The 72,089-nt window shown below is 36.1% G+C and overlaps 2 protein-coding genes and 3 pseudogenes across 3 annotated transcripts; 1 reads left to right on the forward strand and 4 right to left on the reverse strand.

Annotated features, from left to right (window-relative positions):
- Positions 1 to 391: 391 nt before the first annotated feature.
- LOC120127558 lies at positions 392 to 2,967 on the forward strand (annotated as a pseudogene).
- Positions 2,968 to 26,009: 23,042 nt separating this feature from the next.
- Positions 26,010 to 28,719, reverse strand: LOC120127626 (SNF1-related protein kinase regulatory subunit gamma-1-like). The gene is made up of 6 exons (XM_039145484.1): positions 28,334 to 28,719; positions 27,786 to 27,958; positions 27,521 to 27,697; positions 27,140 to 27,415; positions 26,406 to 26,569; positions 26,010 to 26,317 (listed from the first exon to the last, which is right to left on the reverse strand). Exons 1-6 carry the CDS (start codon positions 28,443 to 28,445, stop codon positions 26,020 to 26,022), a joined length of 1,200 nt encoding a protein of 399 aa, XP_039001415.1. The 5' UTR covers positions 28,446 to 28,719; the 3' UTR covers positions 26,010 to 26,019.
- Positions 28,720 to 29,794: 1,075 nt separating this feature from the next.
- Positions 29,795 to 33,456, reverse strand: LOC120127625 (annotated as a pseudogene).
- A 3,345-nt stretch (positions 33,457 to 36,801) lies between these two features.
- LOC120127627 (elongation factor 1-delta-like) lies at positions 36,802 to 40,726 on the reverse strand. Of its 2 annotated transcripts, none has more exons than XM_039145486.1 (8): positions 40,722 to 40,726; positions 38,297 to 38,396; positions 38,084 to 38,200; positions 37,854 to 37,941; positions 37,631 to 37,754; positions 37,412 to 37,525; positions 37,134 to 37,295; positions 36,802 to 36,995 (listed from the first exon to the last, which is right to left on the reverse strand). In XM_039145486.1, coding segments are annotated over exons 2-8 (693 nt in total). In that variant the 5' UTR covers positions 38,383 to 38,396; positions 40,722 to 40,726; the 3' UTR covers positions 36,802 to 36,993. The 2 variants fall into 2 exon arrangements, with proteins under 2 accessions (XP_039001417.1, XP_039001416.1); XM_039145485.1 differs by lacking the exon at positions 40,722 to 40,726 and adding an exon at positions 38,525 to 38,585 and having other exon boundaries at positions 38,297 to 38,392.
- Positions 39,008 to 53,417, reverse strand: LOC120127559 (annotated as a pseudogene).
- Positions 53,418 to 72,089: the final 18,672 nt, after the last annotated feature.

Consider the following 72,089-nt stretch of genomic DNA (forward strand, 5'->3'; position numbering starts at 1 on the left):
ACCGACTCTTGTATTATAATCAATCTTGACAACCTTCCCAATCTCCTCTGCTTAAAGCCAAAACAACGACTTGGTATAATATATATATGATAATCCTGGCAATCTAATCCATACTATTACTTGGGATGGATGACTATCCTCCATGGCAAAATTGAAACTCCAAGGTTGAACTGTTACATAACTGCCAAATATCACCCAAGGCCCTTCAGTAAGCACCTTCATGTAGTCGTGATCGATCTCAAATCACACCAAAAAATAATCATTATCCAAGTCAATCAATTGAAATATACTCGCTGGTTCTCACAGGATATTGACCTTGTTTCAAAGCACCCGGTATCCTATTGACCTTCCCAAGAGCCGCACAATGACCGTTCGTCACATGTTATAATCAATGGAATCATGTACTCTATTGAAAAATTGGATAATGGGATAAGCGCCACTTCGATCCACCACCACGTATCCCTCTTGAATAGATACGTCCTCATCGAGCAACTCAAGAAACGGAAGCCAAGACGAGAGATCTCTTCCCATTAATGTTGCCCATATGACTTGCCAGAACTACTAGGTTTGAACGGGACAAGATTCAATTACTCCTTTGAGCCCGTTCCCCCCACAATATCGCTATCTCTGATAGTAACATCCTTCACTTTGCCAGAAACAAACTCTCTTAATGAAACCCTATAATAGAATTTGTTGTAGCATTCTTTCCATCCGGTTGTAGATCACTCCCCATCGGAGAGTCCGACCGTTCTAGCGACTATGTTACCACCACTTCCATCACCGCCTCAGGCGGTGGTTGCATATTGCCACTCATGCACAAAACCCTAGTCGATCCGATGTTAACCCTAATATATTCCTTAATTATAATATAATACTTATCTTTTCTTCTCTTCTCCAAATATCGGGCAAAGGAAGTTGGAAAGCGGTCGGCAAATCTCTCCCCCTTAGCCAAACAAATCTCTCGATATTGAGAGTCGTTAAAAACACAATTGTTTTTTTTAATTTCTTTTTCTCTTTCTTCGTAAGAACATGGAACTAATTCAACCAAACAAATCTCTCTCCCCTTTAGCCACAAGAAAGTTTCATCTCCAAAGTTTTAATATTTGTAAAAGGTATATCTTTTAATTAATCTTTAATTCTCAAGCATGGAGGTGTCACTTGTTCGTTACCAATCCATTTCATTAGATCAAATACAAAATAGTTGTCGCTTTCCTTCTTCAATCCACAAGGTTTTTCAGAACAAAGCCTTTGTTTTCCTGTCATTGTTCTCGATTCAATGTGAGAAAATGGAGCAGTCCATTTAATAGACTTAAGTGTTTCTCTCGACTGTCGATAACATCCTTCAATTGGTTGCCGATATGTCGATTCGGACCGATAACAAAATGATGGACCGGGTGGAGACGGCTATTCAGATGGCTATGTCGAGGCTGGAAGACGAGTTTGGGCTTAGTTTTTATTAGGAACACCGTGCCGCTAGATGTGGAAAGGCTTTATGGTTCGATCCGGAGAGTTTCTCTTTCATTCGCGGTAAATGAAGGGGAACTTGGTGAGGAATTCGAGAGTTTCGGAGAAGTTGATAGCGAAAGATGGTGCTTTCACGATCGAGGACTGAGTTTAGGTGATGATTTATGTGTGGATTTGATAAACACTGATGCTATTATTTAATTGAAAGAGATTGTTGAGCGGATGATTAATTCTGGGTATGAAAAAGAGCGTGTTCAAGCTTATAGTAATGTTAGGCATGATGCTTTGGTTGAGTGTTTAGTGATTGTTGGAGTTGAGAAGTTAAGTGTCGAGGAAGTTCAGAAAATTAAATGGAAAGCTTTGGACGAAAAGATGAAGAAATGGATTCAGGCGGTTAAGATTACTGTTAGGGTTCTTTTGAATGGGGAAAAGAGGCTTTGTGATCAAATTTTTAGTGGGTCGAATTTGATTAAAGAGATTTGTTTTAACGAGACCACCAAAGGGTGTATAATGCAGTTATTGAATTTTGGGGAAGCTGTGGCTATTGGGAAAAGATTATCTGAGAAGCTGTTTAGGATCCTAGATATTTATGATGCGTTAGTATATGCATTGCTCGAATTTGATGTGATGTTCACGGACAACTATATGTGCATTGAGGCGAATGGAGTGTTGGTTGGATTAGGGGATGTGGCGAAAGGGACATTTTTTGAGTTTGAGAGTGCTTTGAAGAATGAGGCTTCAAAGAAACCTATGCAGAACGGGGAGATTCATCCGCTTACTCATTATGTGATGAATTATGTGAAACTTCTTGTGGATTATAGTGAGACTTTGAATTCATTATTGGAGAGTGATGAGGATGAAGCAGAGGGATTGCAGAGTGAAGATGGTGAGCTAGAGACAGTGACTCCATTTGCCAAACGGTTGTTGTTGTTAATATCCTCTTTGGAATCCAATCTTGAGGAGAAATCAAAACTGTACGAGGATGGTGCACTACATTATATCTTTTTAATGAATAATAATATGTATATAGTGCAAAAGGTGAAGGATTCAGAGCTAAGAAAGCTTTTGGGAGACAATTGGGTTCGTAAGCGGTGTGGCTCGATTTGCCAGTATGCTACAAGTTATCTGAGGGCTTGTTGGACCAAAGCTTTGTATTGTTTGAAATATGAAGGAATTGGTGGTAGCTCGAAAAATGCCTCCAAGGTAGTAGCCTTGAAGGAAATATTTAAGAGCTTCAATGCATGTTTCGAAGACATATATAGGATACAGACAGGTTGGAAGGTCCCAGATCCTCAACTTCGTGAAGAGCTTCGAATTTCTATTTCAGAGAAAGTAATTCCAGCTTATCGCTCTTTCATGAGGAGGTTCGGAAGTCAGCTAGATAGCGGAAGGCATGCTGGAAAGTACATCAATTATAAACCTGATGACTTAGAAAACTATCTATTGGATTTGTTTGAAGGAACCCCTCTTGTTCTTCACCATATGAGAAGAAATAGTACATAGGATCCTGGACTATTGATACAGGTATATGCCCTATCCACTCTTCAAGAACTAATCGGAGCGAGAGTATTACCGATATACGTTTCTGATGATTTTTTTTTAAATATTTTAAACACATAAATTGTATCTTGTACATGTTTATAGTTTATAGTTTTTATGTGTGGATTTTCTGGTGGTTCGTATAGCTTTATTTCATGAAACACCATTAGCATTGTGGTAATATTGTTACCTCTCCATTTTGCCATGTCTTATAGGCCAATATCGTTCACAATTTTTCGTAAGTGTCTAAACTTCTTTGTCCGCTGGAACACAGTTCTTTTTGTGTAATATCAGTATATGGACTTATAACAATGCTTTGTGTTTAGGATTGAAACCTATAAACATATTTTGATTCCCAATTGTGCTATGTCATGTTACTAATACCTTCTTGTAAGATTTTACATGATACTTTTGTATAATATGATGAGTATCTAGTTATGTCATCTTATAGGAATGGCTACATCTCTTGCACTTTTATTTCTTTATTTTTTTCTGAAGTTTTTATTCGAAAATTGTATCTTCGGTGAAAAAAAGGGGGCATAATGAATAGAGGTAAGAGGTTTGGACAATGTCAGGTTGGTTATAACCCATGCAGTATAGATGATAATGTTCTTCTGCAAGAAACATTTGTCAAATGTGATTGAAGAAGCAATCAAGCAGAGAAATTTTGTTTACATACTTCTGCTGTTAATTTTATGTGTAGGATAATTAGGAGATTCATTGTTTAAAGCACGAATCCGGTGTACCGGGTGAACATGAGATTAACCCGATGTAACATCTTGCAAACCATCCACTATATGATATGATGAAGGAAACTTCAAGAACTGATACGTTCTAAAGTAAATTAATGTCTAATATGTTGATGATTTTTCTATAATATGTCTAATAGTTTTCGAGTTAGTATTTTAGATGTTATCCCTGTTATATGTCCAAGTGTTATGAGTATTGGTGGAAAAGTCAGCAAGGGAGGCCACCGAAAGTGACAAGGGAGCACCAATTCAAAAAGGATGGGCACCGAATTCAGTGCCCAATTTTTATTGAAAATTCAAATGGGAGAATTACATTTTAGTTCTTGTACACTTTAGGATATTTACAAAATTAGTCCTTAAGCTTTAACTATAAATACCCTAACTCATTTAGCTTCAAAATCATCCCAAATCATTTCTTTCTCCCAATACTAGAGAGTTTTCTTGTGAGTAGTGAGTGTTTTGTAAACACCTGTAAATTTTCTCTCTTTAGTAAAAGATCTGCAGCAGTCCGAAGACGTAGGCATAATTGGCTGAACTCCGTTATCAATTTCAGGTATTATTTTTCCTCTTTTATTTTGCATTCTCATTAATTTGGTTATAGGGAAATTACTCAGTTATTTCCCAACAACTGGCATCAGAGCTTTTGGTAGTGAATTTTGTTCTTTTTGCGAGGTTACTATTCATTACTATTAATGTAATTAGTAAAAATTTTGTCGGCGATACGAATTTATCGACGGAGGTGTTCTAATACATGGTGGTTCGCGAAAATTGTCAGAAACGATCCACAGAAGCCAGATTCGAGTGGGAGCGATGGCTGCAGATGAAGGAAATGTGAAAATTGAGAAGTTCGATGGTGCGGACTTTGACTTTTGGAAGATGCAGATTGAAGATTTTCTGTACCAGAAAAATTTATATCAACCTCTCTCAAGAAAGCAACCAGAGGGCATGAAGAATGAAGACTGGGTTCTTCTCGACAGACAAGCCCTCGGAGTTATCCGACTGACATTATCCCACAATGTTGCTTTCAACATAGCAAAGGAAAAGACCACGACGTGTCTTATGGCGGCTCTCTCCAGTATGTATGAGAAGTCATCAGCCTCAAACAAAGTTCACTTGATGAGGCGATTATTCAATTTGCGGATGGCGGAAGGGGCATCACTGGCTCAACACCTAAATGAACTCAACACAATCACAACCCAGTTGAGTTCCGTGGAAATTGAATTCGATGATGAAGTTTGAGCTTTAATTCTCTTATAATCTCTACCAGATAGTTGGAATGCTACTGTTACAACAGTCAACAGCTCGTCGGGAAACAACAAATTAAAATTCAACAATGTTCGGGATCTGATATTGAGTGAAGAAATTCAACGGAGAGAATCGGGTGAAGCATCAAGCTCCCCAGCCTTGCACACGGAGTCTAGAGGGAGAACTTCAAAAAGAAATTCAAATCGTGGCAGATTGAAATCCAGAACAGGAAAATCAAGAACGTGAAAGAAAGATTTTACCTGTTATAATTGTGGCAAGAAGAGTCACTTTAAAAGAGATTGTTGAGCATTGAAGAAAGATACCGGTGCATAGGAATCTGCCAACATGATAGAGGAGACAAGTGATGCCATGATTCTAAGCGTCAACAGTCCGATTGAATCATGAATCTTGGATTCAGGGGCATCTTTCCACTCTACCTCATGCCAATAAATCATGGAGAACTATGTCAGTGGTGATTTTTGGAAGGTTCATCTAACTGATGATGAAACCTTGAAGATCGTCAGAAAATGAGACATCCGATTAAAGTTGCCAAACCAGACCATGTGGAAGCTAAAAGAAGTGAGACATATTCCTGGCCTCAAAAGAAATTTGATTTCTGTAGGACAACTTGATGGAGAAGGATATAGTACAATCTTTTCAGGATGTGAATGGAAGATTACTAAAGAAGCACTCTTCATTGCTCGTGGTAAGAAGACTAGTACTCTCTATGTAACCTCAAATTTAGAGTATATCATTACAGTAGCATATACTGATGGAAAATCAAACCTATGGCACCAAAAGCTTGGCCATATGAGCGAGAAAGGGATGAATACACTTTTGTCAAAAGGGAAGCTGTCGGATCTAAAGAATGTAGATGTCGGACTATGTGAGGATTGCATCTTTGGAAAACAAAAGAAAGTCAACTTTGTAAAGATTGGCAAGATACCCAAGGCAGAAAAGTTAGAGTTGGATCATACTGATGTATGAGGACCATCTCCAGTTCCATCTCTTGCAGGCTCATTATATTATGTCACTTTCATCGATGACTCTATGAGGAAGGTGTGGGTTTATTTTCTGAAGAAGAAGTCAGAAGTCTTTGATACATTCAGAAAATTGAAGGCCATGGTGGAAAATGAGACTGGTTTAAAAGTCAAGCGGTTGAGGTTTGACAATGGAAGAGAGTACATAAACAGTAGATTTAGAGATTTCTGCGCAAACAATGGGATTAAGATGGAGACAACAGTTCCTATGACACCACAGCAGAATGGCGTAGCAGAGAACATGAACAGAACTCTGAATGAACGTGCCAGAAGCATGAGGATACATGTCGGATTGCCCAAATTGCTATAGGTTGAAGCTATCAACATTGCAGCTTACCTGATCAGTCATGGGCCCTCAGTTCCTTTGAATGGTGGAATACCAGAGGAAGTTTGGAGCAAGAAAGAAATAAACCTTTCACACTTAAGAGTGCTTGGTTGTATTTCTTATGTACACATAAATTCTGCTGAAAGAAGTAAACTTGATGCTAAGTCCAACAAATGCGTCTTTGTTGATTATGGTGATGATGAGTTCGGTTATCGATTTTGGGACTATGAAAATCGAAAGATCATCAGAAGCAGAGACGTCATTTTCAATGAGAATGTGATGTACAAAGACAGGTCAACCATATAATCAAGTAGCTCCAATACCGAAGCTGAAATAAAGGAATTTGCTGAGTTTGAGGAGATTTCTGGAAATGATGTTCAAATCAGTCCTGAAGCAGTTCAAGAAGAACTAGGCACACCAGAACTGAGACGCTCCTCCATAATTCCTAAACCAACCCAACATTATTCGCCTTCTTTGTACTACTAGTTGCTGACTGACAATGGTGAACCAGAGTGTTTTGATGAAGCAATGCAGGTGGAGGATTCAATCAAGTAGTCTTCCATGAAAGATGATATGAACTCGTTTATGTCAAATCAGACGTGGGAATTAGCTGAATTACCACCAGGCAAGAAAGCGCTCCATAACAAGTGGATTTACAGGATCAAAGAATAGCACGATGGAGCAAACGCTATAAAGCAATATTGGTTGTCAAAGGTTTTCAGCAAAAAGAAGGTATTGACTACAATGGAATTTTCTCTCCAATTGTGAAGCTGTCTACAATCAGACTGGTGTTGAAAATTGTAGCTACAGAGAATCTACATCTTGAGCAGTTAGATGTGAAGATAGTTTTCCTTCATGGTGATTTGGAGGAAAAAATCTATATGAGGCAGCCAGAAGGCTTCATAAAGGCAGACAAGAAAAACCTAGTATGCAGGTTGAAGAAGAGCTTGTATAGTTTAAAACAAGCTCCTAGACAGTGGTATAAGAAGTTCGATAGTTTCATGAGTAGCAATGGTTTTACCAGATGCCAAGCATATCATTGTTGCTACATCAAGAGGTTCAAAAATAGCTTCATTATTTCATTGTTGTACCTTGATTTTCCAACAAATTCACTAATTTGTTCTTTCTTTTGAGGACAAAGAGATAACCTTACAACTCTCTAGTTTTTCCGGGCTAAACTAGAACATTTCTCCTTTACAAAATGATAAGAAATGTAAACAAGAAAACCTCTCTAAGGTAGGTGTTTACAAGAATTAAGTTCACAATAACAAAATATTTACAAGAGAAAGAGGAAATAAGAATGAAAAACTCTTCTCTTATGTTTGATTGCTTGGATAGTTGTTCTCTTACTTCTTCAAGTGTCTTTATCTTGTATTTATAGTTTAGAATGTGTTTGATATCGTATATAACCGTTGGGGATGTTTTAGAGCCATTTGGGGATGATTTTCTACTAAAAAAGGCTGCCCATAACATGGTGCATCGGTGCACTATCAAGGTGCATCGATACCCCTTCATTAAATTCAAATAAACTAGTCGTTACTAGCCGTTGCAGCCTTGGTGCTTGGATACACAGCAGGGTGCATCGATGCACTAATTGCATTCGAAATGGAGTGCATGGATGTACTACATGGTGCATCGATGCACTAGTAGCAAGTGCATGGATGCACTACAGGGGTGCATGGATGCACTTTGACACCCTTTAGCATTTTTGCTCAAATCCGAATTTAATGGACTTTGAATTATTTTTGAAACCTTTTTAAAACTTTGAATAAATTCAATTCAAGTCCAAAAACATTTTTCCTTTAAATTTTTTATAGCAAAACATAATTAAACAATCTCCCCCTTTTTGATATAACAAAACATTTGAAAAATTGTTTTTGGCAAAACTCTCCCTTAATAAAATGTTTAATGAAAAAGATACCAATTGTTAATAAAATGATATCAATTGTTACCAATTGTTTGAAAATATATGAAAATGTTAAGCTCTCCTTTTTTTCATTAAGAAATTGAATTTTTCAAACCAAACTTCTCCCCTTTTTTGTTATATAAAAAATAATTCAATCTTTGAAGTTCAAAATAACTTTGGAGAGTAAGTAGCAAATTTGACATTTTAAAACTTATTTGAAAAATCAAAGTTCTCCCTCAATAAATGCATTCCAAAAAAAAATTAGGTTTAAGAACTTGACACTTAAATTGTAACATCCTCAATACCGGGTTAGTGATCAAATTGTAAAGTTTCAGAATTTGGTGACTAGAGTAGAACCATGGATTGGTTCAATGATTTATTTGGAAATAAATCATAAAAGTTGTTAGTAATTATAAGATGAATTAAAGGGAAAAATGGTCATTTGACAAGGAAGATTTTTATTTTCCTTATAAGATAAGGAAATCACGTGGGAAGAGAGAAAAGGTTATTCCTTCTTCATATGTGAAGGCTTGACTCAAAGGCGAGTTTCTTTATTTGTTGATTAATTATTTATTTTAAGATTGGGTTATGATCATTAGATGATAATTAAGCTTAAGGAAAACTTAATTTGTTCTAAAACAATAAGATGAAATATATAGAAGAGATTAAAGAAAATGAGTTTTTAGATGAATTTCTGGAAAAGAGTTAATAAGTAAAATTTGAGAAGGAATTTGACTTGTCATCACTAAGAATAAGAGATATATGAAGTTAGAAAGGATTAATAACAAAGTTGAAAGTTTAGAAAGATTCTTAAATTTTAAGAATCATGATAAGATATGGAAGATAAAGATGGTTTACATGGATATAAGTTGGTTTAAGTAATGGTAGTTGAATTTAATAACATAATAGGGGCTTAAAATAGAAGAATTGAATGAAGAATTGAATGAAGAATTGATGATTTTCGGGCTTAAAATGTAAATTCTGGGCAAGATGTATCGATGCACATTGAATGTTCATCGATGCACTCTTTAAGGAAGAAACATCGAATGCAATTGGTGCATCGATGCATAAGGAGTGCATCGATGCATCCCCTTAAAATCAAAACATCGAAGGTGATTTGTGTATCGATGCACATGTTAAAGAATACATCGATGCACTGTAGAATGCATCAATGTACTTCAAGGGGAAATAGAAATAAACCTTTCTTTTGGTCTAAGAAATGATAGTTTAGAGTATATTAATTGGATACTAATATGTATCAATGTATGATGATTATGTAGATATCGAACACGAACAAGTTCCGGTATGATCATCAAGTTAAGATTCGATCAAAAGAAAGGAAATAAAAAAGGGGACCGAAACTTAGTGATGCCATGGTGAGTGCATATTCGATAGTATATAATAGATGATGGAAATAAGACTTGCGACAAGTCTATTTCCTATAGTGTTGCGTATGAATTTATGAATAGTAACTTGTGTTTAATATGAGTGTGTGTATGCTTGTTTATATGAATTTATTTTGTTCTTGTATGTGCTATGTGAATATGAAAATGATCTATGTGCATATGTGATATATATGATATACAAGAACATATGTGAACAAGAGATGAAAATGATAAACATGTTATATGAACACAGGGGAAGTGTTATAAGATAAGTGACATATGATTATGAAATCATATGAACAGTGATATGTACATGTGAATATGTGGCATGATAGATTACTAATGCCCATGTTATGTGTAAAGAGAGCTAGAGGTATAGTTGGCATGCCAAGAGTCGAGGGTTCATAGGTTCTTCGAGACATACAGTGGTCATTCGGGACATTTCATAGTGGTCCTTTGGGACAAATTCATAGCCCCTAGTGGGACCCTATACGAGCTATGGTGACAATATAGTGTACAACCTCAATAAACTCACATATCTACAGTTCTCGCATGTATGCATGGGCTAAAATAAAAGATATAATATGAGAAAAATGTTATGTGATACTATATGTTTGTTTGGTAAAATGATATGTATGTATGTGAAAGTATGATAATAAGATGATAAAGTTATTAAGTGAGGGATGATATGTGAGCATATGGATAATTATTTTATAGATGAATATATGAAATGTGCATAGTAGGAATTAGTATATGTATATGTGGGTATGATGCTTGTATGTGATATGTTAGTAGAAATTGTTCAAGCATGATTACGAGTTAGAGTTTTATTATATGTTTTATGCCTCACTAAGTCAACGACTTAGCGTATGATTGTTTCACACGTAGGTATGAGAAACGAGAGGGGAATAGCGAGAAGCGAGACAAGTCAATATTTTCCTTACAATGATCAGATCAGAAACATATTGAACATATGTATTTTGTTTATAGAGTTAGTTGGCATGTAGTTATAAGATTTTAAATTGAATATGCTCTGATGGTTTTAAAGAAATAATTTGATTGTAATTATTAATGTAAAATACTCATTTTCTTAAAGGATGAAATTAAGATTTTAGTGGATTTTTAAAGAACAGAGTTTTGAAAAGTCAATGTGACACCTCGGACTCAGATACGGGTTGGGGGTGTTACATAAACAAAATTGAATTTCAACAAAAAATAACAAACATGTTAGTAGTACATGAAATTCAATATATCCAAGTCTAAAATACTTAATGCAATATTAATTATTGAAATTAAGTGCATATGCATAAAGTTTTCCAAAAATGTAATGCATTTGAAAATTTTGATATCAATTGTTAGAGAGATATCATTTTCATTTAAATCACATGCATAAACATTTAAATTTAGGTCAAAAATTTAAAATTTGTAAAATCAAAGTTTTTGAAAAATTGATATCAATTGTTAGAGAGATATCATTTGCATTAAAACCAATTTTGACCAAAATTTTATTATGATGAACTAAAAAAAATCATTAAAAATTTAAAATGTTCTTCATAACCATTTTTTTAACATACATGAGATTAAAAACAATGCATAATCATTTAAAATCAAAACTCATGCATGCATAAATGCTATGAGCAACCAAATAACTAAAATTAAAAACATTAAGCTTAGAGGTTACCCATCCTTTTCATGTGTGGCTAGAGCATCTTGAATATCATCATTTTCATCATCATTGCTCCCACACACCTACAAGAGACATTTAAATAGATTTTGGTATCCAATTGCTTTGGATCCTTGAACGTTAGTTTCAATGCCCCTTGTTCCTTTCGGAACCCATACTTGTCTAATTTTAAAATGTTTTCCTTTCTTCAAAGGACAAGTATGTTCCATATGACCATGATAATGTCAATGCGAGCATTTTGCCATATTTAAACATAATAGGTTGTTTTTAGAAATTAATTCTTTTTCTTTTATTAAGCTTTCAAGCTTAATTCCTAACTTAATTTTTTTTCTAAATCATTTATTTTGATTTTTGAAAGCTCTAAATTGTTTTTCAAAATTTCATTTTGATTTTCAAAATCAACTTTTGCTTTAAAAATCAAATTATCTTTAATTTTGAGTTTTGAAATTAATTTCGTATATTTGGAATTCATGGTCTCAAATCCCAAATACAACCTATTATAAGCATCTTGTAACTCATTAAAAGTAAATGAATTAAATTCATTTGAGTTAGAAGATACCTCAAATTCTTCTTGAGTGATAATGAGGCATAGGTTGACTATTTCATCTTCATCATTGGAATTATCTTCATTACTCCAAGATGCAACAAATGCCTTCTTCCCCTTTTTCTTTAGAAGAGGACATTCATACTTAACAGGCCCCTTTCTTTGACAATTGAAACATACCGGGGGAGTCTTCTTCTTGGTTGATTCATGTTTCACTTCCTTGGAAATCATGAATCTCTTGAGTTCCTTCAAGAGCTTGACCATCTCTTCTTCTTGTTATTCATCGTCTTCATCCACCTCATCACTTGAATCTTGATAGTTTTTATTGGTGGATTTGAAGGCAGTGCCTACCTCCTCCTCCTTCTTCTTCTTCTTGTTTTTCTTATCTTCCCTTTCTTCATCTTCATTCACCATCATCTCATGAGTGAGAATGGAACCAATTAGCTCGTCGAGAGTGAGAGACTTTAGATTTTTTGCTTCGATAATGGTCGTCTTCTTTGATTGTCACTCCTTTGGAAGAGAGTAGATCATCTTCCTCACATGCTTCACATTTGAGATTACTTCTTCATATCCCTTGAGACTGTTGACAATTACGGAAAATATATCTGTCATAGCTTTGATGTCTTCATCGGGTTTCATCTTGAAGTTCTCATAGCTATGGTTGAGAAGACTTTTCTTTGATTCCCTCACTTCGTCGGTTCCTTAATGAGTGACTTGAAGCTTATCCCAAATCTCTTTGGCACTGGAACAAGATGAGATTCTTCCATATTCATTTGGACCTAAAACATGTAATAGAATATGTATAGCCTTAGAATTAAGCTGAAAATTTTTCTGCTCTTCTTTACTCCAATCGTTGTACTTTCCGGGTGGAGAGGAGTAACCGTCCATGATTGAGTTCCAAGATCCTAGATTGTAGGATTGAATAAAGTACATCATCTTATTCTTCTAGTGTGCATAATTTGATCCATTGAAGAAGGGTGGCTTGTTGACCGGTTGTGAATCCATAATAGGATATTCTTCAAGATAATAAGCACCGATGGAAAAAGTCATTTCTTTGTCGGTTGCGTCAAAAATTGGTAGAGCTTCTTTGAGGATCATCTCAAGGTGGTTAAACCTTCTTAACGAGTTAAGCTCTGATGCCAATTTTTGGAATTTTTAGAAGCTCAAATCGACAACCGAAACGATTTGCAAAGAGGGGTCAGAACGGTTTTGTGTTTAGGAAGTAAGGAGATTGAAAGATAGAGAATTGTACAACGATTTATAGTGGTTTGAATTTCTCAACCAAAGTCTACGTTCACTACCTTAGCTCCTTACCAAGGATTTTCCAACAAATTCACTAATTTGTTCTTTCTTTTGAGGACAAAGATATAACCTTACAACTCCCTAGTTTTTCCGGGCTAAACTAGAATCTTTCCCCTTTACAAAAGGATAAGAAATGTAAACAAGAAAACCTCTCTAAGGTAAGTGTTTATAAGAATTAAGCTCACAAGAACAAAATATTTACAAGAGAAAGATGAAATAAGAATGAAAAACTCTTCTCTTGTGTTTGATTGCTTGGATAATTGTTCTCTTACTTCTTCAAGTGTCCTTAGCTTGTATTTATAGCTTGGAATGTGTTTGATTTCGTATATAACTGTTGGGGATGTTTTGGATCCGTTTGGGGATGATTTTTCTACTCAAAAAGGCTGCCCATAATATGGTGCATCAGTGCACTATCAAGGTGCATCGATACCCCTTCATTAAATTCAAATAAAATAGTCGTTACTAGCCGTTGCAGCATTGGTGCATGGAGGCACAACAAGGTGTATCGATGCACTAATTACATTCGAAATGGAGTACATGGATGCACTACATGGTACATCGATGCACTAGTGGCAAGTGCATGGATGTACTACAGGGGTACATGGATGCACTTTGACACCCTTTCGCATTTTTGCTCAAATCCGAATTTAATGGACTTTGAATTATTTTTGAAACCTTTCTAAAACTTTGAATAAATTCAATTCAAGTCCAAAAATATTTTTCCTTTAAATTTGTTATATCGAAACATAATTCAACACCATGGTTTGTACAAACCATATATTGCTCATGCAGTGGGAGCTGTTAGTAGGTACATGAATAATTCGGGCAAGGTACACTGGGAAGCAGTCAAATAGATCCTCAGATATCTGCGGGGTACCACAAACAAAGCACTTTGTTTCAAAGGTGGATATACGATACTGACAGGTTATGTAGATGCTGACTTAGCCGGAAATGTTGACATTAAAAGAAGCAATACAGGGTATGTCTATACTCTACGAGGTACTGCAGTGAGTTGGGTTTCTCAACTACAAAAGATAATTTCTCTCTCCACAACTGAAGCAGAATATGTTGCTGTTACAGAAGCCAGCAAGGAGATGGTTTGGCTCCAAATTTTCTTGGAAGAGTTAGGCAAGAAACAAGAAAACAATGTCTTATATTGCGATAGTCAAAGTGTTATCCATCTAGCGAAGAATCCGTCTTTTCATTCCATGATGAAACACATACAATTGAGATATCATTTTATCCGGTCTCTTCTGGAATATGGAATTTTGAAACTTGAAAAGATTAGTGGAGCTCAAAATCCGGCAGACATGTTAACAAAGACAGTGACTATGGACAAATTGAAGTTGTGTTCAGCTTCAGTTGGCATGCTAGAGTAACAAGACCAGAAATACTGCTGCATTTGATCAAGGTGTGAAGACATATTAAAATCAGTCTTCAAGTGGGAGATTGTTGGTGGAAAAGTCAGCAAGGGAGGCCACCGAAAGTGGCAAGGGAGCACCAATTCAAAAAGGGTGGGCACTGAATTCGGTACCTAATTTTTATTGAAAATTAAAATGGGGGAATTATATTTAGTCCATGCACACTTTAAGGTATTTACAAGATTAGTCCTTAAGCTTCAATTATAAATACCCTAACCCATTTAGCTTCAAAATCATCTCAAATCATTTCTTTCTCCCAATACTAGAGAGTTTTCTTGTGAGTAGTGAGTGTTTTGTAAACACCTGTAAATTTTCTCTCTTTAGTAAAAGATCTACAGCAGTCCGGAGACGTAGGCATAATTGGTTGAACTCCGTTATCAATTTCGGGGTATTATTTTTTCGTTTTTATTTCGTATTCTCACTAATCTAGTTATAGAGAAATTAGTTATTTCCCAACAATGAGAGTAGGACCAATACGTTGTATGTGGAATGTGAACTTTTTGGTCCCATCTTGCAGACGGTTTACCTGTTTTTTTTTCTTGACTGTGATAGAATAAGGTAAGACATGGCTGCTTAAGAGTCTCTTTCATGTTTTAATAGTGTTCCATCATAGAGTGAATACATCAATTGCAGGGCACTCAGAATCGGTATAGGAATGCAGAAACTTTCCTACATGTAGGGTGTATCATTGACGATCGCTTCTTTTCCTCATCCGAAATCTTTCACGTTTCAAGTAGACTTAGCAGTCCATGTATTTGAATCATATTCGTACTATTTGTGAGGAGAGAGATCTTTTTTAAGGTGTTTTTAATTCTATTCCTGTCGAATTATGTGTCGTTTTTAGTTAAAAGTTCGGAGGATTAGAATTGATTTTTTAGCGGATTTTCGAGTTCGGATTAGAGTTGATACATCTACGTGATTCAATTGTGCTAAGCTAATTGACGATTCTTATTTTATAACTCGGAGTTAACTTGAAATTTTTTCAAGTCAAGTCAAATTTTCGAGTTTATATTTAAAGTTAATTGTAAATATTTACAAGATTATGACATTATTTGATTATAAATTTAAATGGTATTTTATAATCATATATGATACATATATTTTTTTTCATATGTGATTTACATATATCATAGAAAGTCGAGGGACTCCACTTAAACTTTAACTCAAACTTGAAAATTAATCTACTAATTATTAAAAACTTCGAGTTATTCGAGTTTATAAAATTATGACTCGAAATCAATTAGAGTCGAGTTTTTTCAAATCGGATCTAGTCGAAAAATTTGATTTTTCGAATCAATCGAGTTTTGTTCACCCCTAATCCTTGAATCTTGAAATTCTTAAGAAAAATTTCAAGCACTAAATTTTTAACTATAAATTATTTAATATAATAAACACATTATATTGTTTCACATCTTATTATTGAGATCTGATTAAGATTATACTTAAATGTTTTTAGATATATTTAATATTTTAACTAACTACATGCTCTTATATGTAAAACTTAATTTGATATGCGATGTTCATCATTTGGCTCAACCCTCTTTCTCTTTAAATATATCATAGACACCTTTTTCGACATCTCCTTATCACCAAAAAACACCCCTTCTTGAGTTATAAGTTTCTTATATTCATCATTCATTATTAAACTCGAGATATTTTTTGGTGTTTCTTTTGATCATTTAAGTCGAAATTAGTTGAATTGAGCAATGATTCATCATTCTTATGTTCATCATCTAATGTCACATCACCTCTCTCTCTCTGTTCAATCTATTTAGCTCCATTTCTATTACATGCACATCACATTCTTCATCATATACATTGAAGTATTTTCTTGGAATAATAAGATGATCCAAAACCTTATTTTAGGCGCTTAACGCTGATTTGGCGCCACGTGGGGTAAGGCACGCCCCATGAGGCGCTCCTGATGCTGACATGGGATACACGTGTGTATAGCGCGGCCCCTGGGGCGCGCCTTATGCCACGTAGGGTATAGCGCAGGGCAGGGACCATGTCTTACCTTTAACACAAATATATTAGGCATGGACCAGGGCAGCGTCTTAGCTTTATCTGATATAATTATGTAAAGCGCAGTGCAGGTACTGCGTCTTGTAGCTTTTCCTGGCTATAAATACTCTTTACCCCGGTAACTCCTCACATCTCCTCTCGATTGTAAAAAAATTAATACAACAATTCGACAATCTTTTCATATTTGATTCAGAAGTTCGTGCGATTTTTCGTTATTAGGTAATTTTGTGATAATTTTTTTATTATACTTATTGTTTATTATGATTATTTGAAAAAATATTATACTAATTATTGTCAATTAATTTCTGTGTTTGTAAAATTAGAAAATGGGAGCATACGTCGAAATAGTTTTGCGGTACAGATAATAATATAAAATTATATTATTTAAATTATTTACGTTTATGTGTAAAAATTTTATTGTGTTATACTTTCGTTCATATATTATTTAATCAACTTTGTTTTTGTTGGTTTTTTTACATATATAATATTGTCGCACTTTTAAACTCAAAGAATGTCGCACTTTCAGCTATTGTTTATTATGATGGTGAAATTCGAGAAGATGAAACCGGCGTTGTTTTCGTATCAAATGAGCGTGTTAAAATATCATTGAAGAGAAACATAACTCTTGAGGAGCTGATAACGAAGATTTTGAGGAAAATTCATGTTGGAAGTAGTAGAAGAATGTCGTTGTTGCAGTACAGATTTCCAACATCATTGTTGCCATTAACTTATACAGCGTTCGAACTATCGAACAATGATGATGTTGAAATTATGGTTGATTCTCAAAGTAATTATTCAGATGGCGATATTGAGATGTATACAAAGTTTGTTCAAGTGTGTATTGTTCGGGGTCAATCATTAAGCTCCCACTATGGGCTAGCTGAACAAGTTGATCAAGTTGACATCCCGACGACAGTAATGTGTAATAATTTTAATGCCATAATGAGGAGACATTCATCCGCAACTCCTTACGATATGTATCGAGGTGGGTCGACGAATAATCCGTATGGCAACATCGCGTCCAGTTCAAGGGGAATACATTCATCTGCAAATCCCTTTGACCTTAATATGGAGATGCCATCGACGCAACAGTCTGTGCAGTTTCCATTTGACATGATGTCTTCAAGCTCTAGTGGGAGGCATTCGACTGCGAGCTTTTTCGATCTAAATGTCGATATGCCTTCCAGTTCAAGGGGAAGGCGTGCAAGTAGTAGGTTCTTCGACCTAAATATGGAGAGAATGGAGGAACCATCATCTCCACTAGAAGAACCGCTTTGTGAGCCTAGTGCGGATGGTGCTGAGACTGGACTATTCATTCACCCATAATCACCGCAATTCAACTTCGATTATGATGATGATGTGGATGAAGTTCCAGTAAATGTGGCACAATCTGACCCTCCAACACACATGTATGAAGCTGATTATGGTGTAATATATGCGCCAGAATTTACGGATATGCCTCATCTCGGTGACTATGGATATTACTCATCAATAAATAATGATGAGTTATATTTAGGCATGGAGTTTTCAAGCAAAGAATAAGCGATGATGGCTATAAAAAAAATACAATATCCGTAATTCTGTTAAATTGAGAGTCGACCACTCCAAGATAGAAAAATATTTATGCTACTGTGCCCGACGCGAAAACGGATGCAATTGGATGGTTCGCGTATCGAAGAGGAAGAGGAAAAACAACAGATGGGAACTAACAGTATACAACGATCCTCATACATATTGTGTTGGAGGGGTCAACCAAGATCATCCTAACTTGGACTCGGAAGTGATATGCCAAGCTATCATGCCCATGGTAAAAGCAAGCTCTCATATAGCTGTTGTTGTGTTGATTTCAGCTATACAATCGCAGTATGGGTACACTGTCTCCTATAAAAAATATTGGTTGGCAAAACAAAATGTCATTTTCAAACTTCATGGCGAATGCGATGCATCTTACAATGAACTTCCAGGCTGGTTTAGGTTGGTACGGAGGTTAAATCCTGGGATAATTGTGGACTTTGAAACCTCCTATGCATACCATAATGATCGAGTTCTCCGCGATCGATGCCAATTCTATCGAGTTTTTTGGATTTACCCACAATGCGTTAATGTTGTCAAATACTATAAACCTGTGGTCCAGATCGACGAGACTTTCTTGTATGGAAAATACAAGCAATTTTTATTATTGGCAGTTGTCCAAGATGGCAATCGCAATATTCTTCCAGTTGCTTTTGCTCTTGTCGAATGAGAAGATACAGATTCTTGGGCATTTTTCCTCCGAAATTTATGTGCACATGTTATCACGAGGGAAAAAATATGTGTCATTTCAGATCGCGGAGCTGGGATCAAAGCAGCAATGGAGTATTTGGGTCCAATGTGGCAACCACCCTTTGTCCAACATAAGTATTGTCTCCGACACATTGTGAACTACCATGGAAGATACAAGAAGAATGATGAGCGTCAATTACTTGTGCGCATGGGTAAGTGAAACTGATGTAGTTTGTTTTCTTTCGATCCTTTTGATCTGGTTAGTAAGTTATACATTTTTTGATCAGGTTACGAACTTATTCCTCGAACGTTTGAATCAATGCTTCAAGATTTGCGGGGGAAGAAAAAGGAAGGATACGATTATATCAGCCTCATCGATAAAGAATATGAACGAACGCATATGATGGTGGATATCGATATGGACACATGACGACCAACTTGGCAGAGGCAATCAATTCAACTTTAAAGGGTGCACGTCACTTACCTGTTGCGGCTTTGGTAAACACTACATATTTTTGTTTGGGGGCGCTTTTTGCGAAGCTCGGGGGACAAACTCAAACCTGGATGCAAGGCGGTCATGTCTATCACCCTAGATTAGTTGCAGATCTACAGAAAAAAATTGCTACATCAAATGGGATGTCTGTAACAAGCTTCTCTATAAGGCATGAAATGTTTTGTGTCACAGAGTTGCCGCGACCTCTTCAAGGGATTAAAGTTGTGTCGTAAAGAGTAAATCTAAGGGATAGTGCGATTGCGGGTTTTTTCAAGCTCTGAAATATCCATGCTCTCATGTGATAGCAGCTTGCTCGCATACATGTCAAGACTATAACCATTTTATGGATCACGTATACCTACTACCTGAAGTTTTTAAGGTATATGAATTTGAGTTCCCCCCATAGGTAATGACAAAGACCCTGATGGGGTTTAAGATTGGCTTCCGATTGTACCAAATCTGAGTTTATTGAGGGAGCGTGGTCGTCCAAAATCCAATCGAATTCATTGCGATATGGATATTCGAGAAAGATCTAGACAAGACAGAAGATGTGGGCATTGTAGAAACCCATGACACACTAGCAAAACATGTCCACTTTTGTTATCATCAAATAACAATTGATGAGGAAATGATGTAGTTGTTTATCAATTAACAATTATTGTACTTTAATTTGCATTTACTTCAAGTTAATGTTATTCGATAACCGCTGATGAAGATTAAGAAACGATACAATTATACGAGATTGGACGTTGGCGTTATATTAACGAATAACTGATATTAACGATACAATAAGTATTAAATGATAAATGATAACCAAATTACAATAACTAATATTTAATGGTAATAAACAAAATTAAGCAAAATAAATTAACAAAATGTCCAACAAATTTAACAAAATAAATTAAAATAAATCCAATCATATTAACGAATTAAAGTAAGTATTAAATGATAAATAAAAAAAATTACAATAAAAAAGTCCAATAAACAACTACAATAAAAAGTACTAAATACAAATATAAAAAAACAAAATCTATCGATGTCTGCGACGCGAATGTGTTCCGCAGGGCGGTGGCTGTCGGTCTCGAGGAGGATTTCTTCGTATCACTGGTTGTGACTCCTCGCTGTCATCACCATCATCATCGTCGTCGTCGTCCTGAGAAGCTAAATTTTGTTGATGAGGAACTGATGACGATGAAGCACCTCCATAGAATAAGGACCCTGGAGGTGTATGACTGACTATCCCACCGGCCTGCGAAAACTGGAAAAACTCATAAAACCCAGACATTGCTGAGTGTGAAAACTGTACAGGTGGTGTATGTGCTGCGGCCATGGGTAATGAGGCTAAACCCGCCAAATATCCAGTATATGAACCTCAAGTCGGATCTGCAAACATAGACTCGTAATAGCCTCCTTGAGGGGTCATAAAACACTGTGAAGGTAGCGGCGACGGGGTCATAAAACCAGGTGAAGGCGGCGGCGGCGGCATCTGGTAATGGAAAGGCGGTGACGACATCATATATGGCCGCGGTATGTAAGTCACTGCAGACAGTGGTTGCTGTGAAGGTCTTGCTGGTGCAGCTGAGGATGAATCGGAAGCACCTGCTCTCCGTCCACGAGTCGGGGGACGAGGGTATTGTTTCAGTGAACGTCTATGTCGACGTCGTGGAAAGGTCCGCCCTCGTGCATCCTCGGGAAGCAGAAACAGTTTCCCGTTTCTGTTGAACCACTCATAATAATCATCACCAACCGTCAAGTCATCAACATAAATAGGCTCTCTACGGGGAAGGCGCCGATGTCGATCCTCTCATAACACGACACACTCATGATGCCTCATCAGTCAATCTGTATCGATCTTGTTGCGTCTATCAGTGCTATGCAACTTGTCCATATCGCAAGGTGCTTCCGGAATTGGTTGAAAACAACCAAATTACCGGAGCACACGATCAATGGAGTGTCACTCGACAGTCGCATAACAGATCAAAGGGACCATCGCCATCCAAACATCTAATGGGCCCCTCAACTCAGGTGGGATCACCGTCCTCACATTATCATTAGAATATGGCACCCCATTCAAACTAAAACAAATATATATAATTTTTATCAAAATAATAATCTAATTATATAACAACAACAACAACAACAACAACAAAACCCAATTCCCATATGTATGGGGTAAGGGGGAGGTAGGGTAGTAGGCTGCCCCCAACGCCAGGTTGAGAATAGCTTCCGTGAAAGACCTCCGGCAGTCAGAAAATTAAAAATATAGATAAAATGCAATGCATGTATAAATAATTACATAAATACATAGCTCAACAGTATTCATATGCAGTCATTAATATCATATGTTGCTTCTGTAATGGGGAGTAATCCCTGCAAAATAATCCCTACGAAAGAGTCTCTGCATATAGACAGAAACCTAAGACCCGGCTAAAATTAACAGCAGAAACATGATGAGAATGATACACATGAGACAACGATAGCAAGCCCAGTTCTAATATTTCATAAATACCAATAACAGAAAAGTATAAAAAGTAAAAGTCAAGGAAATAACTACAAATGCATTTAAAAGAAGACAAAGATGATACACCCTATAGATGTGACCCACACTACTCGACTACCCTAGTCTTAAGCCTCCATAATTTCCTATCATAGGTCATGTCTTCGGTAAGGCCTAAATCCCTCAAATCAGATCTCAAGCAGTCATCCCACTTCCGCCTTGGTCGTCCTTTCCTTCTGGCACCGTCGACTGTAATCGACTCTACCCTCCTGACCGCATCCGACGGTAGTCGCCTAAGGACGTGTCCAAACCACCGTAGTCTTCCCTCCCTCATTTTTTCGGAAACAGACATCACCCTAAGGACATCCTAATAGCAGAGTTTGTCGTCATATCCCACAGAGTCCTACCACATGTCCATCGAAGCATTCTCATTTCTGCGGCCTCTATCCTCCTAACGTGATCCTTCTTGGGTGCCCAACATTCTGATCCATACAACAGCGCTGGTCTTATTGCCATTCTATAAAATTTTCCCTTAAGTTTTAGAGGCACCTTCTTGTCACACAAAACTCCAGTAGCAGCCCTCCACTTTAGCCATCCCGCCTTTATACGGTGTGTAACGTCATCATCTACACCCCCATCTTTATGTATCATAGACCCTAAGTACTTGAAACAATCCTTTGAGGGAAGAACGTGTCCTTCTATGCATACTTCTACATTTTCATCATTTTGGTTCCCACTGAAGTTTGAACATAAATACTCTGTCTTTTCAATATTGATCCTTAAACCTTTTCTTCCAAAGCAGTCTTCCAGGTAGCCAGTCTGCTATTCAACCCAGATTTGTTTCAGCCACTAAGACAATGTCGTCAGCGAAAAGCATACACCAAGGTACACCATCTGGTGTCGCACAATAGATGTCGTCCATAATCAAGGCGAAGATGTAAGGGCTAAGAGCCGACCCCTGGTGGAGTCCGATTTCCACCGGGAATGCCTCGGTGTCGCCAACTGTAGTCCTGACGTAAGTAGTAGATCTACAGTACATATCACGAATCGTCCGGATATAAGCATTGGTATCCGTCTCGTTTCCAAAGTCTTCCAGATCGTATCGCGAGGAACGCTATCATAAGCCTTCTCAAGGTCAATGAACGCCATGTGAAGATCTCTAGACTTTTCCCTATATTTCTCCATAAGCCGTCGAAGTAGATGAATCGCCTCCGTGGTAGACCTGTTTGGCATAAAGCCAAATTGGTTTTCCGAAACCCTAGTGACTTGTCTCAACCTAGCCTCTATCACCCTTTCCCATAGCTTCATGGTATGGCTGAGTAGTTTAATACCTCTGTAGTTACCACAACGTTGGGGATCTCCTTATTTTATAAATTGGTATCACCGTAGACTCTCTCCACTCCTCTGGCATCTTGGCAGTCTCTAAAATAATATTAAAGATATTGGTCAACCACTTAACTCCCTCATCTCCTAAGGCTAACCACACAGTGATAGGAATTTGATCAGGACCGACAGCTTTCTCCCTTCCCATCTTTCTAAGAGCCATTTTGACTTCCTCAAACCCAATCCTACTTGTAGGGCAGTCATTGGCCGTAGTATGATGGTCGGCTGACCCAACAACGATATTATCTCTACATGGAGAGGCACCGTCATTAAATAAGCCAAAGAAGTAACTACCCCAAACCTTCTTAATATCCTGTTCTTTCGTTAAAAGAACACCATTGTTGTCCTTAATTAACCTAATGTTACCTAGATCTTTTTTCCTAGTCTCCCTAGATTTTGCAAGTCTGAATATGCCATTTGTCCTTCCTTAGTGTCTAATCTCTTGTACATTTCCTCATATGCCTTATCCTTTGCTTTAGCTACCGTTTTCTTGGCTTCCCGCTTGCCTCCTGGTATCTTGTTTAGCTCCCGACCTTTCTTCGTCGTCATTGCATTGAAGAAACTCCTTGAAGCAAGTTTGTTTTGTCTTCACCTTAGTTTGGACTTCGTCGTTCCACCACCACGATTCTTTATGTACCTTGGCCTTCCCCGTCGACAACCCAAGGGTTTTTTTGCCCACCTCTCTGATGGAATTTGCCATATTTTTCCATAACATATCTAATTATATAACTATAATCTAAAATCGATTTTTAAACATTAAAATTCATACATGTTTGTCAACCTTCTGATCGATTAACACCCTAATTTTTTCTAAATCATTAGGTATCTCCTGATGATTTTTCCTGTCAGTAGACCACATATTCAAGGAAAAAAATTATTATACATTGTATAAAATGATTAATATACGAAATCAGTTTTATAATTACCTCAAGAGTAGCGGAAATACGAATGAATTCTTCACAACGGGACATAAAATGGGCAATCGATACCATGCCCAAGACTGCAGCAGCAGGAGACATCCGCCGATAGCATTACACCTGTAGTCAGTGGCTTGACGCATCTCTCTGTACAAGAAAGCCAAAACTGTTGAGTCCCAACTGAATGATCCGGCCACACGAAAGTCGACAAGATGTCGCAACCACATACAGTGAACTTGGTTGCGCGATTTGTCCGGCATCAACAACCCTCCTATCAGCTGCAGTATGCATGCACGTGCATATATTTTAACTTCATCATCTGACGCGTCCTCGCTCAACTCCCGAAAATTGGCATCTAACCAATTTAACAGTATCCGACCACCGTTAAAACTTTTCGGGACACGTCCTAGATTATCTCGACACAAAGCAGTACAAGAACCCTGCGCGATCCCCGATATCACATCTCCACCCACTGAAAGCCCCAGGTGCATAGAAACATCCTCAAGTGTAATCGTGCACTCTCCGCATGGAAGATGAAATGTGTAGGTCTCCGACCTCCACCGCTCTACTAAGACAGAAATAAGGTCTGGTTCTATCTTACAGTGGCCCTAATATCTACCTATGTAACCAAATCCAGCCTCTACTAAATACGAAAAGACACGACTAGGTATCACTAACTTAAGATTCCTAATAAAAGGATCTAATACACGGTCATTCTCCTAAAATTAAATAATTACAAAAATTAATTCTTAATCTAATAATCATGCATTAAATAAATCAATAAATTATTACTAATAATTTTAATTAAATTAAAACGTTAAAATGTTATCGTATCAGCAAAGTGTTGAAATATATGATTTCCATCCAAGCGAAATAGACCGTCTTCTATTTTATATCTGCAAAAAAATGAATTAAGTAAAATATTAAATAAATTAAATACTTAAATAAATTAAATACAAAATATTAAAAATATAATAAAATATATCTTAGACAAGGATTATAAGAGTATTTAACAGAAGTTGAGAGAATTTGAGAGAATTTGGTGTGATGAAAGTGATTGAAGATTGAGGTATTTATAGGGAAGGATTGGGGTGTAAAACGTCGGGATAGGTGGGTAATTATACCTAAGGCGCGCTGCAGGGGGCGCGCCTTACTGACGCGTGGCAAATTCTCAGGTAAGGCACGGCCCCTGACCCGCGCTATACCCTACGTGGCCTAAGGCGCGCCCCAGGGGCCGCGCTATACACACGTGTATCCCATGTCAGCATAAGGCGCGCCTCATGGGACTCACCTTACCCCAGATGACGCCAAATCAGCGTTAAATACACTGCAGGAGGTGCGCCTTTCTGCAAAGGGTGTTAGATCGAGAAATATAATATAAATGGTACATGACCGGGAAAAAAAACGGTAGACGGTGATATATCGAAAAAATCGCCCTTGATTTAACTGTTATTAATTATCTTTTTAGGAATAACAAGGGTCATTAAATAATATCTTGTCGCCTGTTTAGGATAAATTAACATTCTATCTTAAAAAATAATAATACTATGTGAAAACTGGAGTTTGAAATCTCAAACCCATGGCTACTTTGTATCAAATATATGTGTGTGTATGTATACTCATTCCAAGAAGATGGCTCCTCTTATTAGATTGCAACACAGCACATCCAAATCGAGTTCTTGAATACACCAAAAATTTACAGAACCTGGAAAAAAATTAACCACAAAGTCTCGCCTATGTTGCAAATCTGCATCTCCCAACACAGGCAAATGAAAAACCAGAAAATTCACAAATAATTTTGGATAAGAAAAAGCCTTAAACCTGTATCGATTACTCTTTTAGACCCTGCTGTTTTCAGGTAAAGGCAACACACCGTCGAAGAAATCACCAAAGTATCCAGGCGGTTCATGTACCAGCCTCGAAATGATGTCTCTCAGCGTGATTACTCCTTCCAAGTTCCCGTCATCGTCCACGACGTACACCCTATGGATCTTCTCCGAGTCGAGCTTCTGAATCAAGTCCTTCACTGTTTCATCTCTCTTGCAAGTTATCATACCACTCAACATCGGCGATCTCTTCTCGTGTTTCTCCAAGTAGTTCCGAACCACTATTAGGAAGTTCTTGGCCGTGATTGATCTATGCATCAAAAGGACTTTAACTCAGAACACTTTACAGGCATTCATATCTAATGCGATACACAAGTTTAGCATAATCCACTACGAACCTGTAATCACGGTAGATATCAGGTGCGGTTAAAAGGAACTGTACATCTCGAAGGCTTATGTTACCTATAGCCTTTCCCCCTCCGCGTTCAATGACCGGTATTCCTCCGATTCTCTTTTTCCTCATCAACTTAAAGGCTTGAAGCACTGGTTCATCTTCGTATACCTATAGTACAAATTGCGATTCGTTAACATCTTGATTGAATAGGTTTAGCTGAACATGCACTCATGTCGTGGCCAGCCATTACTTAACCCTCAATATTTGTAAAAATACAGATCCTTAGGTACTGAACCAATACTTGTGTTACAGTTAGAGACGATCAAAAGAAAAAAGAATGAGATTAGCAAATCTAAACGATAATCAAGTCAAGTCTGACCTAGTAAAATCGAACAGCTAAAGGATGAAATACCAAACTTTGTCCAAAGGATGCTGACACAGAAACAAAATTTTCAGTAGTTAAGTTGCACCATAGAGGGCCGCATCCATAGAGAGATTCACTAAAAGCTCGTATTTAGAGCTTCATACAACTTATATAAAGCTTTTAACTTGATGCTCTTAGGAGACGTGGGTTGTAGATGATAATTAGTAAATGTATAACGATGTATGACCGAGAGGGTACATTGGCTATCGGGACACTCGGGACTCATGCGTGCAATATTCATACAAGTAATAGTAATGGCCATGAAAAACCTCGAATTGTTAGAAATGAAAACCGGACGGATAACAGTCACTCACAGTGATAATTTCCTTGGTGGACATTGTGGGAAGACCGATCTCTGAAAGCTTCTTACATCCCCAGCTTTCGAACCAGTGAAGTCCAGTGCATTCCGCTAACATGTGAATGACGGCCGACTGTGTTATGATGTTATCTATCTTTCCATCCCCCAGATCAAGTACAGGGACACTCTTCATTTTGTACTTAGAAAGTAGTAACAACATGGTCAAAAAGGTGTTTGAATTCTGCAAAGCAAGGAATGGTGCCCAGCGGAACGACCCGGAGATATCACGAACCTGTATGCTCTCACAAGTTAACATACGATAAACAACTACCAAACTAAGAGAATTCGATATGACCGGATGTTTTTGTCTTCCCGATATAGAGATTAGAAGTACCACCTTGGTGTTTTTATAGAACTCGGATGACGTTAGAGCCTCGAAAAAGTCTCCAGAAGTAATTGAAGCACCATCAGGGCCTAAAGCCTCAAGTCCTGCAGCAGAGGCCATTCCGTTAGCAGCTAAAGCAGACTCAGCTCCACTCGGAGACGATGGACTTCTAGGCGAAGATGGTTCCGACTGTAAAAGGAAAAAACAAAACTGTTAGGTTCCCAAATGAAAGACTTATAGAGAAAAGAGTTCATCGTATGCGGTTCTGTTTCCTGACCTGTTGCAAAATCCATACAGCAATTCCTGCAAACTCTACGATGCCAATGTATCTGTCCATCCAGGTTGCATCTTCCGGAGCATCAACATCGACAACGGGGGCGCTGAGGATCTTGTTATGGGCCAGTATTTGAACAGCATCGGCCAGACTCGCATCCGATTTTATCTCAATCCCTGGAAACACAAACATTACAAAGATATGACCATCATATATGTATCACAGTCATAAAAGCTAGACCAACTTATTTAAATGGTTGGCACCCCAAGAAAGAACTAGACCAGACAATCCATGTAAAGCACGTCTTGTCTCATGTTTTTCCCCATGTCAACCGTGTAATATAAACACAACACAAATTATTTCAAGTGTAAAAAATCCTAAGCACGAATATACTATTCTCTCGATTGATGACCTCAAAACATATAGTTAATCAACCAAATTCTTCATCTTTATAGCTCAAATCCACCAGCCAGAAAAAAGAAGAAACCCCAAATTCTTGATCAATCAAAGCATAATCTAAAACAAAGAGTGAATGATCAAAGGATCCATACCTTGAGGAGCGATAGGGAAAGCAGAAACAGGGATGCTTTCAAAGCAAGCGTTGAGTTTGTCATTAGGACTAAGCTCAGGTTCCTGAACATCCCATAGATCCTCCACTTGCATCCCAAGCTTTGCTTAGGGACTCCTCGGACTATCTTGTATGCTACTTTGTCTCCCCCAGTTGCACACTCGCCATAGCCATTTCTTCAACAAAAGCTCGAAAACAAACTTCACTCACTCTAATTTTAAGCGATCCTTTCTATTTCTATATGTTCAGCAAAGCTGACAACTTACTCGGATCATTAACCAGTTTTTGACATTAAAAAACATGGGACAAAGAGGGTTGCTTTTCAACAACACTTCCAAAGGGTACAATCAACAAACATCGTCCAATCCTACGGTTAACTTTCTTCTCGTCTAAGACTGTTGGGACACGTGTACGGGTGGTGATGTGGGGATAACTCAATGATAAAAAAAGGTGGTTTAGTCAAAGCTTAAAGCTTTGTTTTTTATATGGAGGGGTACTGGTGGCTAATGCTTATCCTGGTTTGTCGAGTTTTATTTATTACAAGCTAAGAAGGAGTGTTCTTATCCTGTTTTTTTAATTTGGCAACCACTCTAATGTGCGCCATGCCCATGAGTGATTCACGCACCTGGTTTTGCTTTGCTTGTGAGTACTAACAAAAAGCCGCAGATTCATTCCTCCGAAGTCCGAACCGTGACGCTTTCTGGGATGGTGACTCCTTAGCCACCTTATCCCATCATTGCTTCCCACGTGTCTAATCCAACTCTGCAACTTGTATTTTCTTTTACTTTATTCATCTCCACCAAGGAATAAACGAAGATTTTAATGATCATTTTATAGATTATTTTAATCTAATTTAATCTAATTTTGTTTAAAAATAAAATTTGTTTTGATTAAATTTAGAGTTGGAGTTTTGATTCAAAATAAAAATTATTCACTCAATTTCGTTAAATTAAGCTTTGATTAAACTATTTGGTTTGCAATAATTTCTACAAAGCCAGTCAACAATGTAGTGGGGAATAAAATTATCAACTTTTATATTTAATATTATTGTTATCAATAATTCATTACTCTTAAAATATTTAAAGAAAATATATGCAAGTAGTCATTCAAATCAAACCCCATAAATTAATACATAAGTCATAGCCATCTCTTTACTCACTCTGTCAAGAATCCATCATCATTAATACATGTATCTTTAACCTCAAACACGTCCATGTCAGATATATATATATATATATATATATATATTCATATTTCTATGCTGCAGTAGAAAAGAACTGCCAAAAGAATTAGCAGCAAAGGGAAACCGAGAGGAAATGAATTAAATGCTCCCTTTTCCACAGATTAGCGAACTAAAAGGATACAATACTCGTTCTGTTCAAGCTACACCTTGAAGAAACAAATCAACTGACATTACGAGTGCTTCGTGCATGTCGTTCGATAAGATAATTGATCTCAAACACCTGGCGAATCAAACAGCATAGAAACCGATGTGGACATGATTGGCACAAATCAGAAATAATGAGGGCAGACTACCTAAGCACTTTGCATTTTAGCCAGTACAACAAAATAAGCAAATATTTTTGAAGATGGAAATGATATGCTCCACGGTGAATTCAGATGACTTGGGAGGAAAGTTTTGGTCCAAAATCCTCATGATAGTTTCTTTGTTCGTAGCATCTAATGTCCCCCGAATCAATTAGCAACACAATGCAGGCCAGAAGTTAGAACTTACAAGCCTTGAGATTCATGCGAACAATCAACAATTCAAAAGAACCCTGCTCAAGCGCTTCCTACAGAATCTCCTCCCATTGACTTGCGATTCAGGTAACGGATTACACCATCTTCAATCCTAGAAATTCCAGACATATTGAAAAAAAGACCGTCAGAAGATGCTTTTAATACAGAAGCTGTAAGATTTTAATTGAAGCTCCACAGGTAACTTTAACACCCCATGTGAACCAATCATTTTCAAATAAAACCAAATCGGCATCATTATGATGAATTAGGCTCTATGGGGGACATGGCTTTCACATATCAACCCGTATAAAATCATAGCTAGATAGATCATACTTTATTTAGAGAAGCCAAAAGATGTAGTTATTCATAGCATGAAATTAACACCAGACGTCAACATAGTAAATCATATAGCCTCGGATCGATCAATCCTAGGGGTCCTAAGAATTTCTTCTAAAGGATTATCGTTGCTGGTAAAATATACAGATCAGTTGATGAGAGTACTAATTCATCCAGTTTCTCATTCTTCTCTGTCAAACCATATAATCAAATAGGAAGATCAAGCTGGAATAAACAGGTTATTTTGACAGATTCCAATCATATACAGGCATTGAAGCAAACATAGAATGAGATTAAATAAGAGAGAAGCAAAGACGTGTAATTTTGACAGATGTATGCCAAACTAAGACATCAAAACAAACATAGAATGAAAATAAAATAACTGGAACAAGGTTTACCATGGTTGGTTATAGAATTCAGATCGCCGCTCCTCAGCATTATGGTTAGCTTCTCCAGCAAAAAGCTTCAAATCCTTGCCTTCGGAAGAAATTTAAGCATTAATAAACTCTGCAGGAGATTGGCTAAAACTGAGGAAGAAAGCTCGTCTCCGACAACGCTCATGTATTTTCTTTATGGCGGTACAAATCACTTCATCGCAAGCATCAATTTCTTTGTTCTTTTCCATGTCCGCCAAGAATGCAGGCTTTTCCATTTCTAACGGGAAAGGCACATCAACCTGGACATCGTAACAAGTTGATCCAATAGGACAGTTCCCTGGAAGCTATGTTTCACTGATACAGGGACGGAAAACGATAATTTCTAAAATTACAGGGGTACGAGAACGGCAAGAGTACGACGTATAAAAAAATTAAAATTATAAATAAAAGTAAAAAGTCATAAATAAAGTCAATATTTTATAAAAAAAAATAAAAAATAAAATTGATAAGTAAATCATAATAATAAAGTATCAAGACTCAAATCACAATATTAACTCTAAAACGATAAAATCCATAACCAAATCATAATATCAAGTCTTGGTACCACCTTGAGATGTCATATTTAAATTAAATTGTTCTGTGTACATTAAAAAAAACAAATCAATTGAGTTCGATTATCGTGCATCAATTGAATGTAAAGCCTAGCTCTTAAACCAATGAACGAAGAGATCAAATAAACATAGTGTAACATGTTAAATAAACTGACTTCAAGACTAAAGATAGTACAACATGTGAAACAAACCGAGAACCGATGTTAATGAAAAAATTATTAAAATATATAAATAATAACAGAAAACTCAACTGGGATATTAAAGAACAAATTATTTGATGGCAAGCCCAGTAAAATCAATGTAGATCCTTCATCTATTGAAGTGCTTAAATGTTTAAATTGCAAAGGATATTCGGTAATGAAAATAAATTAAAAAGGGTAGATAAAAGAAATTGAAAAACGTAGAGAAATAGAAAACTTACATAGCCAATTGAAAGTTTGAACCTGGAAGTCTTCACTTCAACAACACAAATTTAATTTTTAGAATGAAAAAAAACAGTTTTCTCATTTCTGGTGATGAAAGGGAAAGTTGAGAGACTATGAGAAAAGAAAGAGGGTATCGAAAAGCTGTAAAATTAGGTTTTGCTCTAAGTTTTATTTTTAAATGGAAAATGACAAAATTCCTGGGACACATTCACATGCCGTCTTCGAAACATCCCAAGTCTTGGTGAAACGTCCCCGATGTCGTTCAGCCGTACCCTACCACCGTGGCATGTCCCCAATACGTACCCCAGCCTGTGTCATCCCCATGCCGGGGACGTATCGGGTACTTGAAACGGTAGAACTATGCCGTCCCGTGCTTCCTAGCCTGGAAGCTTGATCCTATGCTCCAAATGCATGGGCGATAGAGGAGTTAAATGCTGGGATATCTTTTGTGAAACCATAATGAATTTTTCTTCCCTGAATACCTTCTGCAGAGGTGGATCACATGAAAAAAAGGAATTGTCTTCATAATTCTGCAACTTCTTTGACTTCACATACTGCCAAATCGCAGCCAAGATTCTTGGGCGTGTATCTACTTCAATTCCCAAAACATCTGCTAGAGCAGGTGAAAGTTTAAATCTTTCAGGTCGATAGTTCATTTCTAGTCTTATTCTCACTGTAGATTCCTTGTCTCCTTCCCTCTTCAACTCAAACGCTTCATGATGGGCAGGCGACCGAGCACTCTCCCATAAAATCACACGGTTATCTGGATAGAGACTTGCATCCAAGTATATTGTAATTTTTCTTAAAAAAAGACGAGAATTTCGGGTATGAATTCTGTGCCATTCCAGCCAGAACAGGGTCTTTCCCATCTTCCAATATCCTACCAATAATCTTAAGCGACCATGATGGAGCTTCGATGCTCTTCTGGTCAGGGTCAGTTAATCCCGGATTGGAATAAGTGTTGAAAACATATAATCTAAGAGTCTTCTGAATACAGGGAGGGTTTTTAAGCGACTCTTGAATGTCAACCTTCTTTCTCTACAAAGCAGCATCCACCTTAGCTTCAAATTCAAGCAACAGAGTGTATATACCACACTCTGGTATTTGGCTCTCGGGAAGCTTCCGCTTTTTTCTAGGAGCAGCCGGGGTTAACTCCATTGTTTTAAACAGAGAAGCCGTATTACTATTAGATGAACCGGAGTTTTTCGAAGGTGGCTTACCGCTTGACACTTCCTGAGCCAGGGTGGCCTCAGCCATTATTAACATTTAGCGAGTGCACTTGAGCTGGGAATTGGGAATGAGCAGCAACCTGAGGTTGAGCCAGCGGCTGCACATGAGCCTGCACGTGTGACCGTGCAAGCACCTGTGCTTGAGGCTCAGACAATTTAAAGTGGCCCGGAAACTGAGGCCCCCCACCTTGCGTCTGATGAAACTGATTGTTGATGGGAATATGTTGCGGTTTTGGCACCGTCCCGGGACTCCCCAACTGAGAAGGTGCCCCAAAATTCTTTGGAAGGTTAGTGTTGCTATTCATCCCAAATCACCAACTTGAAACAAAAATATCCTTCAGAAGCAGTACCCATGCTTATCTACCAAAAACCAAACTACCCAACATGTAGCCAAACAAAACCCCTGATTTTGACAACAAAACAAAAGGCTAAAAAAGGGCATGAATCAAAAACACTAATACTAATTCTCAAAATGGGTCACCAGAAATCAAACACGGAATAACTTTCCCGTCATTCTAACTCAACGAAAGCTGCTAAAAAACTAAACAAAGCCCTGATTGAATACGATTATTAGCAGAGAAAAAACAAAGTTTTTCTTACAATGTCCAATAGAGATGAGAAGCTCCGGTCCAGTTCTTATTTGATTCACTCTTTAGCTTCTTTGCTCTGCTGTTTCTCATCTCAGATCGGTTAAAGGAGCGCCTTTCCCCCCCCCCCTCTGTTTTAAGCAAACGGCCTCAAATCAGCTGACTCTCGCTTCTATCTTTTGTCGGCCTTTAAGATTACACGAGGCAATTCATTATTGGCGGTCATTAAACAGAATGCCTCTTTTAATTTAAATTTTGAGGCCCCACGTTCACTGCCTCCTCTCTGTCCTTCTTCTTCTTCTTCTTTTCTGTTCCTTCTTTATATTTTTTAGTTTTAACTTAGTTTAATAATAATATTTTTTTATCATTTTTGATAGAAGGTATAATGGCTATGAGTATTTGTAGATTTTTGGTACAGGTTTTTAAATTTAATTTTCTTCTTGGTCTATTATTTTACATGAATATATGATTGGTTGTGTTTTTAATGTTTGATTCCTATGTTTATTTGTACAAGACGATTAGTTAGTTATTATATATGTGTGTCAGATAGGATTACCGTTAAGGAAAGATTGATTTTTCTGTTGGTTATTTTGGTTCTTCATCAAGCTTTTCTCCTTTATGTTTGATGCTCGAAACCATTGGTCTGATTGGTTTATATACGTCGTTGCTTCACTTGTTAATGTTTTTGTTTATTAGGCTGTTAACACACCTTTTCGTCCTACTAGGATTCAAACTCCTAAAAATAAGATAGAGTTCTACTATGATTTAAACTCTTAAATATAGGATTCACAAGCATTATAAAATAGTCATTGTAACTCACTATTGTAACACAAGATTTACAAACAAAATACAGAGGAAAGCACGGAAAATACAAAGACAAAGCTATTGTAAACGATTCGAAAAGGAAATAAAATGTAGCATTTTTTTTGATTCGTTCATTTCTCGCATGTGCACGTTATTTTTCTTGAGATTTGGTTCGAATAACCCAAAACGCGGGTTGCGCCGATGACCAAAAATGGGTGGGGTTTCGAAGTTTCGAACCTAGATCTATCCCGAGGCGTGTTCATTTTTTATCCCCTAATATACAATATCAACGTTAATTTTCTTTCAAATTTAGCAACAATCTTTATTTTTCTTTATATTAGTCATTTTATTTATTGTATGAATATTTTTATTTATTTATTATTTACATTATTGTCATTATATAAATATATATACGTATGTTTTTTTAAATGATTTTCAATTGATTTTTTTTACACTATATTATTATATACATATATTTTTAGATATTTTATATATATATATATATATATATATATATATATATATATATATATATATATATACTTTTTTTTAAATATTTTACTTATAAGCGTATTATTATCATATATATATATATTGTAATTATCTTTATTTAGTTTTTTTTACTTTATCATTATATGTATATATGTATGTTTTAATAGTTTATTTATAAGCCAATTATCATTATATGTATACTTTTATATTTGATTTATATATTTATTTATTTTTGTTTTTAGTTTTTTTTATTTGTTTATATTATATTATATTTTCATGTTACTATCATTATTATTATGATTATTATTTTTCTATTTTACTCATTTATATATATATATATTTTTTTTAATATTTCATTTATTTATTTATTTTTCCTTTTATTTTTATTTATTTTTACTTATTTTTATTCTTCATTTTTTTTTCATTTATTCATTTTTCCCTCTAACACATCTTATGACTTTTTAAGGGTATTTTCGTCAATTAATCAGAGGTAAGTAATTCATGATCAAATTTTACCTTTTAATTTAAAATTACAATTTTCTTAATTAAGACAACTAGAAATTACGTAGTACCGAAAGGGCGGTTCAAGGGTGCTAATCCTTCATTGACCGTAACCGACTCCCGAGCCCAACATATTTCTGGTAAGACGCAGATCATGTAAGAAATAGGGTATCCGATCAACCCATTTTTTTTAAATAAATGATCGGTGACGACTCCAATCCATTTTCCTAAGTCGAAGCCTAATCTCGGGGCCCAACTGAAAGACGGTTGCGACGTAGGCTATCACTAAGTAATTATTGTTATATTTTATTTATGATAGTCACAGTTGTATTTTTTTAGTCTGTAACTGATAAAATATTTGTTAATACGACTTTCGATAAATGAAATATTCTGATTATTTAAAAAAAAATAGGCCCGAAAGGAAAATACAAATGAAAGAAAATATTTTAATTTTAAAAAGTGTATTTAAAAATTTTAATAACAATTACATGGGTGTAGACGTGTAGTAAAGAATTTATATAAGTTTTTATTAATAGTCGTTCAATACATTTATTTTTCAAATAATATTTTTTGATTATTTTATTTTATTTAATGTATTATTAAAAACAAAATATTCTTTTATGTGTAATATTGATTACAATTTCATAAAATATTTTTTAATATTTTCTTACTAAATCAGTATTTTATTAATATATAACACTAAATTAAAATTTTAATAATAATTAACTACTCATATTTAAAAAATCATTTGAATATACAAATATGTTAAAAGCAATAAATTAATTACTAAAATATTAAAAATGAGATAAATATCTAATTTTCAAAATACAATCATTATTAAATTTTGAGTGGGCGATTTTTAATAAAGATAGCGAATAGAAAACTATTAAATTCGGAGCATACTTATATGTTTTTTTAATTACTATTATTATTATTATTATGATAAATTACAAAATTAATAACTAAACTTTATTATCTCTTTCTTATTTCACTTACCATATTTAATTTTTTTTTTCAATTTTTTCAATTTTCAAAACGATGACGTTTTGATAAAAATTTTATTTTTTAACATCGTTTTAATAAAAAAAAATCAATGTATTAAACTTGGTAAGGAAATTGAAATTTTTTTTAAATTCAACGAAAAAATGAGAGTAAAATTTAAGGGAGAGTGTAAAGTCCAATAATAATAATAAGAAAACTTCTGAGCCGCGTCGTTTAAAAACATAGACGGGGTTTTGTAAGATGGTCTTGTTTGATAATAGCAAAAATACCGGGTTTTGATTTTCGGTCTAAACTTGTATTTCAAATCATTTTTTATCCACCAATTATATTAGACATCGAATAAACTTGGGCTCAATCAGAAACTCATCAACTGATACCTCAATCACAATGGTTCCATCGACCAACACAAAACTAACAATGAACTTTCAAATTAAGTTCTAGCAAATTCATAAACTCCGGATAAAATTTTAGAACATAAAGGACATAACTTTGAAGGGCTTCTCCAAGAAACTCTCATTGCAAACATCAATAATTGCTCATTCTGCAAGATGAAAAGGAAGATACATAAGAAAATATCGAATTTTCTGCAGGTTTTTTGCATGCAAAACATGGGCACTCCATCTTCTGCAAAAGCACAGAAAGTGTTGCGTGAAACATGTCCAGAATCTGGTATACTTACAGATCTTGTTGAATGCGACAATGTCACAACTCTGAACATACTCGTTAATCGGCTCAACAGTCAGTCGTTCCTCGATGAGAGTGTCAACGGACACCAAATCATCCACGATAGTCAACATAATTTGCAATTTCTTAATCCCATAACCAACAGGCACAAGCTTAGCTGCCACATGAAAAGAACTCGCTTGTTAGTTCAAATACACATGTAACCATTATTCAACTTGAACAATTAAGGACTGAAATTATATACTACAAAACCAAACCTGCCAAACTACTTACATGCTCCCCAAAGTAACCCTTCCATCTGAACACCTCTTACTGCTTCTTCAAGTTTCTTCATGTCAGTCTCATCGTCCCAGGGTTTAACATCCAACAATACTGAAGACTTGCCGGCTGTGAAAAAGGAATGAAATTCTATGTTATAACCATTGCATGGAACAAACAAAATTTACCAAGTATCACTCGATAATCATAACAAAATCAAGTTGAAGGCCTCACATTCTTTCTTCTTGCCAGATGCCTTCACAGAAGCAGCACGCTCTTCAGCTGCCTTCTTCTCCTCCTCAGTCTCTTCTCCAAACAAATCGACATCATCATCATCATCTTCCTCAGCAGCTGCAGCCTGCATGTGCATAATATGTTCTCGCAATTGGATGATCAGCAGACAATCAAATCACTTGATTTAGTAAATTTAAATATAAAAGCACAGATATTAACTTGCCTTTGAATCTGCAGCCGGAGGAGTTGCAACAGCCACAGCAGGAGCAAACCCCTCAACAGTCACACCAGACCCCTCTCCAGAAGCACCCCTAAATTAACAAATAACATTAATTTTTCATTAAACATTCAGATCCCGCATCAATATGCTCGTAGTCAAACATGAAAGTAAAAATAAAAGTAAATCTCTAGTAAACATCGAAATCCAACATAAAAGTTGTCGAAAAAACTTACGAGATCCTCAAAAGGGCATCGATGTGGTTAAACCATCGAGAAACATTCACATAGCTAGACGATGGAGCCCCTGAGAGAGCTGCGTAGACGGTAATATCATCCTTAGAAGCTTGATACCTGCAGAAAAAAATAACAAAAAACGTGAACCAAACAAGATGAAACCTATCAACCGTAGGTAGAACACTTAATTAAAAATTATTTTTGAAAAATTACCCTGAGATGTAGCTGCGAGAGAGGAGATAATCATCGAGCATCTTCAAGCCAGCAGCAGAACCGAGGTCGTTGAAAGTGACAGCCATTAGTTTGTTCCTGAAATTTAAATCAAGCCAAAGAAACATCAAATTATGAACTACTTCTACTGAAACTTAAGAAAAATCGAATGGGAGAAAATCATGTGTTGATGATGGATTCGGTATGAATAAATTGAGATCTAAATCTTACCAGCGATTAATAAGAGGAACAGCGGTGGTCTCTGCTTACTTGGCTTGTGAACTATAGTTTTGATAGGACTAGGGTTTTTGAGGCCGAGGTATTTATAGGTGAATTTGATCGGAATTAATTTTTTTAAATTCAATTATAAAATATGTAAATAAGTATTAATATGATTATTATTTGTAAACAATTTGATAAAAATATATAAAAATCAATTTTTAAATATATTTTCTAATATAATGATTAAAATGAAATATCAATATTTTTAATAATTTAAATTAACAACCAATTTAAATACAATTCAATTAAGACTCGCATAAAATTAAAAATATGAATTCATAAAACGTATTGAATTGCCTTAATAGTGAAAAAAATATTTTTTTTTAAGTACTCGTTGTTTCTAACCACATAAATATATCAATTTTTCTAAAAAAAATTACATTAATTATTTTTTTAGAACTAAGATTATATATACAGTGGTAGAATAATTTGTTAAGCATGGGGAATACGTGCTTGGAGTTGTGCCGCATGTTGCAAACTCCAAAGGATGTCTTCGAAAGATGGACTGGCTCCATAATTCTGGGTAAATGCACTTGCTTGTTAAGCAAGCCACTGCCGATATCGATTCTTCGGAACCGTCGACAAAATGACTGGGTTCATCATCCTTGCTCGCCCTTCCTTCTTGCTTAATGATGCCTGTTTCAAAGTCATTGCAGCTGTAATTTAATAAAATGGGTGACGTAAGTCGGATCATAAGAAGTTTGATTTCGATTTGACGATTCGTACCAGTTCAGCTCGTAGAGTGGCCCCTTTCTTGGCAGCTACGGAACGACCCAACATCATCTCCAGCAAGATGAGACCAAAGCTGTAAACATCATCCTCTGATCTTGTCGTTCGCCTGAGAATATTGTGAGTACAATTTGATTCGATCGCCTTGATGTTGAACAATAAACGATGAATTTATCGAATGAAATTAGTTCTTACCATGATTTCGGTTCCTCTGCTTTTGTCTGAAACACAAGAATGTGATTTTGCAGTCAATTGAAACAAAGGAATCAATAAATTAGGCTTGTGTAATGGAAGCGAGCCGAGTTTGACTCGAAGTTCAATCGCGTTTCAGTCGAATCAGACTTAATTAAGCTTGTTTAGTTTACCAACTAAAATGTAAGCTCAATTTTCATGATGCTCAAGCCGAGTTCAAACTAGTCTCACTCGATTCCTCGAAGTTGAGCTTGAAAGTACCCTGATCTGAGCATATTCCGAGTAATTTTCGAGCACATATATCTCGGTTATGCCCTGCACTTACCCCATAATTGCCGGTTTCTTCTGAGATAATTGAAAGGCCATAGTCACTCAACTTTGCCAACTGATGTTCATTGATCAAGATGTTATTTGCCTTCAACCTATTGTGGAAGAAACCGGGAATAACTCCAGTGTGCAAGAAATGCACGGCCTTGCAGACACCGATCAAAACCGCTAATCGTTCAGGCCAATCGAGAACCTCTCCGGGAAAATAATCGGAGAGACGAGATTGGAAACTCCCATTAGGAACATATTCAAACACAAGGAAGACTCTGTTTACAGTGCAATGATCATCTTGTTTAACTTCAATGCAGTACCCCAAAATGCAAACCAAATGAGGGTGTCGGATCTTTGCCAGCATTTCCAACCTGAGTTTCAGGTTTCGAATAGAGTATTTCTTCGAATGTCGGCAGGCATCTTATAGAAACTTGGATTCCGTTCTCTAATCTTCCTTTAAAAATCTGGGAAAGGGATTCAAGAGGAGATTCAGTGATGGAGACTAATGTAATGTACAGTTCATGAATCTAGATTTTACGTTTCCATATGAACCTTCACAGAGAAGCTGAGTTACCGAAGTTGTTCGTAGCTTCCTTTAACTCTTCCAACGCGAATGATCGACAAGTCGGTAGAATTTGTGCTCCCGGCTTTGCAGATTCAGGAACATATCTTGAAGAACAATCAAAGGGAAGAATATTCATCAATTTTTTGAAGTTTTTTCCATATATTTGAATGATCCAGTGAGTGTCATATGCTCATCATAATGCCGAGTAGAACATTTGTTTTGTTTCTGTATCAGGCCCCAAGTCGGACTACACGAGGCCCAGCTGCACCAGACACGTGAGCCCAAACACGTAGGGTTTCGAGAAACCCTAGCAAGCCTTCACTCCCAGCGCCGCAAGCTCCTTTGACCGAGGACTCCTCATCTCGTACGCCTCTTCACGCTGCCCGAGTTCCACGCCGGAGATCTCGGCACCCACAACACCAACAAAACGCACAATAGTATTAGTGTTCTACTCGGATTCAAACACTAAAAATAGGATATTTGGCACTATAAATAAATTGTAAGATCACACACGTTACAGGAGGACAAACGGAGAGTTACCATAAAGAAATACCACGAAAATATCAGCATATATGAGGGCATCCTGTCATTTTTGTAACAAGTTTCGAAGCAAATAAAGGTATATTTTTCTTTTTACCTTCGATTTGGTGTGTTATTGGCTTGCATGTTGGTGTAGCGCCGTTTATCCGTCGTTTTTATTCGAATTGAACCCCAAAAAATCATTTTAGCCGATGAACAGAGGGAGTTTTTCAAAACTTTGAAGCTAGATCTACTCCCCCGAAGCTCGTTATTTGTTGAAATTTTTTCGATTTTTGAAAAGTACGGGTAAAAGGCTTTTGAACTGTAAAAAAAAGTTTTGATTTTGCCGCCAATGAATGACGGTCGGAATCTGGGTTCATGCGAGAACCCAGCTGAGTTCATCTCCCCGATGAACAAACACGAGAGAGAAAAGAGGGATAGGGGGCGTGTTTTTGGTTTCAAAATGAAACAAATAAAGACTTCAAAAAAATTTAAGCTTTATATGGCCCATTAAGCCGACCCGCCAGACCTGTGACCCGATCCAGACGCCTCAAGACCCACGTGTTTTGCTTAATAAAAGGGTAAATTACGCTTTGGTCCCGCGTATTTCCCTCATATTTATTCTGCCCCCCTAAATCTGGGTTTTCCACGTTAATTTGCTTCCAATTTGGCCACCCGATTAATGTTCATTTCAATTTGGTCCTTTTATTATTTTACTCTATTTATTTCTTTTATTAATATCATTATCTTTCTTTTTATCCTACTTACTTATATATGTATATATTCTCTATTATTTTTGTTTATTTATGTACCTCTATTTTGTTTTTACATATTATTTATCTTTATTATTTTCTTATTTTTTAGATACCATATATTATATATATATTATTTTCTTTATTTTTTCTTTGTTTTATTCTTGTTTTATTTTAGTTTCATTTTTATTCTTATTCTTATTTTTATCTTCATTTTTATATTTATATTTTTTTCTTCTTTTTTTCCTTCTTTGTCATATTTTTACTTATGTTACCATTGTACATATTTTGCTTATTTTATTTCTACTCCATTATTTTTTTCTTCTTTTTTTTGTTTGGCTTATCATTCGCATATGTAAATACTTTTTCTCTTAATTTAGCTATGAACTTCACTATAAATCTAATGTCACTATCTTTTTAAGGGTTATCGTTCAAACCAGTTAGAGGTAAGTAATTTGGATCAACTTTTACCTTTTAATTTAAAGTTGTGATTTTCTTAATTGAAGACAACTGGAAATTACATAATATCGAAAGGGCAGTTCAAGGGTGCTAACCCTTCCTTGACTGTAACCGACTCCCGAATCCGACATATCACTGGTAAGACGCAGATCAGGTAAGAATTAAGGTATCTGGTCAACCAATTTATTTGTAAATAAATGATCGGTGGCAACTCCTAATCCATTTTCCTAAGTCGAAGCCCAATTCCAAGGCCCACCCAAAAGACGGCCACGACAGATATGAATGTGTCCGACATAAGTACTTTATGCCAAATAAAGAGTACTAAAACTAATTTTGATTGACTATTGAAATCCTACTTGCATTGGTCGGAATCTCAGGCGAGAACCCTACTGTTGAGTTGTCTGGTCCTGATTTCTGCAGCAAATGCTGCTCCGGTATCACTCAAGGACAGTATCTCCGACACATAACAAGAAAGCTGATAGCCAGAAGCACAAAGCCAACAGTAATTCCAACAATGAGACTCACCGTTACACCAATGCCTTTGCCACCACCATTGCTCTTATAAACATGAACTTCAAATTCTTTGCAATATGATCCTGGATGCTGATGATGTCCAACAATGGACAAACAATTTCCACTGAACTTAACAACTCTAGTTTCAAAGTTCAAACAAGAAGGCAAGCTCCCCGTTGGCCTATTGTTCGATATATCGAAGAACTCGAGGTTTCTCCCACAATTTAGATCGTCCAAAAGGGAGCCACTTAATGAATTCGATGCTAAATTCAAGTGACTGATGTTTGGTAATGAGAAAACTCCAGCATGAAGTTTACTTGTTAACATATTGAACGAGATATCAAGCAGTTTCAGATTTTTTAAGCTGCTAAGATCTGGCAATGGACCTTTCAATCTGTTGTTGTTCATGCTGAGAATTGTGAGATTTGGGAAAGAGTTTAACCAGCTTGGAACTGTGTCATTAAACATGTTCTCATCCAAAACAAAAGCTTAAAGCTTGGATAATGTGGAAATCTTGGGAGGGATTGAACCAAAGAGAAAAATTGAACTCAAATCGAGGTATTCAAGTGAGGACAACCTGTGGATTTTATCAGGGAGAGGACCCCAAATTCCCAAAGAGACTAAACTGAGAACCTTCAAGTTTGAGAGCCTTGAAGGAGTTGTGACAAAAGAATCCATTGAAAAGTTTCTGATAAAGTTCTGCTTGGTATTTTAAAACCGGCGAAGTCATCACTAACCTTAGTTGCAGGCTTATCTCCCATGATTTTGAGTATATTCTAGAAGTATCTTAGGTGCCAACTCAGCATAGCTAGTTGTTAGGCTTAACAGCTTCAGTTATTCTGTTACTATTGTTGTATAAATAACATACAATGCTTTGTAAATGCGAGATGAAAGATATAATTCAAGTTCTAGCAATTCTGTTATTTTCTTTACTTTCACAACATGGTATCTTTCGCCATTGATCTTGGAGGCTTCTTGTTTCCGTTGCTTCTCTTGTAGCTGCTGAAGAATCTTTTTCTTTCCTTCTTTCCTGGTTTGCACTCTTAATGGCTGTTGAGGATGTTGCACACAGCCTTGATCTTGGAGAACCATCGAGAAATAGTCGATTGTTTACAAACAAGAAGGTCAATATTGTGCTCGATGAAATGAACTTTTTGTTATGGAAACAACAAGTTCTTTTAACAGTAAGGAGTCACCGCTTGGAACGACTGCTCACTGGGGAACTTAAACCTCCACCAGCACAGATCCAATCTGGAGATGGCAGTCTTGGTGTCAATGAAGAGTACGAGGTCTTTGTGGTACAGGACAACTCCTTAGCCTCGTGGCTGCTCTCTACAATTAATGATCATATACTGCCTCAGTTTGTTGGTGCAGAAACAACTACGGATGTATGGTCTATTGTGCTCAAGTTCTTTTCCAATCGATCTACAACGACTATGATGAGCCTTCATTGCAAGCTAAGGTCGATTAAGAAAGGTGAGGAGAGTATGCGATCATATCTCACTCAAATAAAAGAAGTTTGTGATTCATTAGTTGCGTGTGGCAGTGCTGTTTTCGAGCTTGAACAAATAGCCACCATATTGAATGGCTTGCCGTTTGAGTTTCAACCATTTATGGCAATTATTACGGCCAGCAAAGAGGCGTTCTCTCTTGATGGAGTGAAGTCAGTGTTAGTTGATGTCGAGACACAACTTAAGAACTTTCAACTTCAAAATCAAGTCTCGATGAGTGCAAACGTTGTTCATATGAAAAACAACAGACAAGATCATGATCATTCTAGTCAGTATAATAAACCTCATAGTTCGAGTGGCAGGTCTGGTGCTCGATCAGGAGCCCGTGGTTGTGGGCGCTCTAGACTCCAATGTCAGTTATGTGGAAAGACTGACCACTCAGTAGATAGGTGCTGGCATCGCTTTGACCAAAATTTTCCTGGAGCATTGGCTCACAAAGATGAATCTACTGCTATGAATATTAATTCATGTGAGGTGGCCAATAGATGTCTCTCATGCAACAGCAACAATGTTCATGCGCAAGTTCATGTGGCCTCACCAACTTTAGATAGGTGGGTTGTAGACTCGAGAGCCACACATCATGTAACTCCTGAGGGTTCCAAGGTGGCAGATGGCTCAGATTATACTGGCCTAGGTAAGCTGGTTGTCGGTAATGGGCATGTGTTAGATATTTGCAAAGCTGGTACTGGCATACTCAATACTAAGAATCGAGCTTTGTTCCTTCATAATTTGCTTCATGTTCCATCTGTGACTAAAAACCTTATCTCTATCTCAAAGTTTGCTAGAGACAATGTTGTCTATTTTGAGTTTCACGCGAAAAGATGCTTGGTTAAAGATGAAGGGACTGGTGATGTTCTGCTATAAGAATAAGAGAATAGAGGACAATATCAGTTTGATGCTACAATAGGGGATTAGCAGAATAATGCGGATGGTAGTTTAGAAATAAATGTAATCAATAAAACTTCAGTTGGTATGACAGATGCTTTTAACCTATGGCACATGAGACTTGGGCATCCAGCTCATGCTTCACTTGTAAAGGCTTGTAAGAACATTGGCATTGTCTTTCCTGCTAATGCAAATACAATCAGTAATGATATGTGTGTTGCATGTAAAATGGGAAAGAGCCATAAGATCCCTTTCAATGAATCCTCTACAGTTTATACCAGCCATTTCTAACTCGTTTTTCAGACTTATGGGGTCCTTCTCACATTGTTTCAAACAATTTTTATTATTATGTGTCATTTGTCGATGCCTACACAAGGCATTGTTGGGTGTACTTATTAAAGACAAAGAGTCAGGCCTTACAAGCTTATCAATCATTTCATGAGCTAGTCAAGACTCAATTTAGTGCAGTAATTAAGGAAGTACAAACAGACTGGGGGTGAGTCTCGTTCCATATCTCCCTTGTTAACAAAGCTAGGTGTGCCTCATCGGCTGTCTTGCCCGCATACATCCGAGCAGAACGGAGTAGTTGAGAGGAAATATCGTCATATTATTGAATCAGCACTTGTCTTAATGGCTCAAGCATCCTTACCTTTTAGATTCTGGTCATATGCAGTAAGCACTGCAGTTCATCTAATCAATCGGCTTCCCACACGTGTTTTGCAAGGAAATTCACCCTTCGAGATGTTATATGATAGGTTACGAGACTATCAATTCTTGAAAGTATTCGGGTGTAGGTGTTTTCCCTATCTTCGCCCATATCAAAACCATAAACTCAGCTATCGGTCACAACCGTGCACATTTCTTGGGTATAGTTCACAACACAAGGGATATCAATGCATGGCAGCTGATGGAATAATTTTTATATCGAGGCATGTTATTTTTGATGAACGTTGTTTTTCCTTTGCAGGTAAGGAAGCTGCTATTATTAAAAATGATGGTCGAAACGCTGCAAAGTTATCCATGCAGCTGCATGTGGTTGATGGTGCAGGGAAAGTATGCATGAAAGTGGGAGTGCCGCACGAAAATCAAGAAGAATCAGCTGTTGTGCACGTGGAACCTGCCATTATGTCTCAACATAGGGAACAATAAATGTCAAGTTCCAGTTGTTTTTCCAGTCCTCTTACGAGCTCAACTAGGGGGAGTATAGAGCACTTGGAGCACTCGAATGCAGCTCACTCGAATGCAGCTAAGGAATATACTATAAATCAACAATCTGATGGTACTAGCTTGACTCAAAGTGAGTCATAGGAAGTGATGCATAATGTTTGTGATGAAGAGCAGTCAGTGGTTGCTCCTATTGCTGGTCATCCAATGATGACCAAGAGCGAGTATGGAATATTCAAGCCAAAGCTTTATTACATGGTTCATGCAAAAGTAGAAAAGGAGACATGTTCGATATATGAGGCTCTACAATCACCTCAGTGGAAGCTAGCAGTTAATGAAGAGTATGAGGCATTAGAAAGAAATAATACGTGGTCCCTTGTCAGCTTACCTAAAGGACGTTCATTAGTAGGTTGCAAGTGGATTTTTCAAATTAAAAGGAATGCGGATGGGTCTGTGCAACGGTATAAGGCCAGGTTGGTGGCCAAGGGGTTTACACAAATACCTGGACAAGATTTTCAAGAAACGTTCAGTCTAGTAGTTAAATCCTCCACCATCAATGTCATACTTGCATTAGTTGTTCAGAATAAGTGGGAGCTGAGACAAGTAGATGTGAATAACGCTTTTTTAAATGGAGATCTTCAGTAGGATGTTTTCATGCAACAACCTCAGGGCTTTGAAAAAGAAGCACCATATGGCTCTCGGTTAGTTTGCAAGTTACATAAGGCGTTGTATGGCCTTAGACAAGCCCCACGAAATTGGTTTGCTAAGTTGAGAAATTATGTGATCAACATTGGTTTTAAAAGTACACAGGCGGACATCTCACTCTTTATCAAGGAAGAAGAATGACGAGTGTTGTATGTGCTGGTTTATGTCGATGACATAATCATCACAGGCTGTTCGAATGATGAGATTGAGGAAGTAGTTGGCTTGCTAAGCAAGAAATTTTACTTAAAAGATCTTGGTCAATTGAGTTTTTTTCTTGGCATCGAGGTTAAGCGTGTAGGAGATGCTATCTTTCTTAGTCAACATAATTACATCATGGAGTTGTTAACCAAGGAACGAATGGACACGGCTGCCCCAACGCCTATGATTTCTTCTCTTAAGCTCTTCAAAGAGTCAGGTGAGGAGTTGAATAATGCAAAAGAGTATCGAAGTCTAGTAAGGTCGCTTTTGTATGCTTGTCATACAAGGCCAAATATTGAGTTTAGTGTAAATAAGTTAGCTCAATTCATGCATGCACCACGAGAACAACACTTTGCTGTAGTAAAATGGGTGCTACGCTATCTTTGAGGGACTCTTGACTATGGACTGGTGTTTTCCCCGAGTGATGAACCATTTCAACTCACAGCATTTGCAGATGCTGATTAGGGATGCAGTATAGTTGATAGACGCTCAATATCTGGGTGTTGCGTGTATCTAGGAGGAAACTTGGTTATGTGGAGCTCAAGAAAAAAGAAGATTGTTTCTAGATCCATTACTAAAGCCGAGTATCGAAGTTTAGCGGATGTTATGTCAGATGTAGTCTGGCTGGATGCATTAATAACAGATATGAGAGCACGAGTGCAGGCTTCGCCAGTCATTTGGTGCGATAATTCGAGTGCAATCGCAATGAGTGAAAATCCTGTGTATCATTCGAAGACTAATCATATTGAACTTGATGTGCATTTTGTTAGAGAAAAAGTTGCAGCAGGCAAGTTGAGAGTTAATTATGTGCCCACTGAACATCAGGTGACTGATGGCTTGACTAAAGCTCTAACAAAAGAACGTTTTGATGGTTTTCGACAAAAGCTAGGAGTATTGTCATTTAAAGAACTAAAGCAGCTGGGAGAATGTTGAGTATGCAACTTGGAGAGTTAAAGTAGTAGGGAGGATGTTGAGTATATTCTAGAAGTATCTTAGATGCCAACTCAGCATAGCTGGTTGTTAGGCTTAACAGCTTCAGTTATTCTGTTACTATTGTTGTATAAATAACATACAATGCTTTGTAAATGTGAGATGAAAGACACAATTCAAGTTCCAGCAATTCTGTTATTTTCTTTACTTTCACAACAGAAAAGTTTCTGATAAAGTTCTGTTTGGTATTGGAAAACCGGCGAAGTCATCACTAACCTTAGTTGCAGGCTTATCTCCCATGATTTTGAGCTCGTTGACCGAGTTGAACTCACACGAGATGTTCAGATTTGCAGAGGGTGATGAAGAACATAAGTCCGTTTTTCTATCGTACCATGTCTCGAGTTGCTTCGGGTACTCCAAATGCTCCTTTAGCTGGAGGAGGACTTGGCTTTGAGATGTTTGCAATTGAGAGTTGCATGAGAGAAACAAACTCCATGAAAGACAATAAAAACTCCATGGAAAAAGCTACAAACTTTCCCGGTTTTTTCATAGAAAATAGCTAGATGGGAACCTGTTGCAGAGAATGATTTGAACCTGAAGACCACCGACAAGGTAATGATGGGGTTGAAATAACTTATATTCACTCTCTTATTTGTTGTTTCCTTTGAAATGAACACCAACCACTTGATAATGGATTTTTCTTCTTCTTTTTAGTTCTGGGGTTGTAAATCTAAGGTGGGGTAGCCAGTTCAATGCATTTACTACTTCCACATGGAGCTTCTTTTGGAGATTTTCAAGCTATTTCCAGTAGTAATGGAATCGGATTCTATTTGGATCCATGTTAAAAAAAACACATACTGATTTTCCAATGGTGAAAAAGCGTGAGTTTTTTTAGCTTTACTAGGATTTGCTAGAGGGAAAATAAAGGTGAAATTGCCCAGGAAATTGGGTTGATTGGCTTATCTGGTCAGAGTTTCAGACCACCAAACATGGCAATAGGTTGACATCATGGGTAGCCGTCAGACATTGATATTAAAAACAACCGACTGGTCTTATTTTCCAAGGGTAAATGGCAGACAAGGTCACTTAACTATGAGTTTGATAGTAAATACATCACTATTTTAGGAAAAAAAGTTATAAAGAAGTAAAACAATTAAAACATTATTACAAACATGTCAATGTGTCATTAAATATTAGATGAAATAATGTCATTACCTAGTATAATAATAATTTGAGTCTTTAAAATGTAGAATTTAGTCCTAATTTAAAATAATTCAATTAATTTAACCTTTTATATTTAAAAATTTTATCATTTTATTATTTATTCTTCTCCTAAACTGTCTTTTTTCTTATCCAAAAATAATATATTAATTTCATGTTACTTTCTTGGTATAATAACAATTTAACAATAATATTTTATTGTTTATGGTAGAATATAATATATTAATGATTTTTTTTAAAGATGAAGAAGTGTTAAATTTATTGAATTATTACAAATTAGAATAAAGTTAATATAATGTACAAGTTTTGGGGACTAAATATTATTATACCACGGTACATTCTTTTTTAATTTAATGACCGAGTAACCTATTTATAACAACATTTTAATTGAGTGACTTATTTATAATATTTTAACTGAGTGATATATTTATAATTTTTTTAATTAGAATCGAAATTATAACCCCCAAAGAAAGGTACAGCTGCAAATTTAACAATGAATCTCCTTGGGACTTGCTATTGCACAGATTATCTACGACGGGAAATTATTTACTCTGAATAATTTTAATCATTTGAAATAAGAGAGATCATCGGTGAAATTTTAGCGTACATTTTATCATCAGTGAAATGACCATCCAGCTCAGTTGGTAGAGCACAAGGTTCTTAACTTTGAGGTCGTGAGATTGAGTCCCACGGAGGGCATTTCATAATTCGGAGGTCTCTTACGGAAGCTGCTCTCAACCTGGTGTTGGGGTAACCTACTATCTTACCTCCCCCTTATCCCATATATATGGGAAAAAGGGACAGTCATTTATTTTATCAAATATGTTTAAAGGTTTTTATATTATTTTAAAATTTAATTTTTACATGTTTTTATTAAATTGGGTTTTCATACCTATTGATTAAAAAAATCTCTTGAATTCTGTTTAATTATACTATTAATTGTTGACATGTTCTTTTTCTAAACAATCCGAGTTCAAACAACATTATATTCACAATGTGTATAAGTTTATTCAAATAAAAATTTCATAATGACATTATACAAGAAAATAATATCATTTGTAGGAAAACAATCATGTGATGATTGATGAGGGTGATTAGTAATGATTAAAAAAAATCATGATGGCCACATATGTCTTAATAATATAATATTTTTGTATGTTATGAAAACAAATAAACTATATAGCCAAAGTTAAATGTAGATATGTCACTGAGGATGACCCTGGCAAAGATAAAATACGAGTGATGTTGACGAAGGATTTTAATGTTTTTTACTTTAAATCCTCGTGATAAAAGTATTATAAAATAAATCTTATCATAAAAATATTAATAAAATAAAGCATATCATGACATATTTTATGATTTAATAGTAATTTTCTAAAACAAATCATTTAATTAAGAGTCATATTAGTGTCTCTTAGAAGAAGAAAAAAACCTACTTTTCTCTCATTTATGTACTGTTCATCTATTTTCCTTTTTATCTTTGTTGATCGGCGATACCAACTTTAATGTTGGTTAACGACCATAGATATTCTTTATTGTCTTTTTCTTATCTATATCATATCTTTATTTTCTTTATTAGTATCTAAATTTTTTATATTTTCAAAACAACATATAATGTTTAGTTTTTGTTTCATTTTAGTACCGCACTGTTAAAAATTTAACGCGTTTATTACCTAAACTATCAATTTTGATCCATTTTAGTACCTAGATTTTCAATTTTTTTCAAAACTTATTGTTAAATTTTAAACAGTGTACTAGAGTGAAACAAAAATTAAACTTTGGGTATGGTTTTGAAAAAAAATGAAAATTTAGATACTAAAATAGACCAAAATTGATTGTTTAGGTACTAAATGCGTAATTCACCCTTATTTTTAAAGGGTAATAGTTGGAATAATTAACCTGAAATTTATCATATTGGTGTTCAAACCTCGTTTTACTTTTGAATTAGTAAGTCTCACCAAATTTTGTGTAATTACACACTCCCAACCAAACATGTATAAAAAGTTTTTCAAATTGTATACGATAATAATTATAAAGTAGTATATATTTAAAATTATTTTTAATCACTGACAATGAATACACACATATACAGTTGTTTGTAGAGGTGTTCAAATTTGGGTATATGGGTTTTCGAGTATCCGAAGTTCCGAGTAGTTGATTGGTCGGCCCGTGTACCGATCCGGATGTTGCGGGTACCTGTAATTCGGGTAATTAGGTACCCATTTTATCAGTTTCAAAATATTAATTTAAAAAATGCACGAATTTAAACGTTCAAATTACATACTCTAATATCCAAACATAAAATTTAAAAGTGTTTTTTAAATTTTGTTAGTTTATTTTAATATATAAAATTATTAATAATTAAATATGTAATATTGTTATATATATAAATAAATAAATGTAACCAGGTACTCAAAAGTTTTTGCTACCCGAAAAACTTTAATTTTGTGACCAGGGCTCAATCCAGGAAATGTCAGAAATGTCAGGTTGGGTACCCGACTTGGAACTTGAAATATTTTTAAAAAATACCCGGATTTTTATATCGGATTACCGAGCCAAGTATTTTTTTATACCCCTAGCTGCTTGAACCAGGTCTAGGTAATGTAAGAAAAGAGTTGGTTCTTTGGATGGGTTACCCAATTCCAAAGTTAGTTTAACATAAGACAAATAAGTGAAAAGGCACGTAAGGATAATCTAGAAGAATTGATTTCACTTTCATCTTAACCACATTAGCTCAAGTGGAGGAAAGTCTAGATTACTTTATTTTGTGTTGCTTGGAATTAAAGGGCAGTCTATTATACGGTTAACAAAAACAGATGTATTTCCTAATTTTCCATCACACTTCTCTTTGGCAAGGGTTGTTTATTATACCAAATTTTGGGCCTCGACCAGGTGATGGCCTTTGCATATCTTTGAAAAACTAGACATATGCATGTGATAAACGTTCTCATTGGTAACTGAGTTTTCTAATTCGAGTTAATAAGGTGCTAAGTATATTATTAAAACTTAACTAAAAAATATCGACTATTAGTAATCTAGTAGGACGAGGTGATAGATTTTTAAATAATATTCAGGAATAATAATTAGGACGTTGTGGATGAAATAACAAAAAAGAGTAATGTCGGAATCGTCTTTCGGATGGGCCCGAAATTGGGCTTCGACGTGAATGAATTGGGTTAGAGTCGTCACCGACCATTTTAAAACGAATTTAGGTGGGTCAGACACCATCTTATCTGATATGCGTTTTACTGGAAACGTGTCGGGTACGGGAGTCGGTTACGGTCAAGGAAGGATTAGCACCCTCGAACCGCCCTTTCGGTACCAATTAATTTATCGGTTGTCTTTAATTGCGAAAATTGAAATTGAAATTAAAAAATTAAAAACCCGATGCAAATTGTTTACCTTTAATTGATGTGAACGAAGTCCCTTAAAAAAAGAAATGTTAGATATATAAAAACAAAACTAAAATAAATAAATAAATAAATAAATAAATGGACAAAAGCAAAAAGGAAAAAGGAAAAAATAATAGAATATTAAATTTAAGGGAAATGGGAAAAAATAAAAATAAAAGTGATAATAAAAATAAATAAAACATATACTAATAAAAAATGATAAAATCAATGAAAAAATACGAATATATATATATATATATATATATATGCATATATAAATACTAGTGTTAAATTAAATGAAACAAAAAGAGAAAAGAACACATACATATATATATATATATATCTGATAATAAAAAAAATGTAATACTTAAATAAATAAAATAAAAGAGAGGAAAAAAAATTAAACCATAAATTAAACGTGAGGGACTGAATTGAAATAAAATCAGCTTTGAAGATCAATCCAAGAAGAATTCAAAGTTAATTTAAATCAAACGGACCAAGATGAAATAATTACAAAATAGAGTTCCAAACTGCAATTCCCCAAAGTTTTAAAAACGTGGGCGTATAGAGGGCTAAACGACGACGTTTCCCTTTTGTTATTTAAGTCCAAAGCCATGCTTTTCTCATCCCACCTTCCCTCATTTGCACATAACCCTTCTCTCACTAAAAGGAGAGAACGAACGTTCTCTCTGGCCTCTCTCTACAACCCTTACCGGAGGGACGCCGACCGCCCAGCCGGTCGTCGCCGTCGGCGATCGGAAAAATTATCGAAAACCTCAAAACACTCATCTCAACGTCCTCAACCCAAATCCGAAATCCAAACACCCAAAAGATCCCCTCTCCGGCGTAGATCTACAGAAAAGACTTCAGTTTTTTACCCTTTTTTATGAGACCGTTCCACTTCTGGCGTCCTTACTGCTTTGGTGGTCTTTTTTGTTGCTTTGTGTCGGTTTTGTTGTGTGTATGAGTTGGGATTGGTTGGTTTTGTGTTTGGTTGCTCTATTGTATTTTTTGGGGTTAGATAATGCTAAAGTTGTTGGCTCACTGTTGTGGTATTTTTGTTGGTCGTGGCTTTGGATCGTGGTTCTAGTACTATGTTTATTGTTTCGTGTTGATACGATGGTATTTTGTTTTTGGTTACTCGGTTTACTGTGGTTCCGTTCGGTTCTGTATGGTCATCCTTTTTGGCAGTGTTCTGGTTGGTATTTATAGGCCTTCACCGGCCGTTGTGATCCATAAAAAGGGGCGCTCGTGACCGGTCACCCCGGGATGGGTCAGTCCCGGGGATCTCGGCCGTCGTTGGCACTGTTGCTCGTCTGTTCCACGTGGCTCTTGGTTGCTCGGGTCGTGCGGCGCCTTGGTTGAAACTGGATATGAAACCTAACATGCTGTTGGGCTGGTTCAGGCCCAGTCTTCGTTTTTGGACCCCGTTTGGACCCTGACAAAAATAAAATAAATGGAACTAATTTAAATTAAATTTATAAAATGAAATAAAATAAAATAAAATAAATGTTAATAATAAAATAGATTATATAATATATATGTTTCAAAAAAAATATTTTTTAAAATATATATTATATTTAAAAACGTTTTCAAAACTATATATTATATAGTTTTCAAAAATGATTTTAAAAATATTATAGCTTTTCAATTTTTTTTAAAAAACTATATATTATATCAATTTTCCAAAAATGTTTTTTGTTAAAACTATATATTATATTTTCAAAATGATTTCAAAACTATATACTATATAATTTTCAAAATGTTTTAAAACTTATATATTGTATATAAGTTTTCAAAAATGTTTTAAAAACTATATAATATATATTTCCAAAATATATTTTTTGAAAACTATATACTATATTTTTCAAAAATATTTTCAAAAATTATACTATATTACTATAACAAAAATAAATAAATAAAAAGCCCGAATTCGGACGAAAATGATTGTCTACAGCTGCCCCTCTTTGTCCTTTTTTTCTTGGAACGAAAAATAGGAAAAAGATAAAAAGACAAAATTTTCGTCTGGTGGAGTTGAAGATTGAATAGAATGACTCCCTGTTGAATGGGGTTGCGGATGACTCATTCGTCGCGAAGTCGAGTCCATCCTAAATTGACATGGTATTGAAGCCATAGTTCGGAATTTGAAACCGGAATGTGGCCTCTCGTTGCCAAACTGTAGTCCACTTCGGTCTTCTTCTCGATTTAAAGACCTTGGTTCAAAAATTTGACTGGAAAATAATTCTTTGACTCCATCATGTGGTTGATAGGCCCTTGAACTCGAAAGTATTCATTGAAAAATAGCTTTTCTTGACTTAAGCTATACTGCCGGGAAACGGTTTTTTGTCACTAAGGCACGGTTAACCCATGTCTTCTTCTCGACCTGAAAACCTTGATTGCAACCGGACAGTAGTGTGATGTGTCATCGAGCTGAATGGAGTCGAACTCGACAAATTTATTGGCAGATAGCTCTTCTTGTCTTGAGCTATGCTGTAAATTTGATTTGCCTTTGAGTTGAGTGTAATCGAACTCAAAGGTCCTCGGTTGGCAAATAGCTCTTCTCGACTTAAGCTATGCTGCAGATGATGTGCCTTGGAGCTGAGCGTGGTTGAACTCGAAGGTCTTTGGTTAGCAGATAACCCTTTCTGGACTTAAGTTATGCTGCAAATGATATGCCTTGGAGCTGAGCGTAGTCGAACTGGAAGGTCTTTGGTTGGCAGATAGCCCTTCTCGACTTAAGCTATGCTGCAAATGATGTGCCGTTGAGCTGAGCGTAGTCAAACTCAAAGGTCTTTGGTGACAGATAACCCTTCTAGCCTTGAGTTATGTTGTAAATGATATTCCCTCGAAGCTGAGTGTAATCGAAATCGGGGGTCTTTGGCAGATAGCCCTTCTCGACTTAAGCTATGCTGCAAATGATGTGCCGTTGAGCTAAGCGTAGTCGAACTCAAAGGTCTTTTGTTGGCAGACAACCCTTCTAGACTTAAGTTGTGTTGCAAATGATATGCCTTAGAGCTGAGCGTAGTCGAACTCGAAGGTCTTTGGTGACAGATAGCCCTTCTCGACTTAAGTTATGCTGCAAATGATGTGCCTTGAAGCTGAGCGTAGTCGAACTCGAAGGTCTTTGGTTGGCAGATAACTCTTCTAGCCTTGAGTTATGCTGCAAATGATGTACCCTCGATGCTGAGTGTAATCGAACTCGAGTGTCTTTGGCAGATAGCCCTTCTCGACTTAAGCTATGCTGCAAATGATGTGCCTTGGAGCTGAGCGTAGTCGAACGCGAAGGTCTTTGTTGACAGATAACCCTTCTTGACTTAAGTTATGCTGCAAATGATATGCCTTGGAGCTGAGCGTAGTCGAACTCGAATGTCATTGGTGACAGATAACCCTTTTAGCCTTGAGTTATGCTGTAAATGATGTGCCTTGGAGCTGAGCGTAGTCGAACTCGAAGGTATTTGGCAGATAGTCCTTCTCGACTTAAGCTATGCTGCAAATGATATGTCTTGGAGCTGAGCGTAGTCGAACTCAAAGGTCTTTGGTTGGCATATAACCCTTGTCGACTTAAGTTATGCTGCAAATGATGTGCCCTCGGAGCTAAGTGTAATCGAACTCGAGGGTCTTTGGCAGATAGCCCTTCTCGACTTAAGCTATGCTGCAAATGATGTGCCTCGGAGCTGAGCGTAGTCGAACTCGAAGGTATTTGGTTGGCAAATAACCCTTCTTGTCTTGAGCTATATTGCAAATGTTGTCTTAAAAAATGGCTTCTCTTCACAGGTCTAAGCCGGTTGTAGTTCTTCAGGTGGTTCCTCTGAACGAGTCTGAACCAAATGAGACGATCTTTGAATGACTCCCCTTTTATGGGAAAGCCCACTGATGAATTCTGTCAGTCGGATATCTTCCGTCGTGGAATTGGAATCTGGCTCGAAGACGTTAACTTGAAATATGTTGTTCGTTGTTGAGTTGAGCCGAACTGGATTTGTTCTAAACTTGTTCTCGAACTCATCTGAAGTTGACTTTAAGATCTGTAGATATGTCCAGTCAGTCACCACTGAGTTAAGCAACCACCATCGTTCTTTAAAGGCGCTTGTGAATCGAGTATCCCTCATCCTGAAGTCGAAACTTGACTCTACAAGCTGCAAAAAATCATATATGCTAAAATGATGAATGTAATGCACCTAAGTATGTCTAAGATGCATGCAACAATGAATTATGTCTTCTCTCTTGGATGGAGTCCCACCAATCTGGTCCATGGAATCAATCGTACCCCATCCCTTTTCAAGCTTAGGCTTTACAAACCTTTCATATCTGAGACTACTCTGTTTGAAAATATTTTTTTTTCTCTTTTTCTTGTTTTAGGAGAAAAAAATGATGTAAAATATTGTTCTCCATTGAATCAAATTGTAAACGTGAGTTCAAAGAATATCAAAAAAATCAAGAGCTCTTTTAATGCTTTCAGAGTTACAGCTCTTTAACAAATGTTCAAATGGATGAGTTGTCTTTAGGTTGACTTAAGGTTTCAGCCATAAAAGGGTCATTTTTGGGTTATTGCAACAGGCTTTTCTTTGGTTTGGCATTTTAATCGGATGCAGATAAAATGACGCAACTAGCCTGATCAATTACTAGACCTTCTATTTTGGTCCTCTGAAATCTTCCATTTGTTCAAGCTTTGTAGGCTCCTCTAACAAAGGCAGTGCAAAAAATATCGGTCTAAAAATGAAATTCTTGAGTGCTCGTATGTAGTTGACTATAACATGTGTTCCTTAACTCCCTTAGTCCATCATTACCAAAAATTTCTTGCTTAGATAAATTTGATTTAATTTACCATTGTCTGGCTAGCTAAATCCATAAAGCCGGGGCGTTTAACCAATTGCTTTAGAGGGACAACTTAATATTATAATCATTTTTATCAAGTTAACTGAAGGGTTCATCTCATCATAGAGTCTTCGGCCTGACAAGAGCAGTGGAGCAAACACCGAATTACCAAGTGTCCGAACAATGTCATGGTTTGAACGTGATCTACTCATAAGGCCAAGGCTTTCAAGTTTCCTCTATAACCAATTGCCTTAGTGGAATAGCTCAGCTTTACGGGTTTAATTTCTTAAGATTGTCAAGAAGAACATGTTATAACCTAGGTGTATATTGAAATTCAAAAATTTCATCTTAGCGTTCAATTTTCAAGCAACTGACTTAAACTGAATTCACCTACTCGACTCTTTCATTTGTAAAGATCATCATCGTCATTGAACATCGTAAATAAAAAGCATAGTAATTGCAAATGATGCCCCATGTTGTTCGCACCTTATGAAAGGAAAAGGTTGTATTGGTTAATTGTAAGAGCAGGGTATGGTGTTTGAGGGTATATTCTGGGTAAGGTCAAGGTCTTTATTTTAAAACATGTTACTTTTGTCAAAGATCCGTAACTTTGAACCATTCACAGAGTTTCTTAATTTAAATGATATTCAAAGAATTGCAAGTTTGCAAATGTGATTTATTACTCGTCATCATTAAAGTAACATAAATTTATTCAAATGTTCTTACAAAAACTTGAAAAGGTGGAAAAAAACAAGTTCAAACAGAATGCCTCAAATGATAAAACGATCTTCCTTACTTGGATGCCCCTAAGTTGTTGAAGTCGATACAGTTCTGGTTACGCATATTATGTACGACTCTTTTGAATGCGTAACAGTTCTCAATTGTGTGCCCTGGGACACCGCCGTGATATTCACAATGTACATTCTCATCATACTAATTGGGGTATGTGGGCTTCATGGGTTCCACCGGATATGGTGACACTACATGAGTATCAAGAAGTTGCTGGTAAAGCTCCTTATAAGTCATGGGATTAGGGTCAAAATGCTCACTTTCCTTACAGGGTTCTCTGAAATCTTGTTTAGAAGAACCTGATGGTACAGCTGCAGTTGATTTTGGGCCGGAGATTGTAACACTTTTATTGACGTGTTTGATGTTGTCAATTTCTCAATCCTTCTCCCTCGTAAGAGGTTTCTTATTGGCTTCCCCATCCTTAGTCTTGCCTTGCTTTATGGCCGACTCGATTATTTCTCTGGCCATAACCAAGTCTGAAAAGCTCCCTGACGTGGTCGCAACTAGGTGTCCGAAGTATGGAGCCTTCAGGGTCTGTACGAAAAGCTTCCAGATTTCTTTTTCATCTAAAGGTGGATGGACTTGCATAGCCAAGTCCCTCCATTTTTGTGCGTATTGCCTGAAACTCTCGTTATGCTTCTTTTTCATGCTTTGTAGCATAACTCGATCTGGTCTTATGTCATTGATATGCTTGTATTGTTCCAGAAATGACTTGGCCAGGTCCTTCCAGGTCTTGAAATTTGATCGGATTAACTGGTTGTACCAACGAATGGTTGAGCCCGACAGACTCTCCTGGAAGCAGTGGATCAGGAGTTGGTCGTTTCCTCCATATCTTGTCATCTTTCGGCAGAACATGGTGATGTGGGAGGATGAACAACTGTTCCCGTCAAACTTTTCGAATTCCGGGGACTTAAATTTCGGGGGAAGAACTAAGTCCGGGACTAGACTGAGCTCTGCGACATCGATTTCATGGTAGTCATGGTCTCCTTTGACTACCTTCATTTGGTCCTCCAATTGTTTGATTTTTTCCTCCATCTTATTCACTTTGTCCTCTTCGTCCAAATCTGGTACATGGTAATAACCCGAATTGTTTTTAGGGTTAAATACAGAGGACGAGGGCTTCGCTTTTGCAGCAGATGAGTCCCCTCGAAGTTCTGGTAAGATTTCAGGTGAGATAACCACTTGCGGGGTAGGTTGTATAGTTACCCCTTCCGGTGAACCTGCCCCAGGCGCACTGGTCTGTTGTAGGCCAACTAACTTGACAACGATCTGATCAACCAAGGACTCTTGGTTCTTTGTGATTGTTTCCAAAGTATTTCGACTGCTCTGGTTTATCTTATCTTCTAGCTCTTTCTGTAGTTTTCAACATATTCTCCTCGATTTGTGTAATTCTGGCTTTCATCCTCTTCTTCTTCAAACGAGTGTTATGCGGATGGGGTGTGTCCAACGCTTGAGGCGGTGTATCCAGTATTTGCTCCTTTTGATGAGATATGTATATGTTAGTTAATGTGAATGCAAAGAAAATAACAAAATGTAAAATGTCTAAATGCATGATGCACGATGCATGAAATGTCCGAGGCATTGATCCAAAAAATGTGCCTGTTATTCTGAATAACCCTTATTGGTGACAAAAGTGTTACGTCTGAAGAGACAGAAAACTTTTTGATGGTATAGATCCCGCACAGCTTCTGACAGGTTGATTCGTCTTCCGCCTTTTTCCCCGTTGAATATCCTGTCGAACCATTATGGTTCCTTTGGCTAAACTTTTGCAAGTGACGAGTTTCTTGTCCCAAAAAAGGTCTCGAAAGACTGTATCTCCGGCTTTCACTCAAACGAAAGTGCCATCGGAGCCCTCCATCTGAAGTTTATCGACTTGTTTCTATAATTTACCAATAATGGTCTCCAGCTTAGCTAGGGTTTCGCCATCTTGTTCTCGCAGTTTTCGAAAGTACTCTCCGGGTCAGTAATATTTTCCTCGTCTTGCCCCTACAACCTTTGCCTCTGAGCTTTTTATCTCTTTATTTTATAACCCCTTTGTCCATTAATGCAGATTATTCATGTTTAACAAACATATTTTTTTGTGGATCAACACATCGTTTTAAATGATGCAAACGATGAAAACAAAAATAAAAGAGAACAAAAAATAAAAGGGTTAGTGAGGTAAATCAAAACAATAAAAAAATCCTACCCCACATGCTTATTGTTCCTACCCAGACATGATCTCTATCCCGCATGCTAATTTCAAACAAATCCTAAACCGTATATTTGTCTAGTTCGCATGCTTTGACTAGAAAATAAAGCAGAAAACAAAACAGCGTAGGGTTTAGAATGAGGTTTTGGGGTGGGCTCTAATTTCCTGTATTCTCCCGGTTTAGGTTTTAAAAAGGTACTCGAGTTCTCCTTACCGGTGCCCCCTTGGGCTTGCCAGACACTTAGTCCTAAGCCCATTACAAGCTTGTGTGGACTAAGTTAAACTCGAGAGGACACATTCCCTTGTGCCCATACAGAGAATAAATTCACACGAATGCATAAGGTATATGAATCCCGAAGGTTACTTGCTAGGCCCGCACGTTGAATAAATTCACACGAAGGCGTCGCTTTCACCCCCACTTAAAAGGGTTCGGAGCTCGGGTATAGAGCTAGAGATGAAAACTTTGAAAATCTAAAATCATTGAAAAAACAGTCAGTACAACTATTTACTTGAAAAATAATCAAAGGTAAATAATTAGAATCGAATAAATAAATTTAAATTTATAACTTTCGCTAAAAAAACAACCGAAAATTAATTTCGGCCTGACTCACTTACATGTCCCCAGTGGAGTCGCCAAGCTGTCGGAACCGTCTTTCGAATGGGCCTGGAATTGGGCTTCGACGTGAATGAATTGGGTTAGAGTCGCCACCGACCATTTTAAAACAAATTTAGGTGGGTCGGACACCATCTTACCTAATCTGTGTTTTGCCGGAAACGTGTCAGGTACGGGAGTCGGTTACGGTCAAGGAAGGATTAGCACCCTCGAACCGCCCTTTCGGTACCAATTAATTTGTCAGTTGTCTTTAATTGCGAAAATTGAAATTTAAATTAAAAATTAAAAATCCGATTCAAATTGTTTACCTTTGATTGATGTGAACGAAGTCCCTTAAAAAAAGAAATGTTAGATATATAAAAACAAAACTAAAATAAATAAATAAATTGACAAAAGCAAAAAGGAAAAAATAATAGAATATTAAATTTAAGAGAAATGGGGGAAAAATAAAAATAAAAATAAAAGTGATAATAAAAATAAATAAAACATATACTAATAAAAAATGATAAAACCAATGAAAAAAATACGAATATATATATATATGCATATATAAATACTAGTGTTAAATTAAATGAAACAAAAAGAGAAAAGAACACACACACACACACACACACACATATATATATATATATATATATATATATATATATATATATATATATGATAATAATAAAAATGTAATACTTAAATAAATAAAATAAAAGAGAGAAAAACAATTGAACCATAAATTAAAAGTGAGGGACTGAATTGAAATAAAATCAGCTTTGAAGATCAATCCAAGAAGAATTCAAAGTTAATTTAAATCAAACGGACCAAGATGGAATAATTACAAAATAGAGGTCCAAACTGCAATTCCCCAAAGTTTTAAAAACGCGGGCGTATAGAGGGCTAAACGGCGTCGTTTCACTTTTGTTATTTAAGCCCAAAGCCAGGCTTTTCTCATCCCACATTCCCTCATTTGCACATAACTCTTCTCTCACTAAAAGGAGAGAACGAACGTTCTCTCTGGTCTTTCTCTATAACCCTTACCGGAGGGACGCCGACCGTCCAGCCGACCGCAGCCTGCGGCGACCGAAAAAATTACCAAAACCCTCAAAACACTCGTCTCAACGTCTTCAACCCAAATCCGAAACCCAAACACCCAAAAGATACCCCCTCCGGCGTAGATCTACAAAAAAAACTTCGATTTTTTACCCTTTTTTACGAGACCGTTCCACTTCCGGTGTCCTTACTGCTTTGATGGTCTTTTTTGTTGCTTTGTGTCGGTTTTGTTGTGTTTATGATTTGGGTTTGGTTGGTTTTGTGTTTGGTTGCTCTGTTGTATTTTTTGGAGTTAGATAATGGTAAAGTTGTTGGCTCACTGTTGTGGTATTTTTGTTGGTCGTGGCTCTGGATCGTGGTTCTAGTACTATGTTTATGGTTTCGTGTTGATGCGATGGTATTTTGTTTTTGGTTCCTCGGTTTACTGTGGTTCCGTTCGATTCTGTGTGGTCATCCTTTCTGGCAGTGTTCTGGTTGGTATTTATAGGCCTTCACCGGTCGTTGTGGTCCCGAAATAGGGGCGCTTGTGACCGGTCACCCCGGGATGGGTCAGTCCCGGGGATCTCGGCCGTCGTTGGCACTATTGCCCGTCTGTTCCGCGTGGCTCTTAGTTGCCCGAGTCGTGCGGCGCCTTGGTTGAAACTGGATATGAAACCTAACTTGATGTTGGGCTGGTTCAGGCCCAGTCTTCGTTTTTGGACCCCGTTTGGACCCTGACAAAAATAAAATAAATGGAACTAAATTAAATTAAATTTATAAAATGAAATGAAATAAAATAAATGTTAATAATAATATAGATTATATAATATATATGTTTCAAAAAAAAATATTTTTTAAACTATATATTATATTTAAAAACGTTTTCAAAACTATATATTATATAGTTTTCAAAAATGATTTTAAAAATATTATATAAGCTTTTCAAAAAAAAAATTTAAAAACTATATATTATATCAATTTTCCAAAAATGTTTTTTTGTTAAAACTATATATTATATTTTCAAAATGATTTCAAAACTATATACTATATAATTTTCAAAATGTTTTAAAACTTATATTTTGTATATAAGTTTTCAAAAACGTTTTAAAAACTATATAATATATATTTCCAAAATATATTTTTTGAAAACTATATACTATATTTTTCAAAAACATTTTCAAAAATTATACTATATTATTATAACAAAAAATAAATAAATAAAAAGCCCGAATTCGGACGAAAATGAATGTCTACAAGTAACACACATGGTGAAATTGTACCGTATTTGATTCGGATAAATTAATAATCACGATCCACCGCGCCTAACTGATTTCCAAATGGTCTCTTTACATACACACCGGTGCTTAGTTGTAGAAGTTAAACCAGTTGTTGATTCCATCCACACAGAGTAAACTAAAACCAAACTTGTTTTAGCAGACAATAATAGAGCCAGAATGGCAAATCCAAGAACTGAACTTATATGGTAGTTGAGTGAGGTCCTAGGTATACGTAGGAAGAAAAAGATCCAGTCTGTAATAATAGTCAAACTCATGTTAAGGTCTACATTTCCATATTTTTTTTATACCAAATTAAATTATTAAATAAACCAATGGGAAAAGATAAAGATCCAGAAACCAAACAAAGGAGATATGTTTTGAGAAACAGGGACTCTACCCATGCATGTTGGTTGAATCGGATGAATAATCAGAAATGGATCGAGGGGCGGATGGGGTAGTTGTCCCCTGAAATTTTAAAATTATTATATATTTTAGATTTTTTTTCTATACATTTTTTATTGAAAAAACTGTTTTCGTTCCTTAAAATTTTATAAATTTAAATTCACCTTCTAACATAAAATTATACGTCCGTTCTTATCCTTGTTAATAACGAGGTGTCCCATTGAAATTCCTCATGGGAGCGGTGCCCAAAATGAGCTGTTGAAGAATAACCAACATCCCATTTTCTATAGCCATGGTCCCTTCATTGTTCAGAATTATGGGCTCATGTCCCTCCCCACCTTTCACTTGTCTTCTTCCATCCCAACAAAACTCACTTCCTTAAGATTGAAGAATTTATAATATGATATTGTCGTAACCATTTCCCGGCGGGACAATCGTTTAATTGTTTAAAAACAGTAACAACTTTAATTTTTGGAAAATCCGGTGATTTGGAATTAATTTGGGTAAAACTGAAAAGAGTCGCCATCAACCTTTGGGTTAGGTAGGTCGAATACCTAAAAGCGTCTTTTAAAAACAATTTTAAGAAAAATCATTTTTTAAGACAAAAGCTGATCTGCGTTTACCAAAGATTCGATTAAAATGGGTTCGGGAGTCGGTTACGCGTGGGGAAGGATTAGCACCCCCACAGCGCCCAAAATTGGTACTGTGTCACTTACACATTGTCGTAATGATGGAAATCTTGAATCATATATAAAGTTAAATTATGATCTGTTTATTGAAATTTAATTAATTTGCTTCGAGTTAATTAAAAGGTGTTCTTGAAATATATTTAATTAAATAACGTTAAAGCTAATAAAATAGTGTTTGCTAAAAATTTGAATAGTAATATATACAATACTAGCATAAAATGACCAAAAACATGAAGAACCAAATTAAAACAAAACAATGTAATTACTAAAATGATATGTTTTCAAATGTCATAGCCTAAATTTAAATACCCATAAAAACACACGAAACACAAAATTAGTGACCAAACTAAGACCTTTACAAATACCATAGCAAAAATCGAATACTTACATTAATAATAGAATAAACCGAAAATAGGACTAAAATAAGTACTGAAACATTAACACTCAAAATAAAATAAAGTAAAAAAATAAATTAAATGACTTAATAAATAAAAACAGGGTCCTTTATTTTATCATTTTTTTACACTATGTGCTTCACACTTCATGTCTAAGTAGAGCCTCCCATTCATGTTTTGTTACTAACGAAAAAAGTTGGAACAATTATTGCATTCCTTTGATTTGTTCTTAAAATATTAATTTACCTAAAGCATTACACATTAAAATATGTTGTGTTGGTACTATTAAAGCTAGAAACCATAATCCCATAACTGTTTGATCGAATTTCATTATTATTAACATAATAAACAAATATTAAAATAAAAAAAACATGAGTGACTAAATTATAATTAAATACTAACCCGTGGTTAAAATAACATATTTACAAATTTCATAGCCAATTTCAAATAATATAAAAAATATATCAAATTAATGATTAAAAATTAAATAATAAAATAAATTGTGACCAAATTGAAATAAATAACAAATAACACGTCCAAAATTCAAAATTAATAATAATGATAAAACAAACAAGTGCAAGATCAAATTACAAATATTGAAATTAATTAATATATATACATATTAATGTGTAATGTATAAATGACTTAAATACAAAAATAAAAGCAAAGCACATCAAATTACGAATTTTAAAAACTAATTGTAATTATTAAAATGAGGACTAACTAATATTAAATAAAACTTTATTATCTTAATTACAAGCAAAGTAATAATAATTAAAGTTAAAATACGAATATTAACAAGTTGAACAAATAAAATGAATTAAAACATAACACTAATATAAAGGACTAATATTGAATTAAACCCTAAACACAAAAGTTGGACTAAAAAGAAACCTGCAACAATTTAGAGGTTAAATGTTTAAACAACAAACATTTGGGACTAAAATAAAATGCACATTAAATATAAAGACCGAAATTAAAATAAAATGAAATTAATATGTAAACTCGAAATAATAAAATAAAGAGAACTAATGACCAGAATGAAATTCATGACTAAAATACGAGGACCTAAGTGGTGGTTATACTAAAAATAGTGATCAAAACACAAAGAAGAGACTAAACAAGGAGGACCTAATTTACTATTTTCCCCAAATTTTATATTAAACCCAATTTCCATTCTGTTTCACTTTCTAAATCACCTAAAAGTTTCTGGGTTCTCATCTTCCTCTTTTCCTCACGCAACAATCACTCCAACTCATTCCATCAACGTTGGCCGCAAACGTTCTCCGACCACCATCACCGGTGGTCGGAATACCAAGACAAACACCCTATGACTCTCGAACTTTCTCTCTTTCAACTCTAAACTCAAAAACGAGACCTCTAATCCTCCACATATAAAACCTCTTAAACACTAAACCGAATCCATATGGATCTCAACTACACCTACTCCAGTGAAGATACGACTCAAGCTAAGGTAAACGTCTTCTTCTATTTTCTTATATTTTGTTTTTTATTCGAAAATTACTGAAAATAAGTATATAGAAGGTAAAAAAAAATGCTCACTGTTATATTTGGGATATTGCCTGCTTCAGAAATAGAGACTAACTTGTATATAATACTCTCTTTAGAAAAGGAAAAAAAAAACAAGGGGAGATCCTCCTGCAACCGATGCAAAAAACCAAATGATAAAGCAAAAAAAGAAAGGAAAAGGAAAAGAAATATTGAAGAGAAGAAATAGTCAAAGCAAACTGTTTTTTTATTCCCTATTTTCGTAGAAATGTTTCCCCTTTTTACAATTTGCTTTCGAATCAAAATCAAATGGGGATTAGAAACCCGACCCCTTTCTGAATTGCTGATCTCTCCCTCCTTTTATGGTTTCCATCCTCACCGAATCCCCTTGTTCCTTTCCTTTTTTTTCTTACGTTTTGGTAAGATGTTGATGGGTTAGGTGAAATTTGTTGGATTTGCTGACTTTGGTGATGGTTTAGGTAGAATGTAGTTGCGTGGGTCTATAACTTCCACTAACAATTTTTTTAGCCTTCCATCATGCAGATAAATCCAATTGAGGATGGTGCCCATATCCTTGAATCTTGTCACTACTAGTATGGTGCACGTGATACGGCTTGTTGGTGAACATGTCGTGAAACTGCTGGGGGAGATGTCTCGGGTCTGTATGTGGCATGCATCAAAATATTAATTAAATAATAATAATAATAATAATAATTATTATTATAATATTTTTTAAGCCAGGTAAAAAATGGGTGTCTACAGCTGCCCCTCTTTGCACATTCTTGTGTTAACAAGAATAGGGCAAAGATGAAAAAGACAACCAGTTTTTGTCCAATCTTCCTTTTTTATTTAGCGTTTGATTTTGATATCCTTCGTTGTAAAGCGTTGGATTGAACAAGTTCTTCTCATTATGAACTTCTTCTCTCTTGTTGGATGAGTTCTTCTCATTATGAACTCTTCACTGAAAATGTTGATCCACCTCCTTCTGTGATGAAATCGAACCAAGGTTGAACAAGTTCTTCTCATTATGAACTTCTTCTTCCTCTTTGGATGAGTTCTTCTCATTATGAGCTCTCCATTGAAAATGTTGATGCGAAATTGGACAAGTTCTTCTCATTATGAACTTATTCTCTCTCATTGGATGAGTTCTTCGTTTTGATGAGTTCTTCTCATTATGAACTCTTCACTGGAAATGTTGATCCATCAAGCGAGGTGTCACTGATTCGAAATGTTGTGAATCGAGTGATAAGTCGAACAAGCTCTTCTCATTATGAACTTCTTCTCCCTCTGTCGGATGAGTTCTTCTCATTATGAACTCTCCATTAGAAATACTGATCCTTCAAGCAAGGTGTCACTGATTCAAAATGTCGTGAATCTAGTGATAGGTCGAACAAGCTCTTCTCATTATGAACTTCTTCTCCCTCTGTCGAATGAGTTCTTCTCATTATGAACTCTCAATTGGAAATGCTGGTTCACCTCCTTCTGCGATGAATCTTAATTGTTATTGACTTTCTCTGAATTTCTGTCAAAACATTCAAAGCATTTCAATGAATATGAATGAATGAGCATGCTCCTATTCATAGATGCTTACTGATGTATGCATGATGTCATTTTAATATTATGAACTGTGTGGTCCTGCAAATCTTCATTTTAAATGTGTCATTTGTCATTTCGTTTGCACTCCACATTTTGCTTGGGCTATTTTATGCAAATTCTCATTTCTCTTGTTCCCATGCAAATCTTTTTATGTTTCTTTTTTAACTGCTCATCTTTGTCAGCGTATCAAAATATCAGTGTTTTCAATGTGTTTTCTTTTCTCAACTCACATGCATTTTCTTTGGCCATATCATACCCTAATCTCTTTAATCATTAGGGCTAGAATCTCTAATATGGAAGTATTAATTCAGAGTAATACCAAAAATCTTTTTATTTTTTTAATGCCATGTCAATCTACTTATAAGAAGAATGAATAAAATTGGAACTTGAAATAACAAACTTCGAATTTACTGACAAGAAATTGAATTTAAAAAGTTATGACAATCACATGAATAATGGAAATTTGAAACCATAAGTCAAATGTCCTTATGGATCATTAGCACGAATGTTCCTGAATCAATCCACTTGATATAACTATTGATTTGAGCTTCTGTCTGGAGGACTTCGAGAATTGCCAAAATGTCTATAGATGTGAAGCTTCTCTCAAAATATCAGACCCTCAAGAAGATTTAGTTGTCTGATGCCTAATCTCAAAATGCTTTTGAGCAGCCTTTTCAGGTTTTCAACTCAAAGTCTTCCTTTGGTTTCAAGATGTCCTTTGCGGATTTTCATCTCAAACCCTCCTTTTTCTCTTTTCATTTTTTCATTTCTTTTTTTCATTTTTCATTTTTTTTCATTTTTTTTTCATTTTTTTTCTTTTTCATTTTTTTATCTTTTTATTTGTTCCCTTTTTTTTCTTCAAGCATAGTACTTCTTGACAGAGTCTGAGTTTACTGGATTTCTCAATTTTTCTCCATCCATCTCTGCCAAGATCAACGCTCCCCCAGAGAAGGCCTTATTGACAACATATGGACCTTCCAATTAGGCATCCATTTCCCTCGAAAATCTTTATGAATTGGCAGGATCTTTTTTAGCACTAGATCACCCTCGAAATTCTCTTGGATGAACTTTCTTATCATGAGCTCTCATCATCCGTTTCTGATACATCTGACCATGGCAAATAGCTTTTAATCTCTTTTCTTCAATGAGATTCAATTGGTCAAACCGAGCCTGAACCCATTCAGCTTCATCCAATTTCACCTCTTTCAAAATTCGAAGTGATGGGATTTCTACTTCCACTGGCAAGACTGCTTCCATCCCATATACTAAAGAGAAAGGTGTTGCCCCTGTCGAAGTCCGCACTGTAGTTCAATATGCATACAAGGCAAAAGGTAATTTATCATGCCAATCTCTGTAAGTATCAGTGGTCTTTGTGATAATCCTTTTAATATTTTTATTTGCTGCTTCCACTGCTCCATTCATCATTGGACGATAGGTCACTGAATTAGAATGTTTTATCTTGAACTGAGTACAAAGTTCTACCATCATCTTGTTATTCAAATTAGTGGCATTATCTGTGACAATTCTTTCTGGCAATCCATACCGACAAATTATCTCTTTCTTTATGAATTTGCAAACTGTAGATCTCGTGATATTTGCATACGAGGCAGCCTCAACCCACTTAGTAAAGTAATCAATTGCCACAAATATGAAACGATGTCCATTCGAAGCCTTTGGTGTAATTGTCCCAATGACATCCATGCCCCACATAGAAAACGGCGGTGTGGTCATCACTTGCAAAGGTGACGGAGATGTATGGATCTTATCCCCATAGATTTGACATTTGTGACATTTTCTTGCATAATCAACACAGTCTGAATGCATAGTGGCCCAATAGTATCCATATCTCATGATCTTCCTGGCCATAGAAAGCCCATTTGCATGTGTTCCACATATCCCTTCATGCACTTCTTCAAGTATACCTTTTGCTTCTCGGGCATCCACACATCTCATCAAAACTTGATCACTACCTTTTTTGTACAGAACTTCCCCATCTAATACATATCCGACAGCCATTCTCCTTATTGTCTTTTTATCGATCTCAGACGCACATTGTGGGTAAGTTTGATGCTTGATGTATTGCAAAATATCATAATACCATGGACGACCATCTACCTCTTCTTCGATATCATAACAGTGCCGGGGTATTATACATTTGCATATTAATTGGCATCATGTCAACTCTTCTATTTGCTTGGAACATGCAGCAAGTGTGGCCAAAGCATCAGCCATTTGATTATCTTCTCGAGGGAGATAATTGAAAGTGACATCTTCAAATTCTTTACCAATTCAAGGATCAATCTTCGGTATTCCACTAACTTTAGATCCTTCGTCTCCCATTCTCCTCGCAATTGATACACCACTAGTGAGGAGTCTCCATATACTTGGAGCACTTTGATTTTCTTTCTATAGCTGCTCTTAACCCCATGACACAAGCCTCATACTCTGCCATATTATTGGTGCAAAAGAACTCCAATCTGCTTGTAAAAGGATAATAGACATTTTCTGGGGAAATCAGTACTGCTCCAATTCCTTGTCCTAAAGCATTAGATGCTCCATCAAAATACAACCTCCAAGATTTATCATCTGAATTTGTTTCCTCCTTGGTTGTGATGCACATCAGATCCTCGTCTGGAAATTAAAATTTAAGGACTCATAATCATTTGAGGCACGACTTGCAAGGAAATCTGCTATGGCACTCCCTTTGATTGCTTTTTGGTTCACATATACAATGTCAAATTCTGATAACAACATCTGCCATCTAGCCAATCTACCAGCTAAAGCTGGTGATTCCATTAAAAATTTCAAAGGGTCAAGCTTAGATATCAACCAAGTAGTATGGTATAACATGTATTGTCTGAGCCTTCGAGTAGTCCATACCAAAGCACAACATAGCTTTTGAATTGGCGGGTATTGACTCTCACAATCAGTGAACTTTTGCTTAGATAATAGATAGCTCTCTCTTTCTTTCCAGATTCGTCATGTTGCCCCAATACACATCCCATCGAATTTTCAAATACCGTTAGATAAAGGATCAATGGTTTACCAGGGACTGGTGATACCAGAATTGGAGTATTAGACAAATATCCCTTGATTATCTCCAAAGCCTTTTGGCACTCGTTGTTCCAAACTTCGGGGTTGTTCTTTCGAAGCAATTTGAAACTGGGTCACATTTTTCAGTTAATGTGAAATGAATCGAGATATATAATTTAACCTTCCTAAGAATCCTCGAACTTCTTTCTGTGTACGAGGCGGCGGAAGATCTTGAATGGCCTTTACTTTATCTGGATCAATCTCAATTCCTTTTTACTAACCACGAAACCCAAGAGTTTCCCTGACGTTACCCCGAATGTGCATTTAGTTGGATTGAGTTTCAATTGATATTTCCTCAACCTTTGGAAAAGCTTCCTCAAGTTTGAATGTGTTCACCTTCAGTCCTGGACTTGGCAATCATGTCATCCACATACACTTCAATTTCTTTGTGCATCATGTCATGGAAAAGAGTCACCATAGCTCTTTGGTAAGTTGCCCCAGCATTTTTCAAACCAAATGGCATCACTTTATAGCAAAATATGCCCCACATAGTCACAAATGTGGTTTTTTCCATGTCTTCAATGTTCATTTTTATTTGGTTATACCCCGAGAAGCCATCCATAAAAGAAAACCACGAATGACCAGCAGTGTTATCCACTAAAGTATCTATATGAGGCAATGGAAAATTGTCCTTCGGGCTTGCTTTATTAAGATCTCTGTAATCCACACACATGCGAACTTTACCATTTTTCTTTGGCACAGGGACTATGTTGGCAACCCATTCTGGATACTTTGCCGCTTGAAGAAACCCTGCATCAATCTGTTTCATCACTTCCTCTTTAATTTTCAATAACATTTCTGGCTTCATTCTTCTGAGCTTTTGCTGAACTGGCTTACACTCAGGCTTTATCGGAAGCTTGTGCACCACTATGTCTGTACTCAGTCCTGGCATATCTTGATAAGACCATGCAAAGATATCCTTGAATTCTCGGAGCAGATCTATCAATTCTTGCCTTATCTCGACAGAAAGTGTGCTGCCGATTTTAACTTCTCTTGTCATCATCAGTTCCCAAGTTTATAACCTCAGTTTCTTCCTGGTGAGGTAAGATCTGTTTGTCCTCCTTTTCTACCAGTC

Source organism: Hibiscus syriacus, unplaced genomic scaffold (assembly GCF_006381635.1).
Source record: "Hibiscus syriacus cultivar Baekdansim isolate YM2019G1 unplaced genomic scaffold, ASM638163v2 tig00110469_pilon, whole genome shotgun sequence".
NCBI classification, from domain to species: domain Eukaryota; kingdom Viridiplantae; phylum Streptophyta; class Magnoliopsida; order Malvales; family Malvaceae; genus Hibiscus; species Hibiscus syriacus.

Excerpts from the sequence above, each read along its gene's own strand:
- LOC120127627 (XM_039145486.1), bottom strand. The coding sequence starts at position 38,382 with ATGGCTGTCACTTTCAACGACCTCGGTTCTGCTGCTGGCTTGAAGATG. Across the intron at positions 38,201-38,296 it reads TCTCGCAGCTACATCTCAGG|GTATCAAGCTTCTAAGGATG; the intron begins GTAATTTTTCAA and ends TTTTTTCTGCAG. Across the intron at positions 37,296-37,411 it reads AGGGTTACTTTGGGGAGCAT|CTAAGCTTGTGCCTGTTGGT; the intron begins GTAAGTAGTTTG and ends TTCATGTGGCAG.
- LOC120127626 (XM_039145484.1), bottom strand. The coding sequence starts at position 28,445 with ATGCAAGTGGAGGATCTATGGGATGTTCAGGAACCTGAGCTTAGTCCT. Across the intron at positions 27,959-28,333 it reads TTTCCCTATCGCTCCTCAAG|GGATTGAGATAAAATCGGAT; the intron begins GTATGGATCCTT and ends TTGTGTTTCCAG. Across the intron at positions 26,318-26,405 it reads GATATCTACCGTGATTACAG|ATCAATCACGGCCAAGAACT; the intron begins GTTCGTAGTGGA and ends TTTGATGCATAG.